Raw genomic sequence first — 60,948 nt, 5'->3', positions numbered from 1 at the left:
AATCAAATAATAACAGAGGAGGAGACATAATGTCACCAAATAAGCCTCTATGCATGAACAACACACTACATTAATGTAACAGGAATGTTGCAGTGACTAAAATAACACTCAGCTGGTGCAGAGGCCGATTGGTGATATGCACCAATTTTCCACTGCCACCCTCTCAGACAGACTGCACAGTCCATGCTCTCAGCACTTGATGAAACTTGTTAAAGCGCAGCAGACGGTGCATCCCACCCTTTACCCCACCCTAAACCCCTCCCTCTTTCCCTCCTTCATCCCTCCCTCCTTCCTTCCCTCACGCGGAGATGAGGAGAGAGAAGTTTGCCTGCGGCGCGGTCCACTGAACATTTACTGTATTTCATTTTGGGAACAGCAACAAGAGCCTGCGGAGAAGCTTTCCAGGGAATGCTGAGGAATATCCGCCTGCACAGAAAAAAATACTTCTCACAGCCGACTTTCCCCCCTCTTCTTGAAAAACAAGTCACATTTTAGTCATCGTTGGTGCCGTTAAACAAGTGGGAAGCCCGGGTTTAGTAAGACAGCGGCCGCACGCGGACTGTTGTCTCTCGCGAGGGGGGCTTTTACAAATTTGGGGGTCCTGGAGCAGAAGGAAGGAGCCTCACAGAAACGAAGGACGAAAGAAAAGGAAAAAGAGGAAGAAGATAGTCCACGTGAAGGCGAAAAAAGAGCCCGACTCAGAATGAATAACAACAAAATCGAGAAAGAAAACGAGCAGAGTGAATTCACCAACCACGAAGAGGAGGTAGGTGTCCGCGCGCGAGCAGCTACCTACACCTGCAGGTTGAATTGAAACGGGTCGTTACGTGACGCATCTTTATACTTGTTTTTAACCACCATTTACTAACCTATAAATATTCTTATTTTGAATGCTCTTACAGTCGAGCTTAAACTTACTGCAGTGTACACTAATCATTTACTCACTATAACTAATTGTGTTTTAATAAATTGTACACCTGTCCTCTTCATCCCTCCTTTTTCTTTTTTTTAGCTCACTCAAACTCTCCTTTATACCTTTTACTGTATCTACATCAACATTTAAACCAGCCATAATGTTCTTTGTCTTTATTTATCAACAGTAAAGTCCAATAAATACTTATCCCGAACAGAATAAAAGGTGAGGAACGAGGAAGGACTTCGTAATTGAGAAATCACTTCTAATTATTTCCTGAAACTGTTCTGAAGCCAGGACTTTCTTGGAGATGTTTCAGTGTTCTTGTGTAAGTTCTTGCTTACTGTGCCCATTCCACCAAACTTCACACAACACTGACAATCACTACTTTTGGGAGTGCGGAGCGAATTAGTGTTAAAATATCTGCTGCTGCAACATAAAGAAGGCGATAAGACTTTGAAGCAAAGATCTGCTGCACTACAGTCCAGCAAGATCAGCCTCTCAGCTACACTTCATTATGTCTTAACACACCAAAAATGTTGTTGTTTGTCTAAGAAAAAAAAAAAAAAAAGTGAGGTAATCCACTTTCCTTCTAACTTGCTGGATAACAGCCCAGCTCTTCCTCTTCTCCATTGCATAATCTAGATCCATAACAAGTCCTCTTCTTCGTAAATTGGTTTATAGTTCTCCTCTTCTCCGCTTTCTTTGGCCTCAAAGTTATCTCCAGGCAAACGACAGATTTGTTATTTCAGAGCTCCTCACATCCGCAGCAGAGTGATGTAAGAAAGGTGTATCACATTATATCACATATTTCTCTTGGAGCAATTTGATTAAGGCTCGGTTTTCAGTCCGTCACTTTGTAACTGAATAGCCAAACACACCCGATGTAACACCATATTTGGTCCACAGTGGAGCTTGGATGGAGTCAGTGAGTGAAGCTTTCTGCAGACGAGCTGCAGACAAGGAAACAGACTTCTTAAGAGTCTGATGGAGAGTTTCAATTGACAGCATGCATCTCAAATGTCCTTTTTTCCTCTGGACAGGCGGTACAAAATGCAAAGATGTTCAGTTTAATCTCTTTCAAAATCAACAAAGGAGATTTTTTTCGTGTGCCTTTTTTGTTCTTCATAAGCTTAACCAGCCTGAATAGTTTGAGGTTGATTGATTGCTTTAACAGCACTAAGCGGTTGTATATCTGCACTGCAAGTGGATGAAATCATGTTTGGGTTTTTTTTTAACTGGCGTGCAAAAAAAAAAGAAGCAGAAAATGACAGTTTCTCAGCTTACACACGTATTCATTATAAGATCTGACTGCTTTGTTTTAGATCGGTAACAACTTAAGGGAGTTCGCTGTAAAGTCCACCTTTTATATAATCAAGATTTCACTTTCATTCAAGCATAAAAGACAAACGGTTGTTGAGTCCAGTTTTAAAAAAAACAACAAAAAAACAAAAAGAGCAAACTTGACGTACATTCACAATATCAAGTCGGCTGTTACGTTCGTCTAGTAATGGTCAGAATAATAAAAGCGTTCTTCAAGTTTAAATTTCTGTAACCTCTACAAGCAGCAGGGCCCAGACGCTGTTTATGCATTGTGTAAAAAGGCAGACAGACAGAGAGAGAGAGAGAGAGAGAGAGAGTAATGGCCGGAGGAATCTTAATGGTTGTAGAGAAGTTGGAAGCCACCCAGACTGGCAGCGAGTTAAATTGACTCGGGTGAATTAATGTAATGTAATGTAAGAGAACGCCACTCTGTCTTTGCTTTGTAACGATGTGTGTAAGTAAGCACGTTTAGCAGAGATGTTCAGCGTCCACACTCGACATGTCCAAGCTGCCGTTTGAGGAAGCAGGTGTGTATCACTTACGCTAAAATGCACGCACGTGACGACTGATAATGGCTCTTAATTCCTGAGTACCACTTTCACTTTTATCACAAGATTTCATTGACAGTCGAGTCTTATTTTGTAGAGATTCATGGGTGATCTTGTTCTGTATCACGTTTTCCATCTAAACCTCCCGCGTGGAAACCTTCACCATTATCACAGTAGCAGTTCATATAAAACGCCAGACGGCCCTAAAGTAGCCATAAACTCTGACCTTATGTGAGGGAGCCAAAGTTTAACAACCTCTGGTATGACTCTCACATGCCGAACAGCAGCATACCCCTCCCCCCTTCCCCCCCCCCCCCCCCTCCTCATGTTCTCCTCTCCGCACAGTGTAGTATGTGACTCAATGGATCACTGATTCTCACCAGTAAAGTGCTGTAGCGAGCTCTTCTTCTCTTGCCTGCTCCACTGCTCAGCCGTCTTCACTGTAAACCTCAAAGCCCTGTGATCCTTAATGTAAACCAGCGCTGACCAAACATGGTGAGGTATGCAGGTTGAACCCCCCCCCCCCCCTCCCCCCCTTCAACCCCAGCAGCATCTAATCTTGCAGGCTGATTTTGATAAGCTGTATTATCAGGTGTTCTGGATGCTTTCACATGCTGTGGCACTCAGCGGTCACTGATGGTCGTTGAGGTGACAGACTGGCTCTTGTGTTTGGGGAGGGAGGGGGGGATGTTTAAGATGCTCTCAGACCAGCTGTGCTTTCCACACCTTGTATGGACAAAAAAAAAAAAAACCCTGCAGGCTGTAGATCTGATTCTCCACTGGAAGAAATTTAAAAAAAAAAAGTTGATTCGTAGATGTTTTAACGTTACAGTTGCACATGTTTCCGTTAACTTTTTTTGATGTGTATTACCGATGACAGAGGTGAGGTGACAAACTCCAGACGGGTTTGTGTTATCAGGAAGGTAACACATTCTGACATTGCATGCAGGGAAGGAACAGCTAACCAAAAAGGTTTCACATCGAGACTGCATTTACTTATTTTGGTGCCTAAAGGAGGCGGTTTTTGTTTATAGATCTGCCAACAAACTCGCATGATTGATGGTTTGAATCTGCTTATTGAAATTCACGTGTCCTTAAGCAATCACCAAAGCTGATTTTCTTTCCCACACTCAGACTCGCGCAATCATTAGAATAATCAATAATGATAGAAGTCTTTCGTTAAGGCCAACGTTTAAATCTTTTATTTATGATTTGCCGGTGTGTCATCTGTCAAGACAGTGTGTTAGATGCAAGGATGTGCAACTTTTCTCTATTTTCTACCCTAGTAACATGGATAACGTCCTGTCATGGACTGAGTTTCAGACAGAAAACGCAACCATGAGATATCATTGTGTGCTAATGGAAACTGACACCGACATCTCTGTCTAATTAACAGAAGAAGAAAAAAACAACAGGATGTTTAATCTGCTATGGAAACCATCGTTTGTACTTCAGATAATTGTTCGGCCTGTTTTGTGTTAATAGATGACAGAGAGTGAAGAGGGGGTTGATGGGAGAGAGAGAGAGAGAGAGGACATGCAGTCCATGCAGTCCATGCTGTGAGTTCATGGAATGCATCATCGCTAACTAAGCTTGACCTTAAACCTTGTTGCTGTCAATTTCCCACACGCTGACTTGTGTTTATTTAAGTGAAGACCCGTGCAGCCCGCTCTGCATTCAAGGTCCCCCCCCCCCCGAATACACTTTTTTTTAATACATAAATGAATGTGCAAAAATGATCCGCTCATGTGTTGTCTCATATTGCAGATTAAAGCGCGTTCAGTTGGACTTGTGCTCATCGTCATAGTTCTTGTAAGTTGACCCCTCGCTGGACGTCTGAGCAGAAGTTGGAACCTCGTAAAAACATCTGTTGATTCTCGTTCTTGATCTTGACCGTCCATAAACATGTAAGTGGATCTTTACAAGCGCCCCCCAAAGAGAAACTGGATAGAACTCGAGCAGAGTTCAGCAAATGCGCCGTGTCTCCCCGGGGTGTAATTGGATTGTGCTTGGCCTGCTTTGGGTATCCACCAGGTTCTCCTTCACATAGCGGGTCATGTGGCCAGCATGACCTTTTCTGTGGGGAGATGTAGGTAGGTGGGGGGGGGGGGGGGGGGGGGGGGGCGTTGCTGCTGGAGAAGCCTGGCGAAGCAGAGGGAGGCAGCATCACTCCGTAACACACTGCTGAGGGCGTGTGTGTGTGTGTGTGTGTGTGTGTGTGTGTGTGTGTGTGTGTGTGTGTGTGTGTGTGTGTGTGTGTGTGTGTGTGTGTGTGTGTGTGTGTGTGTGTGTGTGTGTGTGTGTGTGTGTGTGTGTGTGTGTGTGTGTGTGTGTGTGTGCATGTATCTATGTATCTATGAAAAGGGCACGCAGATGTATTAACGCTCTGTGACATGAAACGTTAACAGAGGGGAGCTCAGGGGGGGAAAGTGGCCATGAACGGGCAGAAAGGAGAGAAGAGTTACTGTCGATTAAATCTATAATATACTCTTAAAAAACGGTTAAATATACAGAATTTTTAAAAAAAGCCCTCGCCCAGGCACACAAACTATAAAACCTCGCTGCTGCTCTGCGTCAGTTTATTTATAAAAGCGCGTAGGGAATTGTCATCTTATCTTAGCCATTTGTCAGCTGTGCGACAAGAGGTATTTGAAAAGACAACAACAAGGCTTAGCGTCAGAAACGGCTGGCAAAGGATCCTGATGTGAGGAGGACGGGGGGAAATAAAAAAAAACAGAAATCAGATCAAGAATCGTACAAGATATTAGAAAAATGTATTTATAACCGCAGCTATATTTAAACTCTAGAACTGACCGTGTGCGAGGAGTGAAGGCTCGAGCTGTCATCCTTGAGTTCGCTTTGTAACGAATGAAACGCTACGAGAATGAAAGAAGTGTGTTCTGGTGCATAGACGGCGTCGGCCATCTTGTCCTGCTTTGTCATACTGTGAATGTAAGTGCTATCATCTTGTTTAATACGCTAACTCGCAAGCTATAATTATCCACCAGTTTTGCTTCTCTCAGACCTCCATCTCTTTAACTAATTCTTTTTTTTTTTTCTTGTAACACCCAATCCCTCCTAGCCCCTTCACTCCTGTTTCCTTTCCTCACTTTTATCTGTCTTCCCCTCCGTTTCCTCCCCTCTTTTCTTTCCTCTCCTCTCTCTCTCTGCCTTTTTCCTCTATTTTGTTCTCCAGCCGTTTCCGCTGTCCCTCCCTCCCTTCCTTCTCCTCTCCACCCTGCACACTGTTTATGATTTGCCACTTTTCTTCTCCTCTTTCTTACCACTCCCTCCTTCTCCATCCTGCCTTCACTCACTCCCTCGCCCAGTTGCGTCGCCCAGTAGACGGACTCCTTCTCCCTTATCGCCACATACGTTGAAAGCGTGACCCTGAGATCGCTGAACAGAATGACCTTTTATGGTCATGGGAAGAGTCCTGAAGGCAGGAGCGAGCCAGGCAGAACGGTAACCAGGAGAACTGAGTGCCAACAGTCTGTTTGGCCGGTCAGCGAGAGTTAGAGATGCAAGGTCAAGTGTTAGTCAGCTCGCTTTGGATTAGTCAGTTAAATTCTTCCTGTTAACTTGTTTATTCTTCGACTGCTATTATACTTCGAGAAAAGATAAGATTAGCTTGTCTTGTTTTTGTTAATCCAGTTCGCACAAAAGTCCCTGTTGTCTTTTGTCAGATTAACTTTAGCATTATGTTTATAGGAAAGAGCATCATAACACTGTCACGATTAGAAAGAACTACTTAGAAAATAAAGACTTATTCAAGTACTTCAGTGTTGGAGCAGGATTTAGTAAAACAGCAGCCTCTTTGACGATTGCTTTGTTTACATGTGAAGGTTCTTGTGAAGTATCCAGTACCGAGGTCGCAGCATCAGGAACACGTATTGTTTAAAGGACATGATGTCAGTACATTTTTTTTTTTTTTAACTGCTTCTTCATCTTCTTCCGCTGTGTGCAGAAAAGAGCAGCTGGACCCAACTTGTGAAAAATGTTTTTTTTCTTCTGATCACATGATGGACGCACGTCTCTATCAGATCAGTTAATCCAGTGTCCATGTAAACGGTGAAGTTGGAATCCTTAGTCCGATAAAGAAACATTGCAAATGTAAAAAGAACTCGTGGATAAAAAAAAAAGTGAACAAACAGAAAAAGAGCATTTACATCTTCTAAACCTTGTGTGCACTGAACTCAGCATTTTTACATGAATCAGAAGTCCATCAGACAACAGACGCAAAGATTTAAAAAATCCTCTTGTTTCTTCATTTGAACAGTATCTTTTTAGTTCCACGTTCATTGAAACCTTCAAAGAACATATATCAGAGTGTCCTTGTTTAAACGGCAATCATTATTAGTTATCCTAAAAATGCCGGCCTCTAAGTGCTGTCCCTTGTAAACACAATGAGGAACAGCTGCACATAATGGGAACATGTTAGCAGAAGGCTTACGTTTCCCTCGCGGAGACACAAAGCATGACGGAGTATCTGCTGTTGTTTTTGTCTCCACTTGCTTGGGACACTTTAACCCCTCTGCCCACCCAACCTCTAAACCAAACAGTGTAAGGTGTCCACTCGGGCAGGCGGCAAACAAAGGGAGTCCAGGAAAAGGCGGGGGCCGGACTTGGCCGATTAGTTCACGTTAATGAGCGCTGAGGAATGTTAAGTCCATTCACCGGGAGTCATCAGATAAGAGAAGAGGAAGAGGGAGCAAAGCGGCGTGGAAGGATGTTTGACAAACTCTGAGCTGACGGGCGAAGAAGTCGCTCATTTCAACGACGCAGCCAAAGAACACCTTGAGGCTTTTTCTTTTTGGCGACGCCTTTTTTTTTTTTCAGCCTACGTTTTAAGACGACGGAAACTTTTAATAGAGCTCGGAAGAAAAAAGTAAGAGGAGAGGGGAAAAACAGTGCAGTGAGCGCTTACTTGCCTTTCCTCGGTCATTTGTTTTAAATGTCTTTTAAAGGTTAACCTGTTGGAACATTTACAGGCCCTCACTGAGCCGGGCGGTAATTGTTGCTCTAAAGCACTTGTGGGAGAGAGAGAGAGAGAGAGAGAGAGAGAAACAAAGAAACTCTCCTCGCTACGTTGACGTTTGGAGTGTGCTCAACCTCTGCAGCCGCCCTTTGACCTGCACTATAACTCACCTTACCTGCCTAATCTCTGACCCCGCATGTGAAACTCGACCCCCTTCATCCCCCCCCCCCCCCCCAAAAAAAAAACACTGGCAATTAACGCACATACGGAGTCATCTATTTATGGTGGTTTGACACCTCTCTCGACCCGACAGTCTCTCACTCTTCACATTCTCAGACAAGGAAGAGGAAGAAAAATAACCCCAAGGATGATGGAGAGCGGTTGCCAACACTGAACAGAGACAACTCAGATAGCAAAAGGAGTGTGGGAGTGAGGGAGTCTGTCAGTTAGTCTATCTTTTTTTTTTTTTTTTTTTAATAACGTGGCGCTCAACTGACGCAATAAACTTGAACTGAGCTCACACGGGCTCCTAGGCAGACTTTGATTTCAGATCAACCGAACTAAAAGCATCTTGTATAATAAAAAAATCTTCTGCTAAAAAAAAATCCAGCTTAATTGTTAAGCTTTTTTTTTTTTGCAAACACGCTACAGTAATCCACTGTACTTTTCACTTTCAAGGCTTCAAGGTTAAAACCGTGTCCTGCCACATCTGGGTCGAAGGCCCTCTGTCTAATAACTTGGCTGGCGGACACACACACACACACACACACACACACACACACACACACACACACACACACAGAGCTATCATCTCACATCGCGCCAAGGTCGTGTCCCTCATTTCAGCCGGAATGAACGGTCAAAAAAGCTCTCAATTAAAGTCAGGGCAAATATGTGAGAAAGCCACACAGATTTATAATGAGGCATTTCAGGCCATAGGTGTTACAGATTTTATAAGTCTGCGACGCACCCTGCATAGAAATGACATGTGAAAAAGCGCCAGGGACATTTAATTAGACAAATCGAGCAGCTTTAATAATGGCTGACAAATTGCTCTCCATGCTGGAGAAAAATTGGAGGTTTAAAATGAGAAGCTCTTGATTTGTTATCTGTATCAGCGCCATGACGTTTTAAACGGGAATGCTTTGTCTCTTTGTTTCACGCCTTGAGTAACATTTTCACTCGACATGACTTCTAGGATTAAAGCAAGAAAAAAAATTCACTCTTTGCTGATATTTTTAGCATCAGATGTTTTTTTCCCCCCCCTTGTTTCTAAATGGATCGTCCTTTGTGATTTTGCTCCTTCGTCTGGCATATTTTAATGATAAATTTGGTTCCAACTTTGATCTGAATTCTGGAGGTTTAACCAACACTTCTTTCTGTTGAATTACACAGACGACGTCGTATGAAACATCCCAGAAGAAGGAAGACAGGGCAAGAAACATGAGCTATCAGACTAGTTTGAAATGTTATACTCTCTTTCTTCTCTGATGAGCAGACAGGTTTGAAGCCATCTTTAAGGTCAGCTGAACCTTTGGGGAGGTTAAAAAAAAATAGTACCTGAAGTTCTCCTTACGTCCAAACTGACGTGTTGTTTAAAATGTGTAAATAAATCGTGTTTGTAGAGCACAGAATCACAACAAAAGTACTCGTGATCATTTACAGAAACCCCTTAAATATTCAGTGATGAGCACTTTGAAAAAGTGGCAATGTTCTTGACATTGACTCTCTGTAGTTTCAGGTCACCTGCAGAGTAACAGCTCAATGCTCCGTAGAAGGACCAAGATGGGTGCATGCGCTGGTTCTTTCATTAGACCTTAAAAAGAACATTTTAGCCTTCCTAAGTCGGGATAAGATTTTGGACATCAAAATAAATAAAATAAAGGATTAAATGATGTAAACAAACTTTGCGTAAAAAAAAAATAAAAAAAATTAACCATCATTAGGTGTTAGCTGAAGATGAAATCATTGCAAAAGTTATTAATTTAAAGGAGTCCTGTTGGCATCCCCCCCCCCCCCTTCTCCAGCCTCAGGGGGGGGGCACCCACAAACCTTCCAGGTGAAATGATAGAGTATCAATAAGGTGATGACCTCATCCGGTGCTTGTGGAGTCAAGGATCTCTGATTAGAGGTGCATTGATCCCTTGAGACTTGCTGCAGAAGTGGCCTTAATAGGATCTGATGTTTTTGGCCCGAGGCTCCGAGCACTGCTGTGCTTCGCTAAGGCGTTGCCAGGGAACTGCGCTGGTAGCCGGCTGTGAGGTGCTCAGCTGGCTTGTGGTAGGTAGGCACTGCTGTTTTTTGATCGAAGCCTGACTGCTTGTTGGTGTGCGAGCACGCCATAAATGGTCAATGATTCAATAGCCCATACCGGGCCACTCAGCACTATGGAAATGTAGGTATGTGACTTAAGAAAGAACCAATAAAACAGCACTTTTAAAACCTAATAAAACAATGGCACAGGGTTTATCTTTACTTTTTTTATGAACACACAGAATCCGCTCAACCTGAGGCATGACCTTCAGTTTAGTTTACTACATCGTGAAACTTCTTCACTCCACCCATCGTTTACAACTCTCATGCCTTATTTCGAGTTAGTCCTGGAGCAGCATAAATAAAGGCTGATACTGTAATCAACAGCAGATGTCTGCAGGAGAGAGCTGATGACACATTTGCCTGTGAGTCATACCTCATCCAGCGTGTGCAGTCAGCGCCGCACCGGACACACGACGAACAGATCATATATCACAACAGCTGACGTCAGGAAGTCTCAGGAATGAGCTTCGACACAGCCTTGACTGTCCCATTGTTCGGAGTGTGTAGAGGACCCATTGTTGTATGTTTGCACATTTAGGTCTCAAGTGTCTGTAAGTCGACTGGGGTTAAATCAGAGATGGGGTATCTGATAACATGGTAAGTTAACTGCTCTTCACAGTAAAACTTCTACAACGTTTTTTTTGATTTCAGAGGAACTTTCAGATTGCAAAATAGTCCTGACCTTTAAACAATGTCCAACATTTGACTTTTTTCACAAAGTGTTTTTCGGCATCTTTACTCGGCCATGCGCTGACTCAACAAGATGTTTACAAATACGCAAAAATGAAAACGAAACCGTTCTTCTTAAATTCAAACATATCAGACTTAGCATTTTACCTTTTTGACAGAGCTGGCTGAGCTTCTGCGGCACGCTTTACCACCACACTGTTAGTTTAATCAGCCTCAGCAGCTGTCAGTGACTGCCAATGCTCTTGTCCGATTCATGCCGTCCTGTTCTGACTCTTTGTTCTGAGTAACTCCATATAAGGAGACCCTCTAAAAGAGTTTACTTTAACAGAACAGCCAGAGACGGAGCCTAGTGACGGCCCCGTGGGGTTCAGCTCGGCTCACATAAGATAAGATAAGAGGCGAAGGTGAGAAAGGCGCCGAGGTGAGATTTGTTGGCTGGATGGCCAGTTTGGCACTCTCCAGCCATCACTCGCCCAGTTGCTAAGCTCCTTTGTTTGTGTGTTGCTCTGCCTTTGGCATCAGTGGTGCGTATCAGGTTACATGTGGGAATGATGTGTAGAGTTAGTTCAGCAGTTCCTTTGTCTCCTGAGTTGTAAATCTACTACTTAATGAATCAAAGAGCTTTAAATCTACTGTGTGTAATGCACACCTACAATTTCACTAACAATTCCTTCTCAAATTGAATCAGAATATTGAATAATTCAATTATTCTTGCAAAATCCACTATCATAGTATTGATGTGGGTGTGTTAGATGGAGCTGCCATTTTTTGTATCTCTCTTGTGCACTAAAGCAATTATTTTCTTGTAACAAGTCAACTTCAATTATGGGATAATTCCAGTTATGAGGAGTGATTAGTGCCTGTTACGTTACCTTGGTTATCTTCGTGCAGACTCAGAGTTTTGACGTTAAGTCAGATTTGCTGATGGCCCTGCCAGTGTTTCCAGAAAACGTATCTTTTGATTCGGGAAGTAACTGTCAAGAGTTAAAGTTCAAAATAAGGACAATGAACTGATCTGATGTAAAAGCTTCCCATTGCAACCCTGTTTTTTCTATTCTCAACCTGCTGCGTATATGGCCAGGTCTCCCTTTGAAAATAAGTCCTTAATCTTAATGGGACCAACCTGGTTTAATAAAGGTTAAATAGAATCTGTCGGCATTGATCAGCTGATTTGGTCATTTTAAGCTGATGCTACAGAGCTAATGATCATAGATTAATGTCATGGATCGATTTAATGATTACACATCGCATTCCACCCAAACTGTGGAGGTCGATCCACAGAACAATAGTTATCAATTTCACCACGAGTGTGTGAGAGAAAGGTTGAACTTAAATTCCTGCTCATGTCAATCCATGTTTAGTGAGTCAAGTAGTGACAACGTGCTCACTTATGAAACATTGATATTCTAGCAGTACCGCTAATTCACAAGATAATCTCACATAAATCACTAGCAAAACACCAGTGTTGAAGGGAGAACATGTGAGTAATGAATTATGTGTTACTTTATATTTTCCGTTTTTCTCAAGACAGTCTTTTTAAAAAAAAAAAAAAAAGCAGCCCGAACGTGCCCGCCATATTTCAATCATACTTTCAGTCCAGAAGGCCGGTTATAGTGTCAGGCCGAATCGTGTCACTTTATTGTGTTGATTTTATGTGTTGATTGTTTTAGAGTTGTTATGTGTGAGCTCTTGTATTAACACAAGACAATGATGATGTCCTTTTTAAAAACAAAGATAACCCATGTATATTATTTCTCTTAAAATTCTTTTTTTTTTATTACATGTAACTTATGCAACGCTTCATGTAGTGCTGCTATGTCTGTGTTGACTGAAGGTTGGAGCTAATGTGTCTCGTTTTTTGAAAGAACTGCTGCTGTTCAAACAAGTCTTTGAGAAATGACGGCCAGTTTGCTGATTATGTTGTTGAAGGATGAAACTGTATGTGAAGAAAACGTGAAGTCATATTGAGCATGGATAATTCACTATTTGTCTTTTTTAAATACCACTAGCTTAAAGGAAAAGAAATGAGATTTTAAGAAGACTGACACCACTCGTAGGGAGGCTTTCTCTATGTTGCTTGAGCCAGCACCTGGCTAGCTTAGCATAGCTTAGCACACATGCAGCATGTAGAATGGTAGCATCGTAGTTTTAAACTCATTTTTGTATTGACTGAACAAAGAAGATTTAAAGAGATAATTAGAAGAATTTAGCTAACAGTTGTGCTAGCAGTTTTCTGTTGTCCTCTTGCTTAACTACGCTAACTTGCAAATGGTTCCAGCTTCATAGAAAATCTGTATTTTTAATTCTAGAATGTGTTTCATCTCATGTTTACAAAAAAGAAATTGGTATGTGTGTGATATCATCAAGTAAAATGTCTCGATGCTACTTGCTAGCGTACTTTCTCAACAACACTCTGCCACAGTAAGATGCATGCAGCTTTACTAACCTCTCCTGTAATAAGTATAGATGTGAGTTAAATGAGATGAACTGTGAGTGACTTACACTACAATGATTGTCCTCTTTGGGAGAGTCCAATCATAACATGCAACATATCACATTTGTTTATGAAATTCCTGTGTCGATGTATAAATGCTAACCTGTGACCTTTATGTACAAGCTGGTGTTTCTGGTGATGTGAGACACTCCCATATGTGCACTGCCCTGAAAACATTGCCGTTCTACTCTAGCTTCAGCAGAGAAGCTTCGTGTTGTTTGATATTTGAATATCAAGCTTTGATAAAAATGTTGTTGAACCCTTTCATGTAAGTGCACAGACAGTCTGTTGTTCCTTCTTCCCAAAGTTCCAAAGCAACATTTAAACTTGATCCCATTACTCAGCATGAGTTCACCCCCACACACCCTACTATCAGCCCTTTGTATCTCTTACTCACCAATGTAATCTCCCTTTTTCATTTCTTAAAGTTGAGAATGAGGTTAGAGGAAAAATATGCAGCAAAAAAAAGGTTTGTTTTCAAAACAGTTGAATATTGAAATCCTCCCTCAAAACGTACAGCTTGAAGCTGATTTTTTTTTTTTCTTCTTGAGACAACCCTGAGTTTGAATGCAGCGCACCATTCATTTTGCTGTCTATCAACTCTCACATGATAACAACACCTCTGCCTGAAAACACATTTGTATTCTCTCTCATGTTACTCATGCTGTGGTTTCCCACCTTCTCAGACTCAGTGAGGACCACAACAATTCAATTCTCTCTTAGTCTCCCTTTGCTAACATATACATTGTAATTCCCCGGCAACGCCAGCTCAAGTTGCAAGTTGAAAAGTTCAAATGTAAAACAGAGGCCAGAGCTGTGAGGGAGGATTGCCATAAAACACAGCAGGCTGTAGATTACACAGGAGAACACAATATGCTCACTGTAGAAAGGTGTGTGTGGGTGTGTTTGGTGAGCTGAAACACATCCCTATCAGGGTTTGAAAGTCTGTCGTTAGTGTACAGCCTACCTGAGAACTATTAACTTTAGTTCAGTGTCTTTATTACCTCATCTGTTACTGTCATGTGTGCAAATCACCTATTAATAACGGCTGGAGGTTAATGAAAAATAAATGATCTCTTTCTTGTCTTCCTCAGGTCCGAACACTATTTGTCAGCGGGCTTCCTTTGGATATTAAACCGCGGGAGCTCTATCTCCTGTTCAGACCATTTAAGGTATGTTTGTATGTTTTAAATGGATGGGCTGCAGCTATTCTTAGCAGCTTTTTTCTTTCCACCAGTCAATGGGACCTCCATTAATGGTGATGAAATAAACGGCAATGGAAACTCTCCCGCGAGGTTCAAGTGTCTGTGCTCCTAAAGCCGAGTTTCAATCACATCTTGATCCACAGGAAGCCTGTGTGTGTGTGTGCTTGTGCGTTTGCGTGTGTGTGTGCGTGCGTGCATGCGCGCGTGCATGTGTCATGGAAAAATGGCTCGCTGCCTGCGATACAAAAACAAAGCTATTTGCTTCACCTGAGAAACTCCACTTTGTCACAGGCACATAGTCCCAGAGTTGAGCTCAGGTGAATGTATGTAGGTAGATACTGGAAGCCTTTTGGACTGTCGCCTTTTGAATAATGCACTTTCATGGCGCAGCAGCAGCAATGTTAAAGTGTAGGACAAGACAATCACTGTGCATCCATTTCTACCTTAAATATGAAGCTCTTGGCATGTACACCAAGTTGATTGTTTGTAACACAAGCATTAAAGCAGAACATCTGAATTAATCAGGTCCAATCAGTATGGTCTTTAGAGCTCTTTGAAACAGAAGTCTATTTTTGGTCTTACTGCTAATTATGAGGCCTTTTTGACAAGTGAAGTAAATATTGAAACTGTGTATGTAATTGTGAATATATCTTTGTTTTTTAACAAAAAGTTCACAATCTATAACCTCCCATTCTCGCCAGACTGGACAAATACAAACTCTGTAACTGTATCTGCAGTTGAAAAGCACTCCCACTTTTTATATTTTTGCTTAATTTGATAACATGTCTTTACGTACAGTATCATCCAGGTTAATCTCAGTACCTGCACGCTCTAACCCTACACCAAGTGTAAATGTTGATTGACCTATAAGAGTATTTATTTTTGACTTAATTTCGACTGGATAAAGTGAATAAATTAAATCCTCTCATGGTGGCCCCTACTGGCTATGTGCTGGCACTGCATTTTACAAAACACGTAAGAAAGTGATGTCATCAGCTTTCTGTTTGCTAATTATTTCGATTCCTGATTTTGTAGTTTTATTGAAACTATTTATTCATACAAACTGTTTTCAACAAGTTACTCATCAGTTATGAGAAAAGTATATTAACGGTTTATTATTAAATATTCTGGCTAAAAATAACATGTCTTACTTTTTTCCCATCAAGTTTAGTCTTTCCTTATAAACACTTTTTAACAGTGCTGACATTGTCTCTCTGTTTTTTCCTCAGGGCTATGAAGGCTCTTTGATAAAACTCACCTCGAAACAGGTAAGCTACACCACACAGTAATGAAGTTTTCCTACACAAAGTGAAGGCATCAGTTAGTCTTTCATCATGTTATCACCGTATACGTTTCCCAATTTCTTGCTCATCAACACCTTCCATTGCTTCCTTCATCCTTTGCTCAGTGTCTTCCCTCTTGTGGTTATCTTCTTGTTGACTGTGAAGGATTAAAACACTTCTCAGGAAGTAGCTGCGATAGATGAAAAACTTCATTGGGGGAAGGGAAGAAAAAAAAAAGAGTTGCACCAACTTGCCTTTGGCAGTCAGGGGAAGCAGACTGGTGGGATGTGCGAGGATGGGAAGGGAGATTTTTTTTTGGGGGGGGGGGTTTAAGGCGTCAAAGCGAGCGTTGTGAGAACTGCAAAACTGACGCTCGTGTTTAGCCTTGAGGGGCGCCGGACTGAAAATGAGCTCAGCTGGCAGGTGTCCACATCCAGACTTAAGCAATTTAGCTTCATGTCAGTGTTCTTATTACATTACACTGTTTCTCATAAAGACATGACAAGCTCATTAGAAGGGTTTAGGCCTATTTAAACTGAATGTGCCGAGTATAATACCTCTAAAACTTAGAACAAAGGAAAGCTTTTTTCTTCCGGTGGTAAAACTTCCTTAGAACAAGTCAAATCCTATTGCTTAAATTGGGGCTTTCCCTTCTTGTATTTCATTGGGGTTGCATTATTTAAACAAACTTTAAAAGTCAATTAGCAGCAAAATACTTTTTTTTTTATTTAATAAATTTACCCCTCTTTATCTTGTGTCTGGGTCTGCAATTAACAACCTTCACTGATTTAATCTCTCACTCCCCTCCAAGATTAATCATGTATTGTTAGGTCTGTATTAAAATCAAGACGTCCTACAATAATTCCCTTCGGCCCTTATGACCTCCTCAGATGACACCAGGCGATATGAGAAATATGCAAAGTGCCAGTTTCTGTAGCTGTTTGTGGATTTCATTCTGCAACAGCAGCCCTGTAACTTCAGTCCACTGATCATAGCCACATTGAATAATATGAGTGTGTCCCTGTGTGAGCTTTCATTTAGCTCTATGGCTTCTTCTTTTTTCACCAGTAGGTTAGCACCAATTAATCTGAGCGTACACGATAGCTAGCTTAGCTTCATCTAGCTGCTTAAAAGTGTTTAGAAAGCTTGACCATTACACCCAGATAGAAAACCAGCCTTGCATTAGGTGAGCCAGTAAAAGACATTAGAGGTCATATGTTCTGCGTACTTCCTGGATATTCACAGGTGTATGAATCTACTCCACACTGAAAGCTGCTGCAACACTGCATACTCAGCATCTCTGTAAAATGAACAGAAAACGTCCCTTTGTTGGTGCCTGGTGTTAAGTAAGTCTTTGAATGATCACGACAGCAGTTCCTCTTTGATTTGATGTTAATAACGTTTAGTAATCGACTGAGTTTAGCTCTTTTTGTTTAGGCTGACGCTTTAAATCTAAATTAACGGATTCCAACATTCGTAGCGTCGACGATGTGTTCTGTGCAGGTTTTCCTCTTTGATAAATGAGCCACTCAGCAGCTCTTTGTGCACTTTGGCCTCTCATTGTAACTCCCAACGTTGCCACATATTTTCTTAATTGCCAACTTCTTCGGGGCCATAAGTCAACTGACGCCTATTTCGGGTCTTGTAAACTGCGTCCTGCTCGTCTTTGTATCGAGCACCTCTCCTCCACTTATGACAGATGTAAAAATCAATCGATCTCTCTCTCTCTCCCAGTGTCCGAGCACACACAGCCATCTCCATATATAGTAAGAGCCAAATCTCAGACCTTTTCTATTTATACTCCAGTTACACATCCTCCTTCTGACGTCTTCACTTAGTCCCCTCTTTCAGTTTTTAGTCCCCCTCCTCCTCCTTTTTTTTTTTTTTTTTTTTTTTTTTTTTAAATTCCCATAACCCTGCTCTGCTTTTCAGATCACACAAGCAGCAGTGTGACCCTATGGGAGTAACATGTTTGGAGATTATTTCCTCAGGGGCCCCCCCACACCACCACCACACACACACACACACACACACACACACACACACACACACACACACACACTCAACCACACACCTTTATTCTTTGTTTGGAGATGCAATGGTGGCAAGAAGTCTGAAAACCAAGCCTGCCGGCATCCCTGTGTTTTTTATTTTGTTTCATTTTCCTCACATTCACGATCGCGTGCAGCCGTGCACGGCTTTAGAGTGATGTCATCAAAATAGAAAACAAGCAGCTGTGAGATAATTGTGTGAATATATTGCTTTGTTTTTCCCTCGACAATCCGTTTTACAGAGTTCTGAAGTTGCCTCACTCAATTTCTTCCGTTACCTTTCACCTCTCCATTCTTGTTTCAACCTCTCTCTCCCCTACATTTGTCTTTTTTCTCTCTCCCTCACATGTGCTTTCTCTCTCTCTCTCTCTCTCTCTCTCTCTCACTGCCCGTATTTGGGCATAGTTCAGAGCTGAATGATGAATACTCCTTGGAAGCGTCCAGCCTCCATCTCTCTCTCTCTCTCTCTCTCTCTCTCTCTCTGTCTCTCTCTCTTTCTCTCTGTCTCTCTCTTTCCTCTGTCGCCACGGTTTCGTAAACATGGTAAAAAAAAAAAGAGAGAGAGAGCAAAAAAGAAGGGGGGTTAGGGATGATGGGGAAAAAAATAATTATTTAAAAAAAAAAAAAAAAAAAACATGTCTGTGTCACTCAGACAGAAATGCCGACTCAGTCTTCTGCCTTAAACCATGTTTCTTTTTCTCTTTTCTTCTGTCTCCTTGTCTCCCCAGCCGGTGGGGTTTGTCAGCTTTGACAGTCGATCAGAGGCGGAGGCTGCTAAGAATGCCTTGAACGTAAGTGTCATGCCCTCTTGCTGCTCTGGCTCTGTGCTTGTATATCTTGTGATGCATCTCTGTCTGCTCCTCTGTGCAAATGCACGTGACATCCGGAAAAAACCCAGACATTCGTGCGTTTCCGATCACATGCGAAACGCCGGAGAAGGCAGCAGAGTCGAACATGTAAGGGCTGCTCTCCATGTCTGCATGTATCTGTTGAAGTAAATAAAGCCCTCTTCTTAACGCTTCTACGATCCTGCAAGGTCAGGAGGAAAATTAGCTCCTTCTTCACATATAAATAGCAAATATTGATCCAGGGTTTAATTTTAATCTCTCTTATTTCAGAATGTAGCTCAGTAGAAAGCCTTGATGAGGGAGAATCAAATATGAAACATCCTCACAGGGTTTTATTCAGCTCTCTTAACAAAGTCAAGTCAGAGCCGCTCTCACACAGCTTAAGTTTCCCAATGTTTTTCCTAACCTGTCGACATATTCGCCACTTCTAACGCTGCGTTTGAGCTTCTTTGTTGATCTCTTTGTCACAGAAGAAGATCAGCTTTATCATCCTCCAGAAGCGGCATCGTGACAACTGTAGCAAAAGTCTGTCAACTTTCAGATGTTGACGTCTTGTTGCGCATCAAAGGCAGAGCATAGAGTTGAAGAAAGGATACAAATTATCATCTTATTATGAGCCAACAATAGTCAGACTGTTTCCGTAGAATAACACAGCGGGGCTGAGAAGTGAGCAGTGCTCTTGTTTTTTTCGGGGAAAGCTACGTCCCGCGGGTCATATGGAGATTTTGCAAACATCTATCTGCATATTGAAATAAGGGAAAGACGGAGAAAAAAGCAAAGGAAGGAGGGGATTTTTCTTCCCCGCCATGGCACTTGTGCGATATTTCCTCTAAACTACGAGCAGATATCGCTTAAAAAAAAAAAAGAGCTGCTTCCTAAACAACGCCATTACAACAGTTATCCCCAAAACGAAGCAACGAAGAAGTGCTGAAAGGAAAACACAACATTTGAAGGCAGGGATTCAACATGGTTCAAACTAAGATGTGCTCAGGCCTCATTATATCCATGTACCTTATTATACCTCTGCAGCCTCCACTGGCAGAAGCTGCGAGTGCACTGAGCCAAGGCAATCCTAGTTAATTCCCTCCCCTTCATGAGAAGAGCCGTCGCTCGCTTGTTTCAGCTCAGCTCCGCCTGAGCCTGCAGGGACGATCAGCGCAGCTTCACGCTCGCTTTTCTTTTTTTTTTTTGTGTGTGCTGCAGAGAACTTTACTCCACCATGCTCCTTCCCCCCCACCACCCACCCCTTCCCCGTCATTGATCTGACCCTCGTTGTTTTCCTGCTCCTCTTCTTACAGACAATCGAATAAGGTTAATTAGAGTGCGCTTCTAGTTGCTGGTGGAATTCTTCCCGGCCTTGTTGCGTCCATTGCAGGCAAACGCGTATCAGCTTCGTTTTTTCCATGAAGGAGGCCTTTGTTTTTGCCACATTCCTTGTTTCTCCTCAGGCTAAAGTAATCGAGAAAGAAAAATGATTTGGACTCTTGAACACTTTTTTTCCGATGTAGATGAAACTGCAAGAGAAAAAAAAAAACCTTTGTTGGTCAGTGGGCCTTTTTTATTCTGGCATTTCAAGGATTTGCCAGAAATGCGCTCACTTTAAGAGTTGACAATCACAATATGTCAGACCAAATAATGGATTCAGTGGCCTTGGAGCGACAGAGTTCAACATGGTGTAGGAATCAATGGACAGCCACTAATTTTCTAGTTTGGCTTCCATCACCTGTCTCCAAGCAGAATAACACTCCATAGTGAGAAAGTCTCAGCAAGCTTCCTAATCAATAAAAATGTCCTCTTGCTGCCAACTTTTGTGACATTTATTCAAACAGACTTTTAAACATGCGAGTCAGATCCCACTGCACATCTTACCAAACAGCCAATAATGGAACCAATAAAAACACACGTGATAACGAAGTCGTCAGTGGTCTGAATGTCTTTGTGTCCACTTAAGGCACAAGACGAGCAAGACTCATCAGACGCCCTTATTCCATTTATAAAAGCTCACTTCAGTGGTGAACAAAATCATTCCTCTGTAACGGTTGGGATGTTTAGCGTCACTGAGAGACATCATGCGCTTGAAACAAAGACACTTCCCGAGGTGTTGACTGAGAATAACCTTCCAAGAAACTGATCGAATAGTTCCAAACTGTCCTAATCACTTCAGATATGGCTCGAAGTTCAATTTGGGTTGAGAGGAATGATGTTTCTCTTTGCAAAAGTGTTAATAAAATCAACTGAAACCTATTGAACATCGTTCATGTTTTCATATGCATACTTAATTCAAGAACCCTTTAAATTATGAATACCTGCATTATTTTCTGTTTTCTTAAATCCGAATCCTCCTCTATAATTGATAAAGACGAAGTCGATGACTTGAGGTCAGCCGTGTCGGCACTTTATACCCTACATTTAGAAGAAAAAACCTGGACGGGTTCTCGATGTAATTGGGGCATTTGTTGTTGTTTTTTTCTGTGCAAACAGAATGTGTGTTCACATCTGAGTCTGTGAAGTGTACAAGAGGCATTCATAACAAAGAAGAAAAAAAACTCCTTTACAATCTGCTCAGCCTTAAGTGAGTGACAGCCACAGATAAAAAAAAAATATTGAGACACTATATTATAAGAGATCCTGATTTATTATATTGAGGTTGCCTGTGAATGTTTTGATTTATTATTGTGGGTATTATATATTTAAAAAACAAACCTCAACATTAACCCATATTACTCTAAAGTTATCAAGTGCTCTAATGTCGAGAAGTCTAAAAATACACATTTTTAAAGAAGTTGGCAATTTAAATAATTTTAAATTTAATTTGATATTTATTCAGCTCTGCAGAGAGGTAATTAATGTCTTTCAATGATGATATTGTTGTTGACATTTTTTATTTCATCTCAATAGTAACATATCTGATGCATACAGTAGAGGATTAGGGCCACTGGGAAACAAATTATTTGGTTTAGAATCTTGAGATTAAAATCAGAATTAAAAAAAAAAAAGTCAGAACCAAAATTAATTTTTTTCAGTGGTCCTAATCCTCTTCCAGAGATGTATTACTTTTTAACATTTGCTAAAAGCTAAAAGGGGATCAGCGATATGAAACTAAATTAAAAACCATTTACATTTTCTATCTTTGCTCTTCTCTGAGGTCAAACGTCTCAGTTTCCCTTTGTGCTCACACGTCTCTGTTTGGTCCCAGGGCGTCCGGTTTGATCCCGAGATCCCTCAGACACTGCGGCTGGAGTTTGCCAAGGCCAACACCAAGATGGCCAAAAACAAGCTGGTTGGCACCCCCAACCCACCTCCCTCCCAGCAGAGCCCCGGGCCACAGTTCATTGGCAGAGACCCATGTGAGTACTCCGACCACTTATCTGTCTGAGCTCGTTGCACTTTTGCTCTGTGCTGCTGCTTTTCTTGGCCATTCATTTCCCGTCTTTGGGTTGACTGGACAGCTGCTTACTTTCAGGACTCGTGGTCATTTAAAGAAGAGGAGTGCTTCAGCAGGAAAATGGAGATTGACTTGGCTGCCAATGGTTTTCATCGTATGAAACAGGCTATTGCCATTTTCTTTTGATAATCTATCATCTATTATAGATCCTCTCCAACTATTCATGTACAAAAAAACTGCTTTAAAATAAGATTCTGTGCACATCTGTCACTTGACAATAAGCGTTCTTCCCCTGAACGGTGGATGTCTCCTGCTGGATTAATCATTCATATACAGAATGGGTTCCCTCTTAGATGTTCCTCTATTCATTTGGAGTAAGGGCAGTTTGAGTTGAAGTGCCGAGCTTCTACAGAGTTTGCTAATACCGCTCTGTCCTTTTTCATATTCACTCAAATATTATTCTAAAGGTTCAGCACGAATCAGCCTCTGGTAGTTGAACATAGGCCAGCTGTGGTCATACATTCTTCCCAAATGATCAAGCTGCTCTTATCTTGGTGAAAGGGCGTGTACACAAAAGCCAACTCGAAAATGGAAGGAAGAAATTGCCGTCATTTCCTGATAAGAGATGTTAAAAATCCGCCATTTTTCTGATGACACCGTGATAAACACGGACCAGGAGACCCAGAGCGCGTGGAAATTGCTGCTCTCTGATGGTTTTATGTTAAGCTGATGTCTTTATTTTACGAAAAATTCAACTCTGCACCGTCACCTACTTCTTCACTCATGCACTATGATCTTTTCTCAGTCACTCGATGCTCGACTCAGTGAGCTAATCGTCATATCTGAGGTGGTTTCCTCTCAACTGATCTTGAATGAAGTCAGCGTTTACTGATTTTCAGGAGATCTGACTGTTAGCTAAGACCTGCTCCTGTAGTGAGTGTGGCTATGTATGCTAACCTTCAGACGCAGACAGATACTAAGATTTAAATACTGCCTTCTACTCACAGACAACAGCTGTCGGTGTAGTTTGAGGAGTTATTTGAGATGATTTTGATTGACATGTTTTAAAATCTATATTTTGTATCAGACTCTAGCTATTCAGTTGACACCTAACAGTATTCCCATGAACATATATGTTGATTTTATGAGTCTTGGTGTTAGAAGTAAGACTCCTTTGGTTGTACGTTTGTCGGAGTTTGTTACTTATATTAGAGCGGCTAAACTGGTGGATTTGGCATTTCTTCAAACCTGATAATAACCTGCCAAGTATTATTACTGCAGCCAAATGCATACCACTTAAACATGTACAAAAATCCCAGGCTTTCCAGGCAGGCCATGCCTAGTTACAGTTGCTAAGCCATGACTGGACAGTGGTTTGGGCGTTAGGGTCTGAAACCGTTGTTTGAAAGACATTAAATGAGAGGAAGCTGCTTCAGGTCACAAATAATCACCTCTAGCTCACCTCGACCACCACGTACACACCACCTCCACCTCCACCCTGTCTCTCTAGCCACCCACCCATCCACTGGCCACCTTCCTCACTCCACTCCTCCTCTTCTTCTTTCCACAGATGAACTCACAGTGCCTGCTCTATATCCCAGCAGCCCAGATGTGTGGGCGTCATACCCACTGTACCCGGCGGAGCTGTCGCCGGCCCTCCCACCCGCTTTCACCTACCCTTCCTCGCTCCACGCTCAGGTAACCTTCAAACCCATCCCCCCCCCCCTCCTCCCCCCGCCACCATCAACACCACCTCCAACCACCACCACACCCTCACCGTTTCTTTAACCCCACAAACAGCTGCTGCTGTCAGGCCTGGAATCACTCACTGCCTCACCCCGCAAACGAACCACAGAGCACACAAATCTACTGATAAGCCCCAATCTTTCCCTCTGCTGTGTTGTCTTTAAGTCACGAGGTGCTTAGGAATTTACAGAATTTCTCTTCTTTTCTTTCAGTCACGCATGTTCTTTTCTTCATTGTTTATAGGCAGTTGTGAAGTTGTGCCGAATCTTTAGTTCAACCTACAGCCAAAATGTAGAGATGTTGATGGACTCTGCTGCTCTTTTATTTCAATAAGTCCTCGGTACATTCATCTTCTGTTGCCCACAAAATCAGCATCAATGCATTTTATTCCTGTAACGTCATGATCAATGCCTGAAACTGTGTCCATAGGGTAGGAGAAGTGATAGCCAAGAAGCTGTCAAAACAGCCTGTTTTCACATTTCCACAACAAAGCTGCTCTGAGTGAAACCATTGACTGTTCATAGTAACACTCCACTTCAGGAGTGAAGATGGCCTACAATGCTATGTTTTAATCACCAGGAACGGGGAGGGATAACTAATACTGATCACAACCATGTTAGGCTGAGACGCATTAAAGGTTTGATAGATGAGATAAAGAAAGAACTGAAATGGAGAAATGTGTCAGGGTTGAACATCCCAATGACACTTTATTGATCCCCATTAGTGGCATTATCAGTCAATATAAGAGCTTCAATGGTTTAAAAGTCGTTTTTTTATGTCATCGTTTGACCATCAGCTACTTCTTTAATTCTCTCTATTTCAACTCTGATCCAGTTTATTGAGGTCTTCTAATCTGCACAGCTCCACTGTGAGTTCACATTCAGGTTCAGTATTGATCTGTTAAAATTCTTCTCATGGAGCCTGTTTGCTGCAGCCGACTGTTTAGATTCCACTCTGAGACATGCTGTTTCTGAATTTCTGTTTTTTGATTTCCTTTTGTTCGGTGCTTTGCGGTGTTTTAAGCTCAAATTGTAAGCGTTTCTTTAATGTCTTTTATCTCTGCTATAAAGAGCACATTTCCATACATAATGCAGATGATTGGGCTGTGAAAGTATAAAGGCCCCCTAGCAAAGAGACTAAAGCTGAAGCTCTGGTGATGTCAGAATTTGAAATGAAGTCGAATCTGCCGAGCTGGCATTTTTCCATATTTCTTGGATATGAGCGCACACACACTGACACACACACACAAAGACAGATGCTGGCTTTAGGATGTAACTCAGATCCTACAGCCGCTTCTGACCCGGTGTAAATGCTGATGTGAGACATAAAAAATATGTAAATAAATTAGGCAGATGCTTAAGACAGAATGATAAAATTTCGTTTGGATCAACATGAGCTCATCTGGCTACCTCCATGGTTAATGTTGAGCTCTCTTCATTACCAGTGACAGAACACTCGTGTTATTGGATTTCTTGTAAATATTATCAACGGATTTGGACAAACAATAGTCCCTCTGTAAAGTAGCATCATGTGAATTTCATTTAAAAACAACATATTTGCATCATTTTTTTAATGTGCAAGACATTTGACTATTAGCAACAGGTAACTTTGTAAAGTAGGGCTTTGCAGCAGACTCGTAGCAACGTTTCATTCTTCGTAACATTTTGAGTGCAAGACTGAATGTGAAAGGAACACGTATCAAGAGTTGCAAATATATATTGGGGGAAAGGTGCTTATTTGATTTCTTGCCAAGAAACTGATGGATAGATTCTAGCAACGCTTTTGATTAAAAAGTAAATATGCCGCTATAGCGAGTATCAATTAGTTTAGCATATATGGTGGGAAACGAGGGAAACGGCTGGTTGCGTCAGGCCAAGAAGTAGTCCAGCAGATTACATTTACAACCTGGTTAAACTAAGAATCACTGTTGTTGTTTGGTAAAAAAAGGTTTAAAGGTTAATATGTAATCTTTCATTGACGGTTGTTGTTAGCTTTGGAAAGAGATTGGCTAGCTGTTAGCAAGAAAGCGGACAAGTATATTTGTAGAAACTATTTCTATTTTCATGTCTGTATTCTGGTGTTTACAATACATTTGGTGCAGCTAACATTAACTCACAAAGATGTATGTTGCAATACATTTTTAAAAAAAAGTCACATTATGTTTTGTTTGTGTGTGAGAGTGCTAAAGAGTTTGTTATTATGCATGTTTAGATTCGTTGGCTCCCACCTGCAGATGGAACTCCTCAGGGATGGAAGTCCAGGCAGTTCTGCTGAAGTATGTGTGAGTAACAACACACACACACACACACACACACACACACACACACACACACACACACACACACACACACACACACACACACACACTCCTGCCCTACACTGTCATGGAACAGTGTTCTGTGCTATGCTACGCTAATACTTGTGTAAATGTTATGACACTTTATCTAAACGAGCGCAGAGATTTTCTTAAACATGCCGCACAAGTATTGCTCTTCATGGCAGATATGACACGTAAGCACCCTCAACTTACCTGCAACCCTTCACGTGAAAAACTGCTGAGCCCTCTACCATCGAACCGACTAGTTAGCATCACTTATGACAGTTGACTTCAAATTTAGATGACCGCACACACAAATAATTCTGCTTTAAGAAGCAAATGTTGGCGTGTAATGCCTCATGGGTCAGTGAAACCACAGCCACTACTCCGACATTACCGTGAGAGATGAAAGATGTGATTTTATGGGGAACTCCTTTACTTTCCCCACTCAGGTCACAGCGTACAGAGGGTTGACTTCTCCTATTGATGTGAAGCTTGATCTCAGGCATCAAAGGCAGCGAGTCAAACAGAATATGCAACGAGCTCCGACTCAAACATTTTAATACAACCGACAGGGTTGATCTCAGCAAATACGACTAAAATGCTAATACCGTCTGCTTTGGTAGGTAGTGTTTTTAAAGTAAGGTGGTGAAAGTCACTCAGTGCGTTTATTTGAGTAGGCCTACTGTGCCTGGGTACAGTTATCATAGTCCTGGCTACTTTATACTAGGATTGTAGAGGAAGAAAAAAATACCATTGGCTGTTTCGTTTTAGACCAGTATTCACTCTTCTGTTAGCTCTAGCTGTTTTAGTAGCTAACAACAACTGACTAGCTGATCTAGCTGTTAGTTAGCTAGTGGCTAAACAAAAAACTTTTATGAAATAAATATATTGAAAGTTTGTTAGCTTGTAGCTAACTTAACTGTGATCAAATTAGCATCCATATTGGAGTCCAACATTCAACATTACCATTGATATTGAAAGCCCTTTATTAACGCTCCCTTTATCTCTGATTTAGCCTGAGAAGCCTTGAAAATATCCTGATAGTTAATTAAGCATTAGCACATGAAACGGTACAATTACCTTCTACAAACATCTTTTAATGAATGAAGGTGCATATTAAAGAAACAGTGAATTTGAATCTGGAAAATAAACCGAGATGTTAAAACAGTTTTTAGAGATTTGTACGTGAGCACAAAATCATTTGAGGATTTTCTCAGCTTATTACAACCTGCGTCGCATTTCATCTTCCTCTCATGATTTCAACCATTGTAATTCTTGACAGAATCAGATGTTGAGCCATGGATAATTTCTGACTTTATACAATTTTAGGACCAAATCATCTATGTACATACTGTGTAATGGGTAATTGATGAACACTACACAAGCTGAATGTAATAGTGGGGACTCAGAGGGAACGTATTGGCTCCACAGAGCTGCTTTTCTTGTGTTCATGTTTGTGTGTAAAACTTTATTACCGGACACACACTCCAATTTTCCCATAAAACCTGAAACATTAAATATTTTCCTCCAATAATGTTCGTACTGTGTTGCAGATATTATGGGATGTTTGTCATTTTGTCAAATCCTGCCAACATGAAACACAGTTTTCATTATAAAACGATTTCTGCATGTTGGGACAAAGCACTCAGTGGAGAATTGTTAAGAACACGAGACAAAAAGAGAGACCAAGGATGTGATGCTTCGAAAAGTTGTAGATGAGGAAAATCCCCCATGAACTGCTGAGATACCTCGTTTCTGCCTCGAGGGCAGTTATGAATCTTTATAAAGAATGACCAGCATGGAGCTCTATTTAAAATACATTGCAGGTGAGTGAGTTAAAGTGGAGCTGCAGACGGCCCACAGAGCAGCTGGTTTCTAATAAGTGTTTTGATCAACTCAAGCATCAACTTCACAGTACATGTACCTCGCCTTTTTATTTTAAGACAAACTAAACACTATTGTGCTCGCAGAAAAAACAAAGCACAACAAATCCTCTGCTTGTCCATGTATCTGTGCTGGCCGACAGTGTCTGGGTGCATTTGTGTGTGCGTGCGTGTTTGCACTCTGCGCCAGTCACTCTGTCACCAGTACCCTCCCTCCGACGTCTCAGGACAGGAAGAAACATGTCCTCCCAACCCCCCCTGGGAGCCAGTGGGGAGTGGATGTGATGTTAGCATGGAGGCTAACATTCATAAAGCTGTTGATTGGTGCTAGTCCTTAACTATCACTTTGCAACCGACTGTAGCTGTTACAGGAAATGAAATGTACTGCATGGGAAGAAGTAGGAGTAATTTGGGGGATTTCATCTCTGTTGGGGGGGGGGGGCTTTAGGAAATAATTACTTCTCTATCAAACCAGGAGGAAGTAATTTAAAGGGTCAGGCTGCCCCAGTGGATATTCGCTCCTCAATGAAACAACAACATCTCCACATCCGGTTTGCAGTGTAGGATGCAGTGAAGCTGAGACATCCAGTCAGAATACTGGGAGAGGGAACAGGCCTCTGCAGTAGACTGACTTGTTTGCAATGCACTCAAACTATGCAGTGTTGGCCCGACATACTCAATCATCAGGCCTAACTTGTAGCTGCTGTACCACACATGTGAAGGAAATAGTTTTGTAGTTGTCATAGTGGTGAGAAATTAAAGTGGAATGAGTTAGCAGCTTGCTCTTTGAACAGCACACGTGTCAATGGGGGGGAATTTTCTTTGGAAGAACTCCTTTAAAAAGAAACAGCCCTCAGTTAAACTGCTCAGTGGGACATGTGTGGTTGTTACAGGGCATTTCTTTCTAGTTAAAGGAGTTAGTGTTGATGACATTTAAAAGCAGACGTCTTCAGCTTTCAGCATAAACTAATTCCATTCACCTGAAAAAAATCATACACAACACACGTAGAGGCACATGTCTTATATTACATCGTGTAGCTTTTCAAGTCTATGAAAGAATTGTATATTCTCAAAAAATGAGAGAACACCAAACTTAAAAAAATTTAAAAAAACCCTGCGCTGAAGTGCCAAAAAGTGTATTAACGTTAGGCTGGCTTTAAAAACGAGACAATCCTCACATGATCCCATGTGTTCAGAATACAGAAGTTTAAGGGAAACGTTGGTACTACCAGCAGCTGCTTGGTCTCACTGCAAAAAAATGTCAGTCATTGAACATCAACTCTTTAGTTATCAAAACTCTCATCTGGTCAAGGTTTGGAAAGGTCAGTTCTGGTTATTAAAAAAAAAAAAGATAGCAGAGCCAAAAAATCTGAACTCTTACTAAAACTATAAGAAGCAAGTTCCCACGATGGCCGTGCAACAAAGTCTCATTAGATAAGAAATGTGACAACAGGAGGACGAGGGGTGCGGTATTTAGGTGAACTGACTACATTTTCTGCTATCCATCCACCTGATCGTTTGACTGTAACACTCTTCAATGTTATCACGGATGAGCTTAAAGGCAAGGTTCAGTCTCATGACTCTCATTCTTTAAAACATCTGTCTTAAGTAAAAAAATCTCTCTCTCTCTCTCTCTCTCTCTCCCTCTCTCTCTCTCTCCCCCTCTCTCTCTCTCTCTCTCTCTCTCTCGAAACAGAGTTCTTTTTTTTACCATAAGAAGTCCAAGTTGAGTGAGCTGTGCTGTTAAGTTTTGTCCCTGACATTTCACAGCTGTAGCAGACCTTGTGTCTCTCGGCCCTGGTTGTTTGTTCAGCGGATACAGTTTGAAGTTCGAAAGACTGTTACTAAAAGTCTTGATGTTGGCTGAGGGGATTTGTGTGACTTATTTGTGCAGTGCAATCTGTTAAGCGCAGAGCTTGTGAAACACTTTGAAACATTTTTAGCTGCAAGAGAGCAAGAATAAACATGAAACAGAGGTTACGGAGGGGCTGCCTGTGTTGCTCCGTGTATTGTACAATCGGTCTGCTGTTGATGGGATTGAGTTCATTTGGAGAGAAAAGAAGAGGCAGCGTTTGTGAGTTGTTACTCGTGTTGAAGGTGTCTGATGACAGTGAATGTTCACAAGGGGGGGGGGGGGGGCCTGCGGTCTTGAGAGGCTTGTGGTCGGTCAGTGGTTGTGGCAGCATTGCTGAAGGAAGTGTAACTGTGGGATACTTGAATGTGAGGTAGCATTCAGGGCTCTTTAGTCATGGCTGGTATGCGTTGTCGAAAACCACCTGGCATTCTCTCTATCAAGAGAAGTGCCAACCTAGAACCCTCGAACCGTTTTGAAAACCAAATGCACGACAGGGTCACTTTATGCCAGTTCAAACCAGTCCTGCGTCCCAGTTTGGATTTCTTTTAAAAACAGGTTGCATTGTAAGTTCTTCTTTGTTGAAGCTGAGACTTACCTGTTCATCTGAATGTCAGAGCAGGTGAATTATATTTGACATTCATGCCCGGGCACAGAGCTCCATCCAAAGACAACCTAATAGTGGACATTAATGCCATTGCCTACTGAACTGCACGGAAAGGTAATCCGGATTTTCCATCTGACAAGACATGGCGGGGAACTGTGGATTGTGTGATGCATGCTTGTGTGTGACAGACCCGTCTCTGTGTGTGTGTGTGTGTGTGTGTGAGAGAGAGAGAGAGAGTCTGGCTTCCTGCCCTGAGGAGCTTTTTTACCCAATAGCCCGACAAAACCATTGGTTCCTGTGCAATGTTGGACTAAGTCCCACTGGAGAGCTGAGGGCCAGCTGGGGCGCCTTCTAATAAGGAAGTGGGGGACCTTCGCCCCCTACTGACACATGACACACACACACACACACACACACACACACACACACACGTACAGTATGGCTGCCTTGTCCCTGCACAGGGTCTCATGAGCTTGGATACATGTCAGCAGCTGTGTTCATCACCACCCAGCTCCAGCAGCACACACTGGTATGTGAGAAACACAGCAGGGGCCTAAAGGCTTTTCTGCAGATTAAAGGGGCTTCAGACAGGCTGCTGTTTCACAGCCAGGCTGCACAGGTAGACAATCTTAAAAAGGAGTACACAAGTTTGATTGCAGATTTAAGCTGTGGATGTACAAATGGAGGATACGTAACACTTTTCAGTCATCACTGTTTGTGTGTGTGTTCTGTACAGCGTTACACTTTTGGATGTATTCTTCCACTCTCTTCCAAAGAGTAATTGTTTAACATGATCCCCCTCCACATGAATAGAAGACGCAGGACATGCACGTAAGGATGTCTAACATGATGAATGAGCCTGCATTCATTTCAGTGAGCCTCGGATTGATGGCGTGGTCGTTAAAGTGCACTTTGATTTGATTTGGAACGGCTACAGTACCTACACTGCGTTAGCTTTCATGTGTAATGACATTTTGACGGTGTCTCTGCTGAAACTGAATTTTGGAAAGAGCTCCAATATCTTAGTCTGGAAAAATGACAATATCCAAAATCCTCTTCTTTTATCAAACATTTGATATATGCACCAGTGGTGCAGAACATCAGAGGAATGCTGTGTATGTTGATATAATTAGTTTACGCCACATGCGTTTACACTGTTGGTTTCTCGAGTTCTTCTTCTACTTACCGTTGGCGCATTTCTCATCGAACATCATTTCCCGAGAAAAAAAAAAAAAAAAACTGAGACGAGGAAAACTGCTCTTCTTTGTCAAGGATAACTCTATCAAGAACATTCTCAATGAAGATCATTTGCAGATTTTGTCTGTGGACTTTGGGGTTAAAAATGATCCATCTGGACACCAAATCTGATAACTGGCTGACTAGTTGAGAAGAATTAACGCGGCCCTTTGTTAAATCTGGAGTCTGCAATTCTTTTCAAATCCTATAAATGGCAATCTGATGATGCCAGAGGAAAACATTGGGAATCTTTCTGAAACATGCTCACAGGGTTTGGCATCGGAGCAGCAGAGGCCAAAACAAGCCAGTGTCAAATTAGTTCTTCCTTCTTTCTTCATGTACTACACGAGATCAATGATCACTGATAAAACACAAACACGGGAACATTCGCTGCATGGAAATAAAGCACACATTCATGAGAAAGCGAGTCAGCTCCCACATTCTCAAACACTACTTGTTTACCTATCTCACATCATGCGCCTGGCCCGGTTATTGGCTGTAACACATTAAGCCAAGCAGATCACTAAACCTTTTCCTAATCCACACAGACATGTTCAATGATCAACCCAATCTTTAACCTTGGTGTCTCAGCCAGAACAAATAGGGAGGTCTGGAAGTATGCGTCGCATCAGCTTAGCCGAGCGGCTGAGTATCGCATCGATTCCCTCACCCCTGATTGAGCGTGCAACAGTGCATTAGCTAAGCCAGCCGTGCCCCAAAAAAAAAAAAACACTTTTCTGAACTGTTCCCATCCTGTCTTCCTTCTTCCCCTGAAACAGTCTGTTTCTCTTCTCCTCTCTTAAGGTTATGTTTGGTTTTCTAATTGTTTATTGTTCCAAAGAGTTCTACCCCCCCCCCCCCCCCCCCCCCTCTCCCCTTCCTTTGCCCCTCCCAACCCCCAAGTTACCATGGCCTCCTTGAGATGTCTATTTTTGGTGATACATCTGGATTTGGGTGAGGGGGTCCGAAAGGCTTGACCTTTCTCTTTGGTCTGCTGCTGGTGGTGGTGGGAGGGAGAGAGAGAGAGAGGGGGCGTGGGTGGATAGAGTTGAAGTGGTGAGGGATCATGGGAGATATGGTTGTTTGGGAAGTATCTCAGATTATTGTTGGCTGACATCCTGTGTGTGTAGCAGCTGGGGTTTGAGCTGGAAGGTGGATTGTGAAGGGACAGTCAGCAGATTTGACGTCTTTTTTTTTTTCACTCCTGCGAGGGATAAGCTTTGTTTTTAACCCTTAAAATGCACATAACACTCAAATTGAGGTCGCATCGGAAATGTGATTTGACCTATTGCAACAGAACAACCAACTGTGGCTGTGAAGCGCGAAACACTGCCTCAACGAGGACAGTCCGGGCGCTGCTGCTTGCTCTCTTCACTAAATCTGTCTCCTTTGTGTTGCAGGTTCCTGATGTGTGATGGTGGCCGTGGCCGGCTGTGACGGGTGTTTGCTGATTGCCTTTCATGTCCAATTAGAAAGAAGAAGGACGGAGCTGACTCTGGCTCTCAGAGCAGCGTACCGTCGGTGAGTTGAGGGCTTGGGGACTTCAAAAGCGATTGATCCCAACAGACGAGGACAAAAATATGTTTTTGCGTGTTTATCTGCGTGTGAGAATCTCCCCTTTTGTGATTCTTGTGTTTGTGTGACTGTTTGAGCCGTGCAGGAGTTCCACATTCTCCCCTGTGTTCTTTTATTAGTGTACGTGGTTCGAGTGCAGCGACCACATCAACCTCATCCCTTTTTCTTTTTTCTTTTTTTTTTCTCCTGTCTCACCCTCTCAGGCAGCAGCAGCCTCATGGGCCTCAGGACATACTAGACCCCAGCCTCCATCACACATCGAGCACCCCTCCCCTCCCCCAAAATATCCCTCCAACTCTTTTTATACTGTTACATACTCCAGATTTTCCTGCAGCGCTTTGGCCACACCTCCTCTGACACTTAAAAGGTACCAAAGGCGAACACGGCCTTCGTGACTGCATCGCCTAACGAACAGTAGCAGGCGTCTTGCTGTGCATTCTGTGCATGGAAGTTTAAAGACAGTCAATGCAGGAACTTTACAAGGCCAGATTTCTGGAAGTGTCGCCAAAGCGCTGCTAGGTAATGTTATTATATAAGTATAATTATTACTATTCTGTATATCATTCATATTAATGTTATTATGATTATTAAATACATGTTGAAGCATGACTTTGCAAAAAAAGATGAAAAAAACAAAACGATGTTGTACATTTTTAGATATTTTAAAGAAATACAAAAAAGTATTTTTGTAATCAAGACAATGTTTGAAACGTTTGATTGGTTCATGTTGTGTGAGAAACTTTCATGTTGATTATTTTTTCGTGCTATTGTAGAATGGAAAGTTGCCCTGCTACACCAAAGCAGCCCTGTTGTTTTGTTTTTTTTTTCTTGTCTTTTCGACATACTTTGTGTCTTTGTGCGGCGTCCTTCACTGAGGAAGCCAACATCAAGTCCTCTGTGGGATGTGCAAATTGTCACCTGATCCAGCGCCTCATTTTTGCAGTTAATCAGTTGGGTTTAGAAAAAAAAGGAAAAGGAAAGAGGCATTGACGGGAATAAGCCATCACGAGTGAAGGTAGAGTGACCGTGGAGACTGCAAAACACAGCAACCTGAGCCCTGCTATAATAAGGAATCTGCATCTTCATTGTTCAGCAAGAGGACAGCAGCACAGTATAGAGAAACAAAAGACCAAAGGCATTTTTTTTTTACACTGGAGAGCGATCTAGGCTAGTGGAATTATTCTGTTTTTGACGGCTTTGTACCCCTCAATCTGATTTCTTATGAAGTGTGACATTATTTTTTTGCTGCACGTCTCTTTTGGTGTCACTCCAAAGAGCCACTCTGCATCTGAAAGGATGTTCACTTTAAGCAATTTGTCTCTTCTGTCTATTTTTAGGAAGCCAACCTGCTTTTTGTAATAATTTGAATTTGCATAACAATGATTGGAACGTTACAAAAAAAAAAAAAAAAATCATCTTTTGTAATCTTGCGTCCTCTGGGGCCTGCAATAACGTTTTCGCTGTTTGACATATCATCGAGTGATCGTATTTCTGTGACATTTTGACGCCAAAACTTCTCATTCATGTCTCATTGTCACAAAAACAAAGTGTGATTCTCGTACTTTTCTGATGAGGCTAAGTCACATTTCACAGTGATGTGACAATCAAAAACTGAATCACTGCTAGAGAAACTATTCTTTCTGTAATCTTTAACCCAGGTGTGTACAATCATGGTGGAATGGTTGAATCATATAATCAGTGTTTGTAATGATTAATATGAATTATATGCACATAATATCAATTGATTTTCTGAAGCAGTTTTTGCTTTTACAGACATTTTTTTAAAGCCAAGTGTGGCACCAAATTTATTAGAACAAGTATTTATAAGGTGTGTGTGTGCGTGTGTTTTTATGGGTATTATGTTTTTAAAGTTAATAGAAGATGCCCATTATATAATTCATTGTAAGTATTATTGTAAGTTTAATTGTATATTCCTTTGGTAAATTTCTAGATCTCCTTTAATGTGTTTGTATCTGATATATGAAACCTGTTTTAACTACATAATTCACTGTGAAATCCAGAGAAAATAAGGCTCTTTGAACGAATGGATCTTTTTGTGTTGCCAGCAGTACGGTACAGACGTTTCTGGAAATGAATATGATGATCCCGCCCTTCGGTTAGTGAGAAGTTCTCCTTTCCTGTTTCAGTATATCATGTGCGTACTTGTGTGTTCTGTGCATGTTCACAGCATGTGTGTTCTTTTCTTTCTTTTTTTTCTTAATGCATAAAGTACTGTTGATATTTATGTACTTTAACCACTGTGAGGAGAAACTGTATTTCAGTGAATTGCAGGGGTTTGTTTGTTTGTTTGAAACCAAAAAAAAAAAAAAGGATCAAAATGAGTTTTTATGAAAATGTTAAATGAAGACATTTCAGGCCATCAGCCATTAAAGATTGACATCAACCATGCTGTCATGTGACTTCTTTCTCAATTTTACTGTTGTTGTGCTTTAAGCACCAAAGTTTGAAAGGAAAGGTTTGTTTCCAAAAACCTACGAGTGAGCATGTGGAGCCAACACATTGTCCTTTTTGGGTAACTGTAGCATCACAATAACAAACTAAAACCATGGCTCAGGGCCTTTGTCCAGTTTGTTGAAGTTGCTTGCGAACATTTAATTGCTACTGAATGTCTTTTAATGTTGTGCATATGTCCTTTCGCTTCTTTTATTTTAATAATATCAACATATATTTTTGAGCTCCAAAAAGGACAAAGATCATAATGTGAAAAAATAACACAATATAAACCCTGTAAAAGAAGAAAACAACTCAGTTGAGTAACATTGTTAAAAAGTGATATCCTTTTTCTTAACCTCCAATCAAATGGGGAAATCCAAGAGTGCATCTTTGAATCATATCTGTCAAACATTTTAGAAGATAAATTCTTCGAAAAGTCGCGCACACAGCGTTAGCTAGCCAACGCTGCTTTTTAGATTGAGTAGCATTTTTGAAAAAACTGACAGAAATCTCCTGTTATCGCTCTAATGCTTTGAATTTAGGTGACTTGAAGACAGAAGGAAATGTAACAGTTGTGTCTTTGAATTACAAAGTGCAAGTTTCTCAGCCTTAAATTTTTGGTAAAGCACTAGCTAAGATTAATATTGTGAGAATTTAAAACCAGGTCTCAGTAAGTGTTTTAACTCAAAAGGCTAGTGCAACAATGGTTTCTGTTTAGCTAACAGCATCTTCAAATCATATAAGGAGAGCTAGTTTAAGTGACTGTGCTCTGTTCATTCATTTTATGAAGGCCTCTACCTCAAAGCTGTTATCCAAGCAAAAGCCTTTGGCTTCAGCTTTTACTCACCTTCTCTACTTTATGATGTTCTCTTTCTTTCAGTATGAAGATTGAGGAGAAGTCAATCAAGGCCACGTTGCATCATGTGTTGTAGCTGTAACTTGTAATGAAATGGTTTGGCTTTGGCCACTCAACTAAAATGACTGCATCACACACTTCCATGGGTCTCTGTGCACTCTCACCTTGAATGTTCCATTAACGTTATTTGAAAATATAAATACGCTGTTGTCCTGGACATTGGTGGAAATGGCACCTCTATATAAAGCATCAAAAAGGAGAATCGAAAACAAAAAGAGAGAATTAAAAGAGAATGAAGACTAGATTTAGAGGTTTTCCCTGCATCTGGAAAATGCCTTTTACCAACAAAGGCCTGTTTAAAGCTCCATTTCCTCTTCCACTCTCACACTTGTCATTGGATAACACCTCCCCCACATTCCCAGGAGGCCGTCAAAACATGATGTGGGATCCTATAAAGTGGTTTGTGTACCAGGGGAGCGGGAGACCTCTTTCTGCCCTCTATAAGAATAGCCCTCCTAACCCAGGGGCTGGCTACTCCTGAGACAGAGGCCAAAGCCAATTTAGTTTCTCTCCACAGCTCCACTCTCTCCTGTCTGCTCAGTCACACCGGGTGGCACACACCAGCTTCTCACATGACACGCACTCGTCCATGCCTGGAGGGGTTACACAGAGGGTGTCAGAGCCGAGTAAAGAGGGGGATAAAAGTCCTTGTGTGTGCATTCGTGTGGGCAAGGGGACATATTCATCTGGGTGCATACATGCAGACTGGCAACACTCAGTAATGGTGTTACTCCCTTTGACAAGTCCATTAGAGAGGTGTTTCTGTCCCCTTCTACATCCTCCTTCAGCTGCAGCAAACAAAATATGCTCTTTGCTAAAATGAATATTCTACAATGAATGGTAAAAACTATAATAAGATAAAAGATCCCTCCTTAGGATTCATGCATTTCTCAGACCTCTGAGTCTGCATTTTGTTTGCTGTGTCAACTGTTTTATCTTGGTTCATTGAGTAAACCATTGACCACTCCTGACTGTAAAAGTCTACCCCTATGTTGTCATACACTTCTGTTACAAGCCGTGCCTGATCCATTTTGATGTTCCCAAACCAATATGTTGACATCCCTTTCTTCTTAATTGTTTATTCTTATCATTTTTAGAGGCCGGTGGGGGTATGGGATTGGCTGTGGGATGTTGAACTTTCCAAACTGTCACAGAAAAAAAAAAGACGTGTCAGAACAATGCTAGAGGCTGGCAAACTTTGAGATGAGGCGCAGAAGTGTCAGAATGTGCAGCTGATTGAATGTTTAACATTTACACCAGCTGAGTCCAGAATATAACATGCTTTTATCATGCTTAGAAGTAACAAACACAAAGTAAAGGGGACATGATAGTTGTGCAACATGATGCTCTATATAAAAAGTAACAAAGATCACCAAGTGATTACATCTCAGGCAGCAAAGATTATGTATGTACAGATAAAATATAATCAAACAAGTCTTTTTGACTTTGACCGCTCTCCTATCTGGGATCTTACTTGTGGAAAAATGTTGCAAAACGTAAGTGACCATGGTAAACCACAAGGTCAATTTTTTTACAATGTGTAATGGTGAAACCACACAGTCTGTAGTTGAGATCATCTTGGACTTGTATTCACAAAGTGACACCCCCCCCCCCCCCCCCCCCCACCCCACCCCCCCCCCCCCCCACCACCCCGAAATCGGCTGGTAAATACAGCTGGTAAAAGTTACATTTGAGCATGCACAGTGGCGTAAATCCCGAGTCATTGTCAAGTCTGAAGGCATCAAACTGGCTCAGATACAGAATCCATCACTGACTAACCACTGACTCATCATTAAGCACTTTGCATATGTGTCTGTAGAGGTCTGCACAGTCATTGTCTAGCAGTTACGGGCGGAAGATGGAGGTTGTTTCTTGTTGGAAAGATTGCTCATCTAAAAGCCCTGACTCTTCCCACCGCACTGCTGGTGTCTTTTGTGATGGTTAGTCTTCCAGATAAGCTGACGACTTCAGAGTGAGTCAGTAAATTTGATTTCGCAGCAGGTTGGGAGGGGGGGGGGGGGGGGTTGCTTGCACTGTCCTCTCTGCTCCCTCTTCGTCCTCACTCTCAGCCTTTTCTCTGTCCACCTTTTACTATTTTCCCCTCCTCCCTCCTCCTCTTTCACCCACAGCTTCCATCTCCCTTGGGTGGGCCCCTGTTCCCTCAGTCTCACGGCAATCAAAACACCAAGGGCTAACTCTCCCACCTCTTTCCTGTTTCTCACTGACTTCTTGTTGCTACAGTCGACTCCTCGGTTCCACAAAAGGACAGTGAGATGTTATTTTAATAATTAGAGCTCACACACAATAATCCTGTAGGTGTGTGTGTGCTCGTCTGCACACACTGGGTGTGTGTCATATGATAACTTGACTGAGGATGACATCATAGAATAGTCAGGCTCTTTCTCTCACGATATAAAGAGCTGCACAGTGCCACCTAGTGGTAGTGAACACACGTAACAAACAGCCTGAATCCACAGGCTATACGACACTGTTCCTTAACAGTTATCAGGGATGTAAACAGAGACTGTATTTTTTTTTTTATTTAAAAAAATTATACAGATATTGATATTCGTTCTATTATGCTATAGACTTTATAATTGCCCTTTTTATTAACGTCTTGACGTTCACTGTGAAATAAGTAGGCCTATTGATTAGGCGACTTTCCTTCCTGGTCTGTCATTTTGTTTGTTTTGTGTGGTACTAAACCACAGGTTTAACTACTCTCCCACTGGTACGCCATAAAGGAACAATCCTCCACAGTTTCAACAAACTCTTAATCTACTGGATATGGATCAGGGATGAGGAAAAATATCTGACGCGCACATTGCAAATTCTATCCATGCAAACGCTAACTGCTAAAGTGCTGGAGTTCATACTGGAGAGCCACACGAGGTGGACACTGAGGAAGAGGAGGAGGAGGAGGATGAGAGGACTGGTCAGACAAGCTGCATTAAAACTGTGAGTAAGCACAGGTTCGCTTATAGTGAGCTACTTCTCTTGTGCTCTGCGTGTCAGCTGGAAGTGTGTTGATGTTACCATAGTTACTTGTGACAAATCTGCTTTACGAAAACACATTATGCAGATGAAGAACTAATGCTTTTTATTGTGCATTTATTTAGAATTTACCTTTAAATTTCATTTGGTTGTTTGGTAGGCCTATATTCAGTAACTTGTATGATAATTGCAGGAATAGATTAATCTTTTTTTCCCTTTGGAAATGTAGTAAATTAAGTTCTTAAAGATAAACTTTATTAATCCTCAATTTGGGGAAAATTGTGCACAATTGTAACTGTACACTATTTGAAAACTTTATTTGCTTTAATGGTGACCAAAGTAGCCACAATATATATTAAAGGGGCAATAAAGTACACATTCTAAAGTTAAAGTGCCTGAAAAATCATCAATATCACTCACTGAGCAGAATTTTCCCCATCAATATTTTTACTGAGCATTATTTTAAACATTTGGATAATTATATTGAACAGTAACTACAGCTAATTTACATTTAATATACAGTTGTTTTTTTTTATGAATAGATCAAATATTTTATATAAGAATCTTAATCTGAAGTTTAGTGGTCAGATAAGTGTAATAAAGTACAAAAACTTAAAAGAAAAGTGTTGAGAAGAAGAAAATGTAACTTATATTGAGTTCTTGGTGAAATATAATCAGTTTAGTGGCATTAGTGTAAACTATGACAGCAAAGTAGCCTATATAAAAAATATTTCACCTAGATTGGCCTTAATGTGTGATATTTATCAGTAAAATGAATGGGACATTTTGGAATTATTCAAAATTGGACCTGCTGAGTCAGCACAGATCTGTATGCTTGGACACAGCTAATGCTATTAAAAGTCTGATTTTAAAAAGACATGAAATGACGTATGAAATTTACTTTGTACAACAGATCTGAACACAAAGAAAGTCGGTCCACCAACCAATTTCTCCTGCGCTTAAACCTCACAGTTCTATAGCCTCACAGTATCTGAGGGGTCTCAGAGGACTTTACTCCCCTCGGTGGATTCAGGGGCAAACTGGTGTTCAAAGCAGCCCTGCTTTAGCCAGATTAACCCTGTGCCAGCGGATTTATACCTCCATGAAAGAGGATGCCACTCAGGGCTCAGCAGGGGGCCTGCGATCGATTGAGCCTCAACATCATCTCAGGATTGGTTGGCTGTCTTGAGGGATAACAGCATCACTGTTTATTACTTATCAATTGCGTTTGGACTAGTGCTCTATATGAGATCTATTTAGTTACTGTTGGCCAGTATGATAAAAAAGACATAAAAGTATCATCATTTATAATAAAAAATATTTAAGTAAACTGTCCAAAAGCTAACCTCAGCAGGTTATTGACAATCCAATCTCTATTCTTATTCACTCTTTAATGATAGAGGGGATTCTGTAGTTAATATTAGCCCCGCCCCCATTGCCAAAATATAAAAAGTGAAGAGTTTTCGTGTATGTATTTGTCTGGCAAGTTAAAATGTTTCTACATCAAAATGTAAACATGTGGAAACATACATGTGAAACAACTTATTGAAATCACAAAACGGGGCACCTGTAACCAGATTTCTTTTATTAATGTGTTGAAAAATGTGTATTCAAAGTAAGTGCTGCTCCTTAAAAAATATAATAGTTCGTGCTACACTTAAATCAGTTTAGATAATTGCTGCCCTCTTGTGGTCAGAGAGGCTTATTGCATACAAAGCCCCTTTTTTTCTTGCACCATTAACAGCGAGATGTTGTCTGATTTATTTTTTATTTTTACCATGAATGAATTTCATTATCCACAGTCTTTGTATAACGTCTTCATGAATGAAATCCACTTTTTCTCTACTGTGTGTTCCTGCTGATGGTCGCACCCAAAGGCCAGCACATGACAGCACAAGACCTTCCTGCGGTCATGTGATTGGACTGCAGACACCGAGTGGAAGAAGCTTCAAAGCGCATGCTTTGTATGTCATTCTGATATGGCTCATCTTCAAAATACTCCCCTTGACAAAGACATTGATTCTGAACTGTTGAACAGTGCTCATAAAATCTAATCACTGTGAGATGATCTTTGTGCCTGATGTGATATCGAGTTGATGACAGGCAATTATATGAAAGGCAATTTTGACGATATGGTAGAACATTTACTCTTGCACAATTCATTATCAAACTTTAATCACATTAAAACAAGCTAACAATGACTCATATCTGCAAATGTGTAAAAACAAAAAAAAAAGACACTGAAATTTGTTTAAGGAGTTTTAATTGTGCGAAATTAAAAGACCATTAGTGCAACTTGAATTAACACCCAAAAGTTTAAAAACAATATACAACATGTTTCAGCTGTGTGGGATGATTATTGTTCTGCCGAATGCTACTTATGATGATGTCCAGTCTGTGAATACATGCTGTCATCTTGAGACACCTTTGAGACATCTTTTTAGCCTATTGTTGGAGAAATTTAAAGGGTAATTCCCCCCATAATCCAAATGAAGCATGTCACTCCTTATTCTAGCTATGTCTGCTTATGTGCATATTCTGTGTTTTCTTTTGTTATAAAAAAGATGTCTGCCTACATTTAAATATAAAGAGTCAAATCTATAAAAAATGTCTTTCAATATCTCCCCCCCCCAAACAATGGAATAGTTTGGTTTTACTAATAATGATGTCCCGTTGAAAAATGGGCAGTCGTTTCTACAGAGACTTGATACTGTTTTGTTTTTTAATGACTTTTTCTAATTGGGTTGCCACATATGTCTTGTCCAGAAGGCCGGGGGGGGGGGAACATCCACATGCTTCTCCAGAGTGTTTCACCATCTCTGGGATACCTGTTGTTAACGCTCTTTCTAAGGCACAAACATTGGCATGGTGATGCACTTTCTGCTTCAGATGACTTGTTCTTGTTTTGTGCTTTTCTTTCACACTGCAACGTTTTCACCTTAAAATTGTTGCCAACTCTTCATTCTAGCTATTGGCTGTCAATTATCTTTTTTTTTTTTTTTTTTTTTAAACTTAACCTGCTGTTAATTGGACTAGTTGAGTCTTAAAAACTCTGGACATTTTGTTGAGGTATATGAAGTTGAATCCTATTTTTAAAAAAAAAATTCTGTTAGGAAAAAACATCTATATTGTGTCATCTATATAAAAATAAAATATGAACTTCAGAGTCCAGGTTACTGCTTCTTGAAAACCCTCTTGGCGTCCACTCCCTCATAGTTGTAAGTCTGCGGGGTGAAGAGAGAGCGGTGTGCTTCATTATAACAGCTTTTATAGATATAAGCAAAATAAATGAACTTAATAAATTAAATATTTAATTAATTTAATAATTTATTTAATTAAAATATAAATTACTTATAATTATAAGATTAAATAGATCTACAGCTACTGACCTGCACCAGCTCTCCTCCCACCAGAGATCGGGTGGTGGTCAGGACCTTGCTGTTGTCTTTCCTGGTGAATTTGCCTTTCAGCACGTCACCCTCCATCTCCCATGTTCCCTATTTGAAAATACATAGTTTGCAATAGAAGCTCATTTGTTGAGAATAGTTTGCATATATCAATCCACTGTTGTACATCTGTCGTGGATGGATTATTAAAAGTAGCTTCTTCATTGCTTTTCAGCTTTGGCTTTGGATTTTCACTTTCAAATTAAGTAATGAATATGTTGATATACAAACCCCCGAAAGATGGGTCATTCTTTCTGTGACGAACCATGTCCTTGCTGCATTAAAAATCATTACACTGCACACACACACACACACACACACACACACACACACACACACACACACACACACACACACACACACACACACACACACACACAACTGCTTGAACTCCTTCAGGACACTTACTGAGACTTCTGTGCCATCAGCCAGGGTGTAGTCGAACTGGGTGCCCAGGGTGAAATCGATGTCCTTGGTGCGGAAGGTGCTGGACTCCTTGATGTGAAACTTGTCCCCGGTCTGCTCAATGGTAATCTTCAAGCTGTCATGCTCCGCTAACTTGCGTTTCATGATATTAACACCTATAACATTCAACAGAAACGGTAGAAATGTCAAGCTAGTTGGTTCTCATTATGGGACAGAATGAAGATTATTGAAGAAAATAACTCCTTTATCTTCCCTCAGCTCAGTTTGTAGATGACGTTTCCATTTGTCCACTTGCCAATTATTAGACTGCCCACATGCAAAGGAACATCTGAATTTAGCTGCTGCTATTAATATGGGCCTGCACTATAAACAACTCAAGCATACCAACACATCCCTGTACTATGTATTACTCATACAGCAATGTCAATCTGAATGGAAAACCATGGCACGGCTACACAGATATTAATGTTACAATAGCACAGATCAGACTTTGCATTATTCAGGCCCTTCACATTCTCAAACTGGCCCTTGAAGTTTTCCGAAGTTTTCGTTGGAGAGGCTGTTTGACTTTGTGTACGGTGTTTACGTGCTTATATTTTGAGAAAATCTTTATTTTAAAAGAAGACTATTCAGCCAATTGATTTGCAAAGTTTTTGCACGAGTGTAAATTTAGGAACAAATTAAGTTGTTCATTTAAACAACCACCATTATTCTTTAATAGTTGAAGGTTCACTGTGAACAAATTCAAATCCTGAGCTTTAACAGTCAAACATAGGACAAACAGATGATTTGGCTTGGACTTCACTTTTTCAACTTAAGACCTCCTAACAAAGTCATTGAATAGGCCTGGGATAATACAAATATTTGGAACTCATTTAGTTTTTCCATGATCCATTACACACTCACCCATTTGCTCCATGAACTTGTCATAGTTTTCGTTGCGGTCGACCTTCCAGGTTCCGTTGAACGCCATGTCTGCAGGCTCTGTGGGTTTGAAGGCAACTGGTGATGAAGAACTAACAGACCGTGGGATTGTGAATGACCATTGGCCTGCGTTTATATACAGCCCTCCCTTCACCCTATCAACCCTCACACCTCCTCCACCCCTCCCTGAGTTGGCATGGGAGATGCTCTTCTTTATCTCTCTGATTATCTGTCTGCTGATGTGGCCATTTAAAGACTGTGTCAAATGTGGGGCGATTGCCGCACGACCTCGCAGATATACACACAAATAAACGCAGGGCAACTCTCTCAGTGAATCTGGCACAGTTAAACACTGACCCATTGTTATGCAGGGGAGAGAAACGAGGAGGGGGTGTTTGGTATGGCTGCCCTTGGTAGTCACTCAACTGAGCCCCTTTCTGTTCCTCAGTCCTTTTTGTGCCGCCCTGTTTGTGACTGGCATGAAAATGAGTTGTAAAGAACTAGCAAACAGTGACAACCAGAGCTGGCATGCTTACAAAGAATAGTGGTCCAGTTGAAAAAATGGTGAAGAAACATTCTGTTTGCCAAAATTTCAGAGACAATGAAATAGCACCATAGAACATGTTCTTATCTTTAACCCAGTATATGTCATATTGAAATTTGAATTGGATAAAGAGATTGTAGATTTACTTCTTTTGCTCTTGAAACTTGTTGTTGTACAGTATGATCGCTCACTCTGCATACAGAGACACAGCTCTGTCGGCATTAGCTCACTTCAAGAGACGGCAGAGTACTTTATAACACTTGTAGGAAGTAAACTTTTACACACATCTTAATTCATTAAAATAGATAAGAAGATTGATACCACTGTTATAAATGGCATTTTTTGCCAGTCACTGGCTGGTTATAGCTTAGCTCTTTTGATGGATTGTTTCTGTCTAACTTGCATCAAGAGAGTGAATTAAAGCATATTTACAAAAAAATCGAAATTCCCTTTTGTGCTTCACCTTTTTTTGAAAATATGTTTTTAACTTGAAAATAGTGGTGCCATGTTTGAAAAAAGCGAGCAAGAAGTGAACCTTGAAATGGAAAGCCATTAAAGTGCACTTATAGTCAAGATTTGGAATAAAATGTCATGTTAATATATCGATGCTTGGAGAGGTAGCTTCTCACATACTGTAGGATTGTTTGCTGATATTTTGCTGTTGATAGCAAGGTAGAGTAGATTTGTAACAAAATGGGATATCATGTGTTAAAAACAACAGTAGTATTGTCCCGTTGAGTACCAATGTGGTTGTCATTCAGCTTGTTTCCCTGGACAATGGGTCACTATAGCTGCATTCTTGAGGGGAGAAGCTGAGTACTCGGAGCTGGACTGTTGGATAATGGACACACACAATACTGAATACATTGTTTCCACGTTCACTTCTCATAACAGCATTAGAGGAGCAGTTTGGGCGTGACAGGTAAATCTAATCTAAAGAGAATGACACCTAAAGATGGTAGTAACCTACATGATGTTATGATGCACAATACCCCTCCCCTACACATTTCATAATGTTACTCTGGTGCGTTGTTAAGCATGCTTTTGGGAGCCGAGCAAGGACTCACAAATGTTCCTGTTTGTTTCACAGCTAAACAGATGTTGTTCATTAAATATTGAGAGAAATATGTGTTTTAAGTCAAAAACTGTGCTCATTTTGTCTGATTGATTGTTGTGCTCTCAGATATTCCAGCATACTGTGAGGGAATGAGAATTGCAGCTGTGGAAAAAATATCGACGTGATAATGCTAAAATAGCTATGACTCTCGTTAAGGGTCTTTTTAAAATTTGAAGACTGTGATGGAAATTTTGTACCTCATGAAGAGAGATGTTAAGTCTTACACAGGACTGTATCTGTTTAAATGTGACATGTGACCTTTTGTGTTGTTTTGTGACACACTCAAGGTATTGAAGGATCACTCAAGGTACTGAGTAGTCACTTATTGTTATCACTTCCTGTAAGTGCTGGAGGGCATTAATTAGTATCTGTCAGAGTGATAACACACACACACACACACACACAGATGGATAAATTCCATGCTTTTCTCCTAAGATTCTTCACTTTGTAACAGACCTGCATGTCGCTCTGTGAAGTATCCTCGTGTAAAAGATTAAAAGCTTGAGCTGACTCGGATCTCCTTCCTCCAACTTTTTTAAATCGATGCTCGTGAAACCACCACGCACCAATGGCGGCCATTTTTAGCCAATGTCAGACTGTAGCTGTAATGCTGCACAAAAGGAAAATGTCTGATCCCTGCGTATGCATTGGCTGTAAATAAAAAAAGGGGAGTGTGAACGTTTGTTGTCACCCTTTTAGGATTGAGGCCTAGTAGTATTGATTTGATACAGTTAGCTAACAGGTAGCTAACAGTTAGCTGCGGCAGAGTGAAGAGTGCAGGCTACAAAAATTTGAAAAAATATATTTTTTGTACAAGTAAGGTGGATCATGTAATAATACCAGAACCATTTAACTAATACATGTTTTTGAATTTTAGATAAACACACTTTGTTGCTTGTTGTCAAAGTGATTGTTTTTTATTCATTTTAATTATTCAGACTAGTAGAATTAGGCCTGCAATAAAATGAGATGCATGTTTTGTTTGTTTCTAAGTGGGTTTCAGAAAACAATGATCGCTAGCAGGTGACTCTGGTCTGTTTATAGCCCTGTCACCTGTCCCAGAACAATCCCTTTTTTACTGCCAACAATATGCACACGTTGTACTTTTAGCCCACGTGGTACAGTTTTTATAATGGCTGTTGGCATGGTGCAAGTTAAAACTACATAATAAGAAATGAGTATAAGATTAAGAGGGATGTTGTTAAACTTTTATACATCTGCTTTTATGAACTAAAAACAGCCACACCTTCTCCACCCATCCTAAAAACCCTCATTATGTTGTTGATAACGTTTCAAGTGCAGCCTGCAGAGAGATTTCTCTCTCTCTGTGTCTCTGGGTCTGATATCAACCGTCGATGTCAAACACTGATGTAACTCTATATAATCTCACTAATGACTCTTTGTAAACACAAGTAATTAGATCAGTGTTACGTTTTCCATGTTGCTGTTCCCCAGTGGTCGTAATTGATTTTGACTATGTCGGCAGAAAGTCTGGTGTTTCTCCAATGTATGTTGGTGTAAACTGGCTAAATTCACAAGTCAAGTAACCCAGCTCAGTAGTTTAATCACCATATAAATAGCTTATTTATCACAACTATTTTGCATTTTCCTCTTTGCTATCGACGTTACACATAAGTCACTCTTTTGCACGAGTTATGCACAATCCAATATACTGCACAGCACAGAAGAATCAACCGACCCTGTGACAATCAGCTGCCAAAGCTTTCCAAAAGGTAGATCTTTCAGTAAAATTCAAGCTGCTGGCACTGGTTTAAGAAGGGCTCAGTTATTGATTTAGCCTATGGAAAATATTGACTATACGGTATAGTATTGCTATTGAATAGCCCTGAATTTTAAATGTAATTTTATTAAAGTAAAATAAAATAGACAAACTGAAATTAAAATAATGTCAGTGTACAGAAAGTTAATGAATTTATACTCCAGATTGTCATTTAAAAATATGTATACTGCCATATTTGATTAAGAATCACTGTGTTGCAACTGATACATCTGGGAATATAACTTCATACAATTTATTTGCTTCTGTATAGCTTTAGTGACTGTAAATAGTAAATGGACCTATATGGGGCTTTTCTCTTCTTGGTGACACAGGACTAAATATGCCGCTGGGGAAGCATGTGACAGCAGGACGAGTGGCACAGGCTCTCTTCAAGGCTGTGTCCACTACCCCCTCCTCTTTTCCCCGTAAACCACCAGCTCAAGCTCCTGATGTTTTCACACACCACACTACTCTCATTTGACTCATCTCTGATGAGGATGAGTCTGCCCTGCTTGCCTGGTGTGTTCAGAGCCACTGAGAGCTTAATTCTCGGAGGACAGTGGAGATGGTTGTATTTTTTTTGGAAAAACACTGCTGCCCCCTCCCCCATCAATCTATGACTCAAGTGTTTCCACTTTTGAGTCTTTTCTCTTCCTGAACAACATCACACTGGACTTCAAGTGGGGACTAAACATCAACTCCCTCATAAAGATAACATAGAAGATTATGTAGTTCCTGCGGAAGCTTAAAAATTTCACCCGACCAAAGACAATGATGGTGACAATTTACACTGCCATGATTGAGTCCATCCTCAACTCTTCCATAAGTCTGGTACGTTCGGCCAAGGACGAGGGCAGGTTGAAGCTTATCAGCTGCTTTGCAGAGAGAGTGGCTGTCTGTAATCTGCTATCATTGTATTAATAAACTACAACTCTGAAGTAATAAGTATCTTCATTTATGAAATATGTGTTGAGGAGTCACAATACAATAAATAACAAGTACCTAGAAATTACACTAAAGTTTAAACTACATCGTCACAGTTTAACAAGCTGAACATTTTGGTTCTGGTTCACTGAAAGTCGTAGATCACTGAATAGCTGAAAAATCAAGTCAGCATAAGAAGAGACTAAATTGATCTTCAAATGAAATATTGGTGACTATAGACACGAAAAAGTTAAACACTAACACTTATTTTATTGAGACTCTGCAGATTCAAATGTGACTGAACTCTGAGTGGACTACAAATGTTCATCACACCTTCTTTTCCATCTGAGCTACATCAGCAAGAAACCTTCACTTAAAGCCCTCAGAGAAGAGGAGGCACCTCTTATGGGTAATGTAGTTTTGTGTGAGCAGGATCATGTTCATTAAATGTTCGTTCTGTGTTTTGACACTATTAACACAGAGTGACACATGTTTATATGCACACAACTGACACTTGAAAACAAGAGGCCAGCAGTATGATGAAATTAGATTTAAAAATGAAAATGCAGATAAATGTTTGCGATAATGGAAAGTTTCCCTCAGTGTTGTCCAACTATGTATAATGTATTTATTTAATTCACACACCTGAATTTACCTGTTAATCGATTACATTTTAGTGTTACTGTCCTGACAGTGTATAATTTACTTTTACTGTGTCGCTCTCTTACTGCCACTAGTAGCACTTTTGAGTGTTGGCTTGCTCCATCTAGTGGACAACTGATTCAAATGCACCATGCAGAGAGATGTTAGAGTGCCCAGTGAGAAAACTACAAAAATATATGTAAAACAGAGATTTCATTTTAAACTTCACAGAGTTTCAACTTCAGGGCTTCAGTTATGCTGAGAAACGTTTAAGCAGCCACTTTTAATGATTCAGATTTGTCTTAGGTTTGCCAATTTTAAAGGGTTTAACGTTATATTGCAAAAGCATTTGTACATTTCTTGAAGTTTTTAAAGAATGTAATATTGATTTCCACTGCCATTACGCCAACCAAAAGTTATAACTTCCCTCAGAACCAGACCAGAAAAGCCAAAGATGCCTATAAGAAAAAAACACAATCTTGTCCTAACCTATATCCTTGTTGACTCTGGAGAGGAAGTGAAAGTCAATGTTATTGAGGCTCGGCAATAAGGCAAGATTTGAATTTCAAATGAGCCCCAGACAGTAGAGAAAGCTGGCATTCAGTCATCCCTGACGTGAGTGCACACATAATGGAAAGGCGAGCTCATGAGCAGGTACATTATGCTGAAAGAGAAAGAGAGATGAGATAATTGATACGAATGAGGAACGAGTGAGCTCATGCACTTTGTATAGCCATTATAAAGGCAGAATGTGAGTGCTGTTAATACATCTTTTCAAATGGAATTGGGACTTATAATCCTGCACATATACTGTACATATGTTGCTCTATAAGGTAAAATGTGATTTCAAACATCAAGGTAAGGTAAGGAAATTCAAGGCATTCAGTAGCAGTATACACACAGGCAGGACATAAGACATTAGTTACAATACACACCTCCTGTCCCCCTCCCCTCTTTATACAATAATCCCCAAACAAGATTTAGGAGCCCCTATGTGACTAAGAGTAAACATAATTACAAATATACAAAATAACTTGCAGAGAATGAACATATTACAGAAAGGTTCCAGTGTTTTAGGAACCATTACATGTCATAAATGATGCACTCTAAAATATGAACCCTAACAAACTCAAATCATTCCCTCGTCTTAATTGTTCCCTCTCTTCTTTGCAAAAGCGTCTCCCCTATATCCCTCATCCAGCGTGTCACCCTTCCATATTTATTTTTCCTGCGCCAATGATGCGTTCCAGCTCTGAGAGCGAGATTACACGCCTGGCTTGGTCCACATCCTACTGCCTTTACTGGGTATGACGATGCCACCCACACCCGCTGCAGGACCCCGGCTGCTATTTGTGGGGGGTGGGGGGTACCAGCATGGCTCAGGGTGTGGGTTTATAAATGATCCGGGACCAGGCGCCATGTAGTGCCACCCCTGGAGAAGACCCCTGAAACAACCCTGGTAGACCTGTGTTCATCCATTCACAGAATTGTTTTTACAACTTCTTAAAAACAGATAACACTACTCAGAATAATACAAATGCATGTAGCACTTCCCAACATGATATATAAGAATTATTAGATCTTGTTGTGAAGTTGTGCCTCTTTGGCCTGATGGAGGTGCTAAATGTACAAGTCCAGTTTCCACTTTGGACGATATCTTTGGAGCAACAAAGGTGCAAGCTTAGTACTTTGTAGAGGAATGCTGTCAATAACAGTGTTCATTATGGAGCTCAGCTGGAAGAAGACAACAGGACAAATAAGATGCAGTAACAAAGCTTATACTGCATTACTATGAAAATCATTTTTAGCCGTCTTTTTTCTCTCAGCAAATCACTTATTGGAACAAAGTTGATGCTCCAAACAGCTTTTGTTTCACAGCTTTGTGACTTTGTGATCTTTTTGTACATCCTGGTATTACAAGATATTGATGGAATTTTTGGGGGCGCTAGCCCCTTAAATGCACAATTGCTTCGTAAAATTCTGTGAACTAAGGGCGCCGGTAGCCGTTAGTGGGCGCACCCCATGTACAGAGGTTGTTGTCCTCCAAACGTGCAGCCTGTGTTCAAATCCCACCTGTGGCTCCTTTCTCACATTTCATACCCCTGTCTCTCTCTTTCTCTCTGATTTCCAATGTTATACTGTCTATACAAAAAAAGCAAAAAAGCCATACAATACAGTATAATTTCTTCACTTTAGTCAGTATTTTCATATATTTGTAGAAAGCATAGCATAATAAAGGCATATCTAAAAATGAAATTGAAAACGATGCCCTAGTCAATACATGAATAAAGTGATATTATATGTCACAAAAAACTCTATTGACAGGTTAAAAACATAATCCGTTTACTGTAAAGCCACCAAACCTATGTACGTAATGTTTTAAACAGGATTTCGAGAGATATGGCATGGTATTGTATTTTTTTATTTTTACTCCTAAAAAAGGTCGTTAAACAGGATATGAATTCAGTGATATATCGTGTTAATAATGTAGTTTGAGCTTTTTGTACACTGAAATGATATTGTGAAAGCCAAAAAAAAAAATCTTTAGAGTTCAGCGATAAACACCAACCTGTAATTTCCACTTGACTTGATTGAAGAGCTGTTCATTACAATCATTTCATCTCCCTCTGCGGATTCTAATTTCCACTCAGGGCTTTTGACCCAGTTTTGTTGTAAAGAAGTTGGCATTGTCAGAGAAGTTCACCAAAGTTTCAACTCTTAACTCACTGGTTCAAACTTTCAATCTGGCATCAGACTTTTTACTGTAGCTCAAGTGGAGTGTGTCATATTACTGTGAAGTGACATTTCTCATGACTATTTCACACCTTCTCTTCATCAGCAGGTGTCCACGTATTAATGGCTCAACCCGACATATGGGCAAACAAACAAATGCCTGTTTACAATGTGTGTGACCGGGGTGCAAAGTCTTTATCCAGTAATTATCAAACCCTCCACCATTCCTCTTCCACAGGGTATAAGGTGACTGTCCTCCAGCATCCTGTAAGTAATATTCTGTGACAAACATCCTTATTCTCACAAGTTCCTCTAATACCCTCGTAGCACTTCCCACCTAATCTTGACGTTTCCTCTCCTTGCTCGCTGAGTGTTTTTGTGCCAATATGACGAGCTCTAAGCTCTTAATTGCAGGTGGTGTGTGTGTGTTATGTGTGTGTGTGTGTGTGTGTGTAAGCCTCCCCCCCCCCAATCCCAACCCCTTTTGTTCACAGTGCTGTGGGAGAAACAAAGCTTCCTTTTTTCCCCCAGCTCCCTGCCCTGACTCTCAGAAGCAGTGTGGATGTAGGAAGGATTAAGTCAACATTTCTCATGACCTCTGAGGCCTTGTTTGCTTACAATAGGCAACCTGGCAGAGGTGTGTGTGCGTGTGTATATTTATGTGAACAAAGGATACAACAAAATATATAACCTAAAAATACTTGGCAGAATTCAAGAGCATTTTATCACTCTGCTCCGTTTGCTAATACTCAAGAATTCCCCCCAAATGATAATCAGGCGTGAATATAATTCTGCTCCAGAAATCCCCCGTTGAGACGATGACTCATAAAGCATGGAGCAGCCTGTTACAGTTAACTGTTGTTGTTCATTTGTTTCCCATTACTGAAGCTTCATTTTGGCTAATTAGTCTTGACAGTAACTTGTCCCTGCGGTGTTGATTAGATCTAATTAATGACTGCAGGCAAGATGGAGGACTGGTGCCCTGAAGGAGCCATTTTCATACTTCCCTGGGTAATTTAAAGCTGTCCTTTTACTTCCTGCGCCAAAAATACAATTCTACAGTTTTGGTTTTCTGTTTAGAAAGCTTCACATCAATTTCCTGTCATAAATTTGAAGTGATTGGTATTAAAGTGCAAGTCTGAACATGTTACATTTGAACTTTTTTTGGTTTTCATGCCAGTTGTGTTATATATGCCTTCAAGTGAGCGCAGACAGCAAAACTGTGCTTAAATCAGTGTAGCCCATGAAGCAGGTGACACAAAGAAAAAAGCACAATCACAAGCAAACTTAAATCCTCTTGATACAGGTGAAATGGAAAACAAATTTCACAAGGAAAAGGTAATCCTTACAAATATGTTTGTTAAACATCAGGGACCATCATTGGAAAGAAAAAATCTTTTGCCAGCAAGCTCCTTTGACCCCATTCTTATTTTCTCCAACATTGCATCACACAAACATGATCTTGCCGTAGTAACTCATCCCATGGAGCGCAGAGCTCAAGCGGATTAGATCTGATGTGAATGTCTCATAGGAAAAACCCCATGCCAAGCTATGCATGTTGCAGGGAAGCAGATCGCCGGGATGATCTGATTAAAAGTGTGAAAAACGTTCCTTATCTGCGATGACTTGAAACCTCTGAACAAAGGAAGCAACAGAGAGAAGAGAGAGAGGAGAGACAGAGAGAGAGAGAGAGAGAGAGAGAGAGAGAGAGAGAGGAGTAGATGATTAAGTTGGAAATAGATTCAGCTCTGAACATCTGCCAACATGTTAGAGGAAAAAATGTCAGCTCTTGAGGTGGTTTGAGTCATGAGAAAGTTGAATTTAGTTGGTTACTGAAACCCATATATGTTTGTATTCAGGTTGTACATCAAAGATTGAACATTTTAGAGTTGTAAACTCAAATATTTTAAAATATTACAGAAAATATGCTATGATGTCATTTAATTTGACTTTGTCAACTCTTTGTTTAAAAGGTTCCTTATTTTAATTAAGAGTTATTTTAAACCAAATAAGATGAATTGGTGTCACATTTATTTAAATGAATGCTAATGCTATAAGGCTTGGCTGTTACATGTGTTTTTAGGCTAATTCCTTGCCAGTATGCTCATCATTTCAACTTGATTATATTCAGACTAGAATGTCCCTCTCGCCGTCTTCATAAAGTGAAAAATCTCTGCTAGCCTACTCTAAGCAAAAAATATGTAATGTAATTTTAAGCTAACAAAATATCTGTTAATTAAACTTATGGTAGTTTGACATTATGAGAATATAGAAATGAGCTTTCTTCTGTTTAGTGTGGTTAGGCTATGCTGTTAGCTTAGTTAAAAAAAACAGGCTAATGCATCTATCACTGCAAAAACTGTATAAACAATGTAGCTAATTATTTTATGTCACATTGTTTTAATGCAGCTGTGCGTAAAACAGATGAACAATCATAATTATTTATTAGGATTAAAAATTCTCCCCTTCCACATATTGATGCTGATGTTGGTCATAAGGGATATGGGGGTTCCCGGTGAGCGTTGCAGGGGCTGATAGCACGGTGTCTTAAAGGCCCCTGATGTTTATCAGGAGATACTTAGGAGTCTGATCACGGACTCTCCTGCTTCCATCACCACCTGCCTGCTGAAATCCAAATAATGACCTGTGTGCTAATGTGGGTGGTGGTCCTTATCTTCAGCCAATCGCAATGAAGAATAATGAAATCGCAGCCATTGCTCATGGCATTGCTCATTTCTTCAAAGACAAAGAAGAGGAGGGAGCTCATTAAGTGGATGAATTAATTTGTCGGTTGTCAAAACTAAAAGAGAAGCTGGAACTACTTTTCTTATTTTTTACTGCAGACTCGACTACAGACACAAAGCAGCAGTGATTTACACTGTAATGTACATTTTATGAATCTAGTTCTACCAGACCTATTTTTACTGCATTTCAGTCTATATATGAATTATGTAGATAGACTTGTTCCTGTCTGGTCTATGTTTGTGGTTTGTTTCAAACTGGCACATTGAAACAGCTGTTGCCAGCCTGTAATATCATCATAATTTAAACATTATCTGACCACATTCTTGGTTTTATATATGCATATCATAAAAGTTGCTTTTATATGAATAAATACAAACTAAACTATGTGGATTTGTCCTGAAACTATTTTATTAAAGCAGTTATTGCTTGAACTATGCACTTCAATTGCAACATTGGGCAGAGATTTTTTATTTATTTATTTTTTTTTGTTCCTTTCTTAAGCATTTTTTTTTTCACTACTAAAATTTAATCCATGGAATTGACATACCTTGGTAAAAAAAATCACCCAGACTTTGTTTATAAAAGTAAGTAGGAGTCAGTATTTATTTCCTCAGATATATCCATACTTGTAATGTTGCATAAGAAGCCTCCACCACAGTGTATTTGGTGCCATTAAGCAGATTTTAGCACGCTAACTTAAGGAAGGGACAATAAAGGAACACTAAATCACTGGAATTAGTTTTTGTTGCAGACCAGGGAACCTTCTTAGCATTAACACCTAGTGGGGCTAGCATAGCTTTAAAAAAGTTACGTCCTCTAATGGAATCAAGCACATTTGAATAATTTGGTTAAAAAAGTAACTCTAAGAAGACCATGGCTCAGCTTTGGCACATCTGGTCCATCCTGTTCTTGAGGTATCTCTCCATCTGTTAAAACTCGCCCCCTCCCACCACTTTTAATGCACAGCATGACATACATACAAGCAAGCGGGTCTCCCAGGGCCTCAACAATGGCAGCCCCTCCTCTAAGAAAGGGGAAACATTTGGGGATTACAACGCTAGTTCTTCAGAATCACTCACCTAGAAAATAGAGCCCCTGAATGTAAGCCTTGACCAGTATAATATATGGTCACCTAGGACATAGAGGGCTGAGGAAAGAGTAGGGAGAGAATTGTGAATTAAAAATCCCCCATGGATAAGAAAGTATGTAGCAACTTAGATATCAAAATGTGCTGATATTTTCTGTCAAACTGGCATTAGACAGCTGTTACAAGAATATGAGGTGCAACAAAAAATGTTGAGTAATATGCTCATTACTCTTATTGTGCAGCAACATCATTTTACCACAATTTCATGTCCCAAAAAAAACAAACATGCACACGTTCCTAATGGTGATGAGTCTTCTTGTGCAATTACTCACAAAAAGTTTTATCCCTCATCATTATTCACTAAACTGTGAATTATTCATGGCATTGGGAATCTCTTCAGCATGTGTCGCCTGAAACTCACATTTTTCGCATTTGTAAACTTAGTGCCAAGTCATGACATCGCACATATTGAGATGGATGGCAATTACTGTTCATCAGTGTTCAGCAGGATTTAACACTGATGACATAGGTTCTTGGAGCCAAACGCTTCGAAATAGAGCGATAACAGAATACCTGCCTGTTGTTTAAGCATCGTGATTTTAATGTGGTTGGTACTTTTCATTTGCATGGCTTTAGTGTTGTTATTGCAAACCTTCACTGACACTCCTATACACTAGTTAAAGTGGGGAATGTGCTGCATTCTGACTCCCACACTTCGCTGCCGTCCATTTAATAAACACTCTTGTGCATGGCAAGATCTGATTACATCAGGCTTCCAGAGACTCTCAAACCTGTGGAATTTCACCATGAGATCATGAACATGGCATGTTGTGCTCCTATCTTTAATATCTAAATATCTTCCCTTTTTTTACTGAGCAAATTGCATATATTGGAACCGGATGCTCCAAAACAGCTTTTATTTCACAACGTTATGTCCATCTTGTCAGACACCCGGGATTTGTTAGAAATTGATTGTATCTATTTTTGGCGCAAGATCTGTAAATGCAAAATTGCGTCTTAAAATTCTGTAAACTAGGGGAGCTGGTTGCCTATTGGTAAGTTTGCATATAACAAATAACAAAAGCAAAGCATCTGTCCTTTTGAGTTCAGCTTTCACCAAAATATGTACTTTTTTTGTACCTTGTAATAGATCATTCCTGTGTCAGTATATCTACCAAATCTCAGGTACTTGATTTACGTGTATAAACACCAAATTTGAAACTGAATTGATAAGCTGTATGTATTTAAATGTGCCACTGTTTTACAATCCAATACATTTAAAGTTTTACAGTGAAAAATATTTACAATGCTGAATTAAAACACTTTGGGATGTGTAAGGTTGTTAAACACTTTAATGAAAGGCTTTGGAGCAGGGAAAGTAAGAAACACAAAACAACTGTTGCTCTTATCCACAATATGCTATTACCTGAAAATTCACCTGCGTTTTTCTCGGTAGGAAGCCGTTAACAAATAGGTGTATTTTCCCCGACAAAATCACTCTTTGATGTCTTTCCCTGTTGTGTTCGTCTTTTGTCCCGGTGGACAGCCCATCTCTATTCTGTGCTAGCAGGGTAGCAGGCCTTCAGAAGCGTTTCCAACCACTATTTTCATGGTTTAAGGCTTTCATCTCATTTGCTGGCTGAGGAAGTGTCATGCTGCTGTGGAGTGGTGTGATGTTTTATTGTGAAGGGCAGCCTCAGCTTGTCTCTCTCGTTGGGGGGCTAAAGAACCCTGCTTGCTAAAGGAAACCAAGCTGGCCTTAATAGGACAAAGTCCAGGCATTGATTTGACAGAATAGTGTTTGGAATTAGATGTTGCAGCACAAGCAAATCACAGCTGGGGTAAAAACAATTCTTCCATGGGGGGGGGGGAGTTCTCCCGGAGGGGGAGTGCTGTGCCCCCTGCCTATCTGAGAGGATCAAAGCCACATCTTAAAGGGGACTGAGAAACATTTGTCAAAACTGAGAAATACAAAACCTTCCTTCAATAAAGAGGAAACGCACGTTAGCTTATTAAGTCAACATACGCTGGAATTGATAATTAAGTATTCTTTTGCCCTTTTCAATACACCCAAACAAGTTTAAACCATGTCTCACATCTTCTGCTAATTTTTTAAAAATAAACGTATTTTTCATCCTCTGAGATCAAATCTTAGAGAAACACATCCACTCACAAAGTCACAAAGGCTTTGGGATTTTTCTGTCAAGTTGTTATTTGTGAAATGATGACTTTAAACCATAGCTAAACCAAGAGCTCACATTTCCACCATTTTTCTTTGAATATATTTTCCCAGGTTTTCATAGAAATAGCTACTTAAAAGGTGATGAACCGCAATTAAAACAAACACTTGTGAAAGGACATATATTAAAGCCACTACAAAGTTAATCACTTGTCAAAGGGCTCATTATTATAGGTGAGGGACAGGCCTGAAGAGAATCAGACAAAAGCAACGCAGCGGAGGCACTTGAGTTACAATGAGGCTCTCAACTGGGGCTGGGGTGACATCACAGTTCCTCTAAGCTGTCCTTTGTATCCTTTCCTCGTACGACACATCTCTTGGACCGTCCCCCTTGTTCACACCAGCAGGTTGTTTTCTCTTCCTCTCATTAAGCCTTGATCCCAAAATTAGAAGCCCTCCGAACGCCACATCTGACCGTCTACTGACCTTGTTTGTCTTGTTGAGGAAAAGCTTTGTTTATGTGAACAGTGTTCAACCATGTTGTTTTAAAACAGTTTTAACGTACAATGACTTTATATTCCAGTTGTTTTTATATTCTTCATCTGCACAGGTAGGACGTTTGAGGGTTTAAAACAGGTGGGATGTAACACCTTAAAATCGTCTCTTTTAGTCTTTTAAACATTGTGGTTAAATTAAGGCCTTTATTTGGTTGCACTGGTCAATATCCAAAAATGTAGCTGCATGTTTTATCATAATTAAAAACAGCCACTGGATATTTCCCAGAACAATGGGAACTCTTTTGGAATTTGCTTTATTTGTTAGAGCTGATGTTGCAAGATCAAGAATTGAACCTGTGACCAAACTGTAATCTCTGTGCATTGGACGCCTCCTCATCCAACTAAGCTAAGTCAGAAACCTCAGAACAAAGATTGGAAGAACTACCTGAAGGAGAGTTGATAAAAAAAAATGGTAATTCAGGTGGTTTCATTTTTCTTGTCTTATTGTCCTAATAAATTGAGAAATTAGTGAGGCAGTTGTGTAGCGAGTTCAATAGCATGTTCAATCTGTTCAATGTTTCTTTGTACATCTGTACATTCTTGTTAGTATTAGTTTATCTGTACTCTTTAGCACACAAGAACACATGCCAAATGTTCCAGCTCAAGTTTTTTTTGTTAGAATACAACACAATGCATGCAGTAGCATTTATTTTTGAGTGAGTGCTCAATCCCTTATTGCTTAATCCACCTTGATAGATCTAACATTTCTCACACATTTAATATCAAAAGTTGTTTCTCATTGTTGTCATTGTTTTTATGACTGAATATATACAGCAGTTATGACAGCAATCATTTCACCTTTAGCCCTTATTAACGTCCTTTGCTCTGAGGACACGATCACTCTGGCAATCCGTACCGAGCGCAAACATGATTGCCCCCCCAATTTCACAAAAACTATAATCTAATAAAAGGGCTTTCTATGAAAGCGTTTAATGCTCCTAAACAATTCTATATCTTCAAATATAAGTAGTACTTTCTCACACTCTCTAAAGCCTCTTCAAGAGGATGTTGACCAAAACGTCAATGATTGCCATGATAAGCTGTGTTTGCGATTCAGGGCGTCATGATCAGATAAAGTCCCTAAAGCTTGTGAACTCAAGGTTGCAGTTCTTAGGATCTGAAACCCGCATTGATGTTGGGACTTCAGTTGTACAATTATACAGCATCTAAACTGATAAAAGATCCCATTTATCTTTGGTTTTTGTAGACGCAAGGGAGTAAGATCTTCAAAAACGTACCCAAAGATCCACACAGTCCCCCGTTTGTAAATGTTTTTGAAAATGATGCTTTGTTCACACCTGTGGTCAGCACTTTATTTTGTATTTATCCGTTTATCTGAGTTTCATCTACATGCAGCCAGCATTTTGCAGTCTATAGCTGTGAATAGACTGCAGTGTGTATTGTTATCTGTTCCTGCGCCTCTGTACTTGACTGACTGTGGTTCCTCAGTGACTTTGAACCATGTCCAGGTGTCAAGTCCGTGTAGATGCATGTTTCTATGGTTTGGTGCCAACACAACTAAGCTGGATGGAAACAAATCATCGTCTACATAAAATACAAATCAAAATGCAAAATATAACAAAGGAATTGCAAATGTAACAAGGTATTGTACTTTAAATATTGAAATCAGTTTCACAACAATTACTGTAATTAATTATATCCATTATTATAATGATGTTTTTCATAACATGCTGAAATTGTCATAATAGTAAATGAACCCTGGAATCAGAGTCAGAATCAGAATGAGGTTTTATTGCAAGTACATTTACACATACAAGGAACTTGACTTGGTGTATTGGTGCAAAAACGGTTAACATGGGAAATAAAGCCAACATAGCAAGAAATAAAATAAAATATTAGAAGCAATTGCTAATATATAAAATAAAATTTAAAAAAATAAAATATAAAGAATTATTTTAAAAAAACACTGAATGTACAAAAGGTGAAGTGAACAAGTGTCACATTCAACTTGTTGGTGGAACAGTAACAGAAAGGGGTTCATTTATTTGAATTATATGAAAAAATCAGCCAAATAAAAAGTTTGATGGATATTATGAATTTATGGGGCAGTAAGATCAGGTTTTTATCTGACACTGAACACCAAATTGCTCCTAGTGCTTTATCAGCATCAACAGATGTGTACGAATCAGATTAGTTAATACAGACGGACTCTTTAAGTAGCAGCCTATGCCAAATGTGGCATGTAGAGTAAAGACCACTTTGTGTT

General features: G+C 40.4%; 2 protein-coding genes and 1 long non-coding RNA gene across 6 annotated transcripts; 2 read left to right on the top strand and 1 right to left on the bottom strand.

Moving 5' to 3' along the window:
• The first annotated feature begins 268 nt into the window (after positions 1 to 268).
• Positions 269 to 33,596, top strand: LOC306841898 (RNA-binding protein with multiple splicing-like). Of its 4 annotated transcripts, none has more exons than XR_013781607.1 (8): positions 269 to 766; positions 14,357 to 14,434; positions 15,697 to 15,735; positions 18,530 to 18,592; positions 21,846 to 21,996; positions 25,992 to 26,055; positions 33,079 to 33,199; positions 33,457 to 33,596. XR_013781607.1 is itself a non-coding variant. In XM_079371932.1 (8 exons), exons 1-7 carry the CDS (start codon positions 704 to 706, stop codon positions 26,052 to 26,054), a joined length of 585 nt encoding a protein of 194 aa, XP_079228058.1. In that variant the 5' UTR covers positions 271 to 703; the 3' UTR covers position 26,055; positions 33,079 to 33,200. The 4 variants fall into 4 exon arrangements, 2 of the variants coding, with proteins under 2 accessions (XP_079228058.1, XP_079228057.1); XR_013781608.1 differs by having other exon boundaries at positions 270 to 766; positions 25,992 to 26,061; XM_079371932.1 differs by lacking the exon at positions 33,457 to 33,596 and adding an exon at positions 23,605 to 23,732 and having other exon boundaries at positions 271 to 766; positions 33,079 to 33,200.
• A 5,489-nt stretch (positions 33,597 to 39,085) lies between these two features.
• Positions 39,086 to 42,622, top strand: LOC306841482. The gene is made up of 2 exons (XR_013781526.1): positions 39,086 to 39,581; positions 41,495 to 42,622. It is a non-coding gene; the product is annotated as an uncharacterized lncRNA (long non-coding RNA).
• Positions 42,623 to 42,718: 96 nt separating this feature from the next.
• LOC306841481 (fatty acid-binding protein, intestinal-like) lies at positions 42,719 to 44,698 on the bottom strand. The gene is made up of 4 exons (XM_079371418.1): positions 44,396 to 44,698; positions 43,472 to 43,644; positions 43,007 to 43,114; positions 42,719 to 42,841 (listed from the first exon to the last, which is right to left on the bottom strand). Exons 1-4 carry the CDS (start codon positions 44,460 to 44,462, stop codon positions 42,791 to 42,793), a joined length of 399 nt encoding a protein of 132 aa, XP_079227544.1. The 5' UTR covers positions 44,463 to 44,698; the 3' UTR covers positions 42,719 to 42,790.
• Between the last annotated feature and the right edge of the window lie 16,250 nt (positions 44,699 to 60,948).

The sequence above is a fragment of the Symphodus melops genome, assembly GCF_947650265.1.
Source record: "Symphodus melops genome assembly, chromosome: 20".
Taxonomy (NCBI): Eukaryota; Metazoa; Chordata; class Actinopteri; order Labriformes; family Labridae; genus Symphodus; species Symphodus melops.
This window is presented reverse-complemented; position numbering and strand designations above follow the sequence as displayed.

What these genes read in the sequence shown, in the direction of transcription:
- LOC306841481 (XM_079371418.1), bottom strand. Translation starts at nt 44,462, where the DNA reads ATGGCGTTCAACGGAACCTGGAAGGTCGACCGCAACGAAAACTATGAC. An exon ending in CTGATGGCACAGAAGTCTCA is followed by an intron (nt 43,115 to 43,471) that starts GTAAGTGTCCTG and finishes ATTTTCAAATAG; the next exon opens with GGAACATGGGAGATGGAGGG. An exon ending in TGGGAGGAGAGCTGGTGCAG is followed by an intron (nt 42,842 to 43,006) that starts GTCAGTAGCTGT and finishes TTCACCCCGCAG; the next exon opens with ACTTACAACTATGAGGGAGT.
- LOC306841898 (XM_079371932.1), top strand. Translation starts at nt 704, where the DNA reads ATGAATAACAACAAAATCGAGAAAGAAAACGAGCAGAGTGAATTCACC. An exon ending in GTTCATTGGCAGAGACCCAT is followed by an intron (nt 21,997 to 23,604) that starts GTGAGTACTCCG and finishes TTCTTTCCACAG; the next exon opens with ATGAACTCACAGTGCCTGCT. An exon ending in CTTCCTCGCTCCACGCTCAG is followed by an intron (nt 23,733 to 25,991) that starts GTAACCTTCAAA and finishes ATGCATGTTTAG; the next exon opens with ATTCGTTGGCTCCCACCTGC.